Here is a 72,089-nt window from a genome sequence, read left to right as displayed (position 1 = left end):
ATTTTTAAAAAGCATAAATTAAATCGGTCTTTTCTGGCCGAGAAATTTAGGGATGTCACACAGTTCGTCACCCGCAGACCGTTGGTTTGTAGCTAGCAACCACGGGTGGGGTCGTCAACCCGCATAGATCTATAGTACACCGTACCGTTTGGGTTGTAGCCAACAACCACGGAAGGGGTGTTAACCTACATAGATCTATAGACAACCTTCTCGCTTGCACAGGATTAACCGTTACAGTTCATAGGATTTCCACTAAGATTTCCAATCTTAGTTGATGAATGAGGTAGCTCATGTAGACTTTGTCGGCGTTCTATAGTTCTAACAACAAAAGCATTTTCATGTCTAAAACCCTAAGTTACTAGACTATGCTTTTAAATATTACTCTTAATTTCATAACATTTACGCAGTATAACAACTATAACTTGAAGTAAAACCAGGTTTTATCTTGACATATAAACAACAATAATACATATAACATACTTTAACAAGTAATATATATAACTTTCGAGTATAACTCTGGATCTATAACACAACATAGTATATATAGTACCCCAGAGTGTAACTCATAAGCTACATCACACATAATATATAGAATTCCCGAGTATAAATTCGGGTATATATAAGTACACTTCTATAATACTAACATAATAACAAGTTTAACATAGTTTTGTGATTTCAAAATATCATATATACTTTAGGTGTATATGAGAGAAAACTGTATTCCGGTTAATATAACTATATATGTTGATACGAATATACTATCACATAAACATAATATTAACTTTTATTCAATATTTAACATGCGTTTTCCCCCGAAAACATTAAAAAGTGGGGACGTGAAACTCACCCTAGTAGCGTGATCTATAGAATCTAAACGGTCAGAGGCTCATCGTTGTTAGGCTCGGGAAGGGAAACGACCTTCGGAAACAAAAGAGAATGAAAGGAGAAGGTGTAAGGATTGAATGAGCTTTGATCGCTATTTATAGGTTGTTTTGGGCCCATTCACGTCGTAAACATGATAGGTTCACGTCGTGAACTTCCATGAGTCATCCCATAGCTTTAACACGTGTTTTCAAGCCCCGATTAGTGTCCCTAACATGTTTCATGTCACGGACTTCATGTTCACGTCGTGAATTAAGGCGGCTAGGGTTTCTACCACGTGTCATGCTCTTAGACAACTGCATCTTCGGAATGTCATAACTTTTACATACGAGCTCTGTTTTTGACGTTCTTTATATCCACGCGTAGGTATTTCCGAGTACTACGAATTTGATTTAGATTCCAATAGCTGGTTATAAGTCTATTTTAAATTCCTCTTATTATAGAGATTTATAGTGTTAGGGTTTATCGTAACTTCTTCTCGCGAAGTCAGATTTAGACGTTCTCTATATTTTTGGAATTGTATGGATGTATACTTTTAGTTGTATCATAAATTATGTATGAAAGTTGATAATTTAACATGAATTACATAGTAAGTTTATCACATTACTAGTTTAACAAAATCACATTACATGATTGGCATAATCACATGTGATTGTTTTTGACCAATTTTTACTGGTGTTAAAAGTTGCTTTTCGAGAATGTATTCATTTTCCTCATAAAACAGGGCCATCCGAATGTTGCGAATCCAATAATTGAAATTTGATCCATCGAAGGTAACCCTCGCACAAATGTTCACGAGAGAAAAGGAACCAGTGGAGTTGGAGTTCGAGCTAGAAGCGTTGTTTAGTCCAGACATCTGAAAAGAAAAAGAACAAAGTTTAGATTAGATAAAGAATCCTTAATATAACACCCAAATGAAATATTAAGGCCAGTACCCAACACAATATTTCACAATTCGGAAGAGGGATGCCGTAATCTAATTACCAATTCCACCACGAAAAATGAAATGAAGAATTAGGTTTTAAATGAAATGAAGTTCCTAGATTCTTTTGAAATTCATTGAACTTTTCAATGCAAGTTTTATCTTGATTATGCCCTTCATTTTTGTGACTGGGATACCGAGGATCACAAACAAGGTATGAATAACCATGCAAATTAGCTTGCCACTCTCGAGTCATTTACCACCTAATCAATGTGTCGGTTAACTACACATGTTCTATTGATCCATGATAATTCTCGAGCTACCCTTTGCCACCCTTGTTAGTCTAAGTTATTGTGTCGGTTAACCACACACGCTACATTAACGACTTGGCAAGGTGCAAAGTGAAATTTCATGGAATAACATCATTTTTACATTTTCCTAAAGTAACTAAGATTAGGAATTGATAAAAACATTTAGTTACTTTATAACTTATCATTATACTTATTAATGGGGAATTAATGTCCTATCCTACCCGTTCGGCTAACGACCATCCACTAGTCAAGAGTACGGTGGGTAAGAGTGGATACCCAATAACGGTCATTTTACAGGCCGCTTCCTTAAACAACCCTTATAAACTAGCTTTGTGAATGAGGCCTAGTAACGGTAATACTGGTTCGTCTTATACATACATACATACATAAATATATATATATATATATATATATATGTATATATATATATATATATATATATATATATATATATATATATTAAGCTTTGAATATTATAATAGTATAAGGGTTGTATTTTGAAATTTTAAAACACTAGGGTTTTAGCATTTGATATTTCAAAATCAAAACTTATAATCAAATTTTAAATTCAAAACTTAAGGGCAAGTATTCAAACTTTTCAAAACTTCTAGATCAAATTTTAAAATAATTAAAATAATCATATAATTTTATCTATATCAAAATTTTACCTAATCCAATTTTATTTGGCAAGATAAAATCAAATCAAGTTTTACAAATAATTAATTTATCACATAATCTAGTAATTATCTTAAAATTTGACATTTTACTATCAATTAGATGAGGATATTCATTACCATATCATAAAAATCGTTTTTAATCAGTTAAAACAACATATGGTAGTTATCCTAATTTAATATAAGCTGGAAATCCGAAAAATCTGCCAACATACGAGTCAACTCGTTGAGTCAGGCTTTAAACTCGTCGAGGTGCCTCAAATCGTTGAGTCACATAATGGACTCGTCGAGTTCATCTGGCAGAGTCTAGAACTCGACTCCTTTCAGCTTTGAACAATTAACCACAACATCAAATATAACAGAAAAGCACCTTAATCTCTGATACCACTAAACGGTCATGAACACTACAACATTCCTTTGGTGTAAATGCAACCCTAATGATTTGGATCTAGCTTTTTCTCAAGTTATACATGCAAAGAATCATCCAAAGCAAAAACCCTAATCTAGCATACAATATTTGAAATTGATGATTAAAACAAAGTTAGAAGAATACCTTTTCTTGTAGCTTGTTGATCTTGACCTTTTAGAGCTTAGTGCCTCTATTGTTGCACCTTTAATGGAGTTACAAACACTAAGTAGTAGCAAGGAAGAAAAAGAGAGAGAGGGAAAGCAAGAGAGAGAAAGAGAGAAAGAGAGAGAAGAGGCTCTAGAAGTCGGCTAGGGTTCTTTAGAAAAACATAGGATCGAAATCTATGTGGGCTACACATAGAATTCGTCCACCCCTTCCACAAGGAGCCACAAGCCCAACCTGCAACTATTAGATAATTGCAATATCAGTCCCCTTAATTTAACCAGTCTCTTTTGATCACCAAATTAATTCCAAATTAATTTCTGATCAATACTAATTAAATAATATGATTTCTCAATTAATATATCATTCTTATAATATATTAATAAATCATAAATTAACCACTTTTTCTATAATTCATCATATCATCTACTATGGTGAAGGCAACCCAAAATGACTATGCTACTATCGGGTCAAGTATATCCCAATTATAGTTATGGGCTTAGACACCTAATCCAACAATGTTCGTTTCACATCCAGGTTTTGGGGGAAGTTTCATGAGGAGTTAGGTACTCATCTGCATTTTAGTATAACATACCACCCGAGGCCGATAGCCAGAGCGAGTAGACGATTCAGATGATCAAAGATATGCTTCAGGCTTGTGTATTAGATTTTGGAAGGAGTTAGGATACTTACCTTCCACTGGTCAAGTTCTCCTAAAACAACAGTTATTATGCCAGTGTTGACCGACCGCCTTTTGGGATGTTATATGGGAGGAGGTGCAGGACCCCAGTTTGTTGGGGGAGGTCGGGTATCAGGTCATGGGGAGTACTGAGGTGATACTCAAGACCACTAAGTTGAACCAGCAGGTGCGCGACATGTTGTGAGTCGCGCAAAGCCGGTAAAAGATTTATGCAAAATCGGCAACGTTCAGACCTTAAGTTTCAGGTGGAAGACTTGGTGATTCTAATTGTGTCACTTTGGAATGGTGTCATCCAATTTTGAAAGCAAGGCAAGCTGGCCCTAGATTCATTGGTCCCTTTAGGATTTTCGCCCAGATGGGTAAGGTTGCATATCGGCTGGATTTGTCTGACGAGTTCCGTTAGATCCACAAAACCTTCCATATCTCTCAGCTTTGGAAGTGCATGGCCGATGAGTCCGCGGTTGTTCCCTTGGATGATATTCAGGTTGATGATCGTCTGAATTATGTAGAGAGAACATTGGTGATCTTGGATGGGAAGACGAAGGCCCTATGCAACAAAGAAATGTCTCTAGTCAAGGTCTAGTGGCAGCATCAGAGGGGTTCTGAATGGACATGGGAGCCCAAGGCGGAGATGCATGAGCACTACCCTAATTTATTCGTGATAGCAGACTTTGAGGATGAAGTCTAGTTCAAGTGAGGGAGAGTTGTAACATCTTGATTTCCATATATTTCCTTTTTGACCCTTAGGTTGTGATTGATTTACAAAATTGGTCCCTCATGGCAATTTTGTAATTTTTTTGGGCATGGCTTGTGTACACTGGGCGTACGTGGCTAGGGTGCAAAGCCTAAATTTTAGGGTTTGGACCCTATTTAAGGATCATTATAACCTCATACCCTTCCTTAACTCTAGCCTCCATTCCTTCTTGACTTCATTTCGAAACCCTAAAGTGTGTGAGTGTATTTTGAAGCTTGGAGAGTTAGAAACGTAGTCTTGTTGACAACATTGTGTTTGACTTTATTTCTCGGTTATAATGTGTGTGTGTGTGTGTATATATATATATATATATATATATATATATATATATATATATATATATATATATATAGGTAGGTAGTTAGTTATTAAAGTCAATGGAAAGCATCGAAGACATATGTGTGCCAACTCCACAATTACGAGAGTGATTTTTATTAATCAAGGATATCATTAACTTAATTTAAAGTTACATCGAGATGTTTGATGCTCACTTTGAGGTCGGTGTGCTAGAAATTTTACAAGTCGGTCATTGAACTATGTAACATGATTTATGCATTTTATGTTAAAATATTTTGTATAATATATAATGAACACTAATATGTAGTTTCTTTCATTGTCATTCACCGTACAAAAATAATACACAAGTACCTTTCAAACCTATTATTAGGGGTGAGCATGGTGCGCTTTGGTGCGGTTTTCAGACCAAACCGAACCGCAAACCGCATGGTGCGGTTTTTGCATTCTTAAAACCGTTGGGTGCGTTTTTGCAATGGTTCGGTTTTTCGGTTTTTAAATGCGGTTTCGGTTTGTATCGGTGCGGTTTCGATTTTTAAACCGTGTTAAGCAAGCTTTTTATGTTTTTTGGTGCGGTTTTTTTAAACTGTAAGAACTGACAACCATGTGCATGTAAGCTTGTATTGTGCTGTTTTTTTTAATACATTGATTTTCAACTCAAAACAAAATTACATCATCGAAAATTATAAGTCGCTTAAAATACAACTTGTGACCACTCTCACAAACTAATTAATGATTGAAGGTTGGTTGATTTTGACTTAATTTGTTACAAGCTTATTACATGTAATCGATTAGTACGTTTGGCTAACAATAGAACATTTCTTTTGCACCCCATATAGCTTTATACAAACACAAAATAAACATATAATAAATATATTATCGTTTATAACTATTTTAAATAGCATATATATAATATACATTGATTGATTTATTACTATACACGCTTTCGGTGCGGTTCGGTTTTGGTGGACCGGTTTTTAGGATAGAAACCGCACCGCACCGTTGGCCTTCGATTTTTGCAAAAATTAAATCCGCACCATTGGTTTTTGCATCGGTTTCAGTTTTTCGGTTGCGGTTTATTGCGGTTTTGTCGGTTTTTCTTTAGTCGGTTCGGTTTTTGCTCACCCCTACCTATTATAAAGACATTCAACTAATTAGGGCAATGAATTCATATGATTAATGATTAGTTTTAAAAAATATCAAAATAACCAAAATACTAAAGCCCATGAAAACCATAAAATAATAATAATAATAATAATAATAATAATAATAATAATAATAATAATAAATTAGAAACTTGGTTTTAATACATGATTTTATAAGGAGGTTAGTTTGTTCATTTCACAAGCTAAATGAAATTAGGGCTTTTAAGACCCCGTTTCCTTGTTTGGTCGGGAAAAGGAAATGGGAAGATACGAACGAAAGCAGTCGAACACGGATGAATGGCAGATGCGAAGGAACAATTGGCGGGCCAGAAGGGAGCGCGAACGAAGATGACGAGAGGGAAGCACGAAGGCTTTGCAGGTGGCACGAGGTTTCAGTGTTCGGTCGCGAGAAGGATCGCCTTCTCCGAGGTTCGACGAGACCGAAGGTGAGAAGCATCGAAGCTGCTGTGGTCTCGGTGGGTGCAGCGAGGAGCTGCTCCAGCAGCTTCTCGTTTGCTTGCTTCAGTCTCGATAGCGGGTTGCGAAGGAAATAGGAGGAAGAGGTACGAGGGGCAAGGGTTGGTTCGATTGGAGCGACAGCAACCCCGGAAGGGTGTTCGGCGGCAGTTTTTGGACGGGGGTAAAAGAGAAAGTGCGAGGAGGTGTATTGCTCCGACCGATAGCAGGTATGTGGATGGGGGCTGTTCCGGTAGCTCCCATGTTCTTCTTTTTCTTCTTTTTTTTTTTTTGGCAGAATTCGATAGGGCTTAAGTGGGTGTTCGAGTTTGATTTTTGACAGGAAGGAATGAAGAAGAATGATGGTGATGAGGCTGTTTTGCTGCTTGAAATCAAAAGGAAGAAGAAGAAACGAGGCTGCGATCGTTACAAAGATAGAGAAGGGCAACAGTCTTCTTCTTTGGCTGAAGATCCAGAAACGGGAAAGAATTGGTAGAAGAAGATATCTTTTTTTTATTTTTTATTTTTTTTAATATTTTATAAAAACTGATTTGATTTTGGTGTTGTGCTGGTTGAAAGAAAGAGAGTGTAATCAGTCTTTAATTTGACAGCCAAGTAAGAAGTCTTGCAAGTAATATTTTGTGTAGATGCACACTCGAAAGTTGTACCATTGATCGGTAAAGTGTATAAGTTTCGTTTTGTTTTGATCCTCAAGTTAAGAGGTGTATTTGATATTAAATTTCCAACCAATGAATTGATTTTATCATTCATCTATTTGTGTGATGTATTGGTTTAATTATTTATGTATTTGTTCGGATTTAGAAACAATGTATTACCCCAATTATTTGTGCATTGTGTGTGTATTGATGTATTATACTAGTTATACACACAAATATAAGTATTTGGATAATAAGTTGCATACTATACATGTATTTTTGTATTTAAAATATTGCAATAGTTCATGTATGGATGGTATAGTATAATGTAGGAGTTAACCATTCTTGTATTTGGATATATATTTCTGGTTCACCGTACTACTTTTTTTTCTGTTGTTTTTTCACACTAAAACTTGTTCTATTCACTGATTACTTTGTTTCTATTGGTTTTTGCATATTAGGTTCACTATGTCATCTTCATCAACTACTCAATCATCTTAGACAACTTAGAACGTTCTTAATAATTTTTTTTGATGTATCAAATGCTACGTATTTTTCATCATATCACTCAATATACCCACAATCTTGTTTTTCTTTATGTGTCCGATATGGGCGATCAAAGTAAACACCAATATAAGTGTTAATCACTCGAAGAAACTAAACTCTTAACTTTAATACTATAGCCGCATTTGTGAAAGTGTGATTTTTTTTTGTTTGTATACATAAGTTTGAAAGGTTGAGTCCCTTGAACGATATTGTCTCACTATTATTCTTGTGAGCAAGTGTTCAAGATTAGTTGTCAAGAATATTTTTTATATAAAAAAACTATTTGCAATAAAAAAAATTCGTATTCAACAATTCAAAATCCAAAATGTCATTTTTTGTCATAAATGTCAACTTATAAGTTTAGATTAACACAAAATATAATATAGTTTGTATTCCAAGTGGAAGCCCCAAATCTACTACAATTGGTTTCTGCTCCTAGAAGAGTCTACATGCCCATTGTCAAACCATAACAAATAAGGCATCTCATCATCCTCTTTAAGTGTCATTTAAGCCAATGGTAGAGATAAAACAAAAATTGACAAATCAAATAGGAATGAGTGTAAGTTATGTTACATGTGGTGGCACAGATGATCTTAAATCCTCCGACCTCGTAAGGCTAACGGAGTGATAACACTCCTAGCACTTTGCTACGTCACCTTTTTTAGTGTCACTTTATTTTTCTCCCTTTGACACATAATCTTAACATTTAGTAGGGAGTGGTAACATTCTTAGCAAACAATTATTTATTTTCTTTTTCTAATTTAATTTAATTACTTTATTTTAATAAAGAAACATTTTTTTATTAAATATTATATAAAATATATCCTATTTATTTTCTTTTTGTAATTTATTTTAAAATTACTTTATCTTAATAAACAAACATTGTTTTATTTAATATTACATAAAATATTTTTTTAATATTACACAAACAATTTTTTGATTTAATTAATATGACATAATATTTTTTAACGACAAACGCTTTATATTAAATAAAAATGATTACAATAACTTAAATCACGATTTAATACTAATTAAAACTTAAAACACGATTTAATACATAAAAAACACACTTGATTACTAAAACTCACTTGATAAAAAAACACACTTCCTCCGAATATAGGCCTTCCGATTCGTCTTCCAGTGGCATATTTAGATCAAGATTGTCCATCGTTCAAAGATGATCAGTCAAATGGCGGCGAAGATTAGTATGGATTACTACACTGGGAATTATCCTCATTCATTGTATCCTTTCTTGACCACCATTCTTTAGCAAGATCCCACTTTGCGTTGTTAACAGTCCGACATTTCTCCTCAAACAAGTGATCTCCCGAGGGTGTTAAGTAAACTTGTAACGCACTGTTCTTTTCTTTTTTAGCACTGATCATTTCTTTTAACTTTTCCACTTCCAAAAAACACTCAAGCTTATCGTCCAACCCTTTGAGTTCCTTATCTCCTCTACTTCAGTCGATGTACTTTGTGCTCTTTTCAACATTCTTTTCGCTTTGTCTCGTTCCATAGGACGATTTGGAACTTTGTAAGGATCATCCATTGATGGAAATCCCTCCGATACGCGCATCGGAAGATTGATTGTTGGTGGTATCGGAAGTTATGCTTCGTTTGGACATCCTCGCGTAATCGTCAGGAGTTTTCAACCCTAGCCATTTTCGACTGCCCTTCACAACTTCCCAAAACGACGCATTGGCAAAAGCTTTTCTGACTTTTGCCTTGTAAATGTTTTGAACTTTAGCCATGACATCCAACTCAGTTGCACCACTTTGGGGTTTTTTCATGGCGTTCATATAGATATCGTTGAACTCCGTGTGGCTCGATTGGCAGTCCTCCACTTAGAGTAGAGTGATTCAGGGTTGCGGGTATTCTTTTTCATGTGTTGACAAAAGTTACGCCAAAATTTTTCTTTGAAAGTTTTTTAGTCTTGGTCGTTGTCGTAGATCGGGTCCTCCGACACATCTAGCCATGATTGAACTAGTGCCCTCTCTTCATCGTCCGTCAATCCTTGACATGGAGCCCTCCCTTTTCCTTTTTTCTTTTTTGCTTGTGGTTGGGTTTCCGACTCTTGAAATGATTCTTGAACGGGATCTTCAACGGGGTCTTCATTGGAAGAATCGGTTGACTCATCGAGTAGGCGGCGTGGTTGGGATTACAAGTTAGTTTGCGTTTGGGGTTGAGAAAAGATTTGAGTTTCTTGAACCATTTCAAACAGATTAAGATCCACATTCGGACGAGGTGTTGGTTGAGATTGGTTGTGGTAAAATCTCATTGGTTGAGAAGAGTACTGGAAACATTTGTGGACCCATTGTAGGATAGTAGAAGCTAGCAGGAGAGTGAATTGGTTGATCAAATGATGGTCGATAACATGGTGGTGATGGAAGGTTTGAGGAATGAAGATTTGGTGATTGAGTGTTTCGAGGTGGAACATTTAGTTATGGAAGGTTTGAAGATTTCTTTTTGTTGGATCTTTGGGTTTATTTTTAGATAAAGATATTTTTGTGTTTGTGAATTGAGAGAGTATGTGAGGAAGATAATGATATTTTGTGTGTATGTGTGTATGTGAAATGTTAAGAATGTGGTTTGATTTATAGTAGTTGAATGTTAGTTGAAATTTTTAATTTTTATTTATTAAATAATGTTTTTTTATGAAAATAGTGAAATGGTATTATAAATTTTTAATTTTATTATAAAAATACATTTTTTTATTAACTTTATTTACTGTGGAAAGTAAATGTAGAATTGAATTGAGCATTTGGAAATTAGAGAAGTGGTTGGAAATTAAAGGAGTGAAAGTATTTGCAATCCGTTCCAATTCCTTTGCACCAATGAAATTCTTCCATTGCTTTCTCTTACTACTACTCGTCATGCAGTTGACGATTAACCCTTGGCGTGCCCCCTAGCGAGAGCTAAGGGGCGGTGTTCTCTTCCTCGTAGCAAGCCTTGATGTCCCGATGGCGAGCCTCACTCCGTTCAGCCTAATGGACCAATACCTTATTTTGAAAACCGGACAGGCTCAACTGGTTAAACTATGAACCAATCAGGATACCCGATTTTTTAATGGGTGAAAACCGCGTGTAACTGAACTGATTCAACAATAAATTTAATTATAAATTGGACCAGAACCAATGTGGTTAAACATGGAAAACTGGGTTTTTTTTAGAAAAAAAAAAGTTATAACAAACACCAAACATGGAAAACCGGGTTTTTTTTAAGAAAAAAAATTATAACATACACCTTCAAGACTTCCATTCTTCATATCTACCTCGATTTTTTTTCCAGTTATGTTTATCCTAAGTATTAAGACTATGGATGGTAAAAAGCCACGTACTTGACATAGAACCGATACCCGAATACGATTTGACCGGCGAACCCTTTTTAATATAACAAGGACGAGGACGAGGATCAAAATACCCCTAATCCCTGAAGGCAAACCTGAACTCGGTATATATAATACATAAAAAGTGTTATATTTAATAGTAATCTTATGACTTAAGATAACATCAGGTCATATTACAAATAATTGTTAAAAGCTTTATGTTATTAGTTTAAATAGCGATTAAGTTGATGTGTTGGTATTAAGTCCTTTAGGTTATTAATTTAGTATTAGAATTTAATTATTAAGTTTAGTAATATAGAATTTGAACAATTCGTACTGCATTTTATGTTAACAGATAATTAAACACACATAACTGAAATTGGTTTTATAATCAGCTTATTGACAGTCCAATTTCCAATAGCATTAAACATTGTCATTGCGTTTGTGTAGTAGTAAAACACACATTATTGAAATTAGTATTTTTCTTCCTGTGAAATGATTACAATGATAATAATTTGATAAAATTAATAATTCATCCAAACACTTATTAAATAGACGAGAAGATAAATAAGAACATAAGTATGAAAATATTTCATTTTTCTTAGTTTAACAATAAGCTTTTTGACAGTTCAATTTACAATATAATTCAACATTGTAAGGACATACAATTGTTAGAGCATACGGTGTGGGTCGTGTTGCTTCTTGTTGTGACTGAGTTGGCAGCCCATAACGCCGTTATAACATCAAAAACACCACCCCTCCCCTTCTTGTTGCATCTTGTTGTGGTGCTTCTTGTTGTCTCCATGACAAGAAGAAACGTGATCACATATTGGCTACCAAATTATTTCTCTTTGTCTCTCTCCTCTAAACATGGTGTTATAACACCATGAACACCACCCCGTCATCTTGTTGTTTCTTGTTATAACACCAATTCAAGTTGCTCATATCATATGCTCTTACATGAATTTTTATTCCTACAGATCTTTTCCCGATTTGAACTTGAAAACAAAAAATATATGTAACAAAATAAATATAAGATACAATAATTTTTTTCCTATAGATCTTTTCCTAATTTAAACATGGAAACAGATTTATGTTATAAATATAAGATTCAACATACTACGTATGTAATTCACAACATGGATAGCGTTAAAGGTGCACTTCAAATGCATTTTCATTTTAAATTGAATTACTTATTTGCATTTAGATCTTTCTGGATTTGTGCTTAATTGAGTGGCTATGAATACTGTCTTATCTATGTTTTTTCATTAATTGCCTACTTGATTCGGAACTCACCCAAATATATTTATAGTTGTTTAAGCAAAAGCTTTATTTGATATTTTGAAATCAAAGTTCAAACATACAAATCTTGTACTCCAATGATCTTGCCTATACTAACAAACAAAATTATCTTATAAAATTAAAGATTTCCAAAATACTTGTCATGGAACAACATTGATAACATGCACCAGACCAATGCTAGGCTAAAGAAAGCTAAATGAAGACGCCATAACAAAAACATAACCAAAATTAACTTCAAGGCTAATAATCATTCATAGAGAATCATCAGCGTCTTCATCTTCATCTTCAAGTACACATTCTATCAACCACCGTATCCAAGTTTAGTTATGTATCGGCCTAACCATAATTAAACATAGGTGATCAGTCTACGTTTAGTTGTGGTTCGTACCATGTACAATAAAACTCGACTAAGTAGTTTGACCTAAAACCTTGCATTGAATTCTTATCGAGGGCTTGGGTTTTCTAAATTTTTGGGTTATATATATGTGTTCTCATCGCGGGACTGAGTTCATACATAACTCTATATCTTTGTGTTTATTGTATTCACGAGTATTATTAATTATTGTTTGTTACTTGATGTCTAGCTGATAAGGCACCGACCAGTCAAGACAGTCGGTGGGCAGGATCATTTTAGCATATAGCCGTTTTGAAATCCATCAACCCAAATCAACATGTCTATCCTGTCACCGCTCCCGTAAGTAGTCCTTCAGTAGAATATTGAATAATACTTTATATTCTAGGCTAAGGGATATACCTAAACCTAACAGAGTAAGCCCTGAACTATAGTCATTCTTTCCTAAGAAAGTACTAATTCATTATAGTTAATAGCTCTGATACCAATCTGTCACACCCCGACCGTCGGCGGAAACACCGGGCCATATAAGGTCATTTCTTGTATCATAGTTATCAACTTACTGAAAACGCATGCATTTTAAAATACGTCAACATAAAGTTGGCGAGTTTACAGGTTTTGACTCCATATAAAAATAATACTTTTTCTAAGTTCAAAAATTTATTTTGAAGATATCATTTTGACTCTCCAACATTTAGTTTATATATACAAGTAAAACTGCTACGTATAAATCTATTTGAATTCTATACGAGTAAAACCGCTACGTACAAATCCATTTCAATTTTATACGAGTAAAACCGCTACGTATAAATCTATTTAAATTCTATACGAGTAAGTGTGCTAGGTATAATTGTCTACTTAATGAGCAAGTAGTATACCTACAAATTCTTTGTACTTAGAGTATAAGTCTTTGGGAAAATTATACTTAACATTCATACTTGTATATCAACAAAGTATAATGCTTCTAAAGTTATGCTAGCATGAGTCCGTAACCGTTGTTAGACATACAAACCTCTGATTTAAAAGATATCCCACCAATGGTTCCTCCATTGGTGCCATAATAAAACCGCCATTGGTGCCATAAAGGATTCCACCAAGGTAAATACTTCCCCCGTACACTTCATCGACGTCGGGTCCATAACAATCAATAGGACAGTTCGTCACCCGCAGACTGTTGGGTTGTAGCTAGCAACCACGGGTGGGGTCGTCAACCCGCATAGATCTATAGTCCACCGTAAAACCTTTTGGGTTGTAGCCAACAACCACAGATGGGGCGTTTATCCACATAGATCTATACACAACTTCCTTTCTCACACAACATTAACAGTTACAGTTTATAGGATTTCCACTAAGATTTCCAATCTTAGTTGATGAATGAGGTAGCTCATGTAGACTTTGTTGGCGTTATATAGTTCTAACAACAAAAGCATTTTCATGTCTAAAACCCTAAGTTACTAGACTATGCTTTTAAACATTACTCCTAATTTCATAACATTTAGGCAGTATAGCAACTATAACTTGAAGTAAAACTAGATTTTATCTTGACATAAAACTAGCAATAATACATATAACATACTTTAACAAGTAACATATATAACTTCCGAGTATAACTTAGGGTCTATAACACAACATTGTATATATATAATACCCCAGAGTATAACTCATAAGCTACATCACACATAATATATATAATTCCTGAGTATAAATCCGGGTATATATAAGTACACTTATATAATACTAACATAATAACAAGTTTAACATAGTTGTATGATTTCAAAATATCATATATACTTTAGGTGTATATGAGACAAAACTATATTCCGGTTAATATAACTATATATGTTGATACGAACATACTATCACATAAACATAATATTAACTTTTATTCAATATTTAGCATGTGTTTCCCCCCGAAAATGTTAAAAAGTGGGGACGTGAAACTCACCCTAGTAGCGTGATCTATAGAATCTAAACGGTCAGAGGCTCGTCATTGTTAGGCTTGGGAAAGGAAACGGCCTTCGGAAATGAGAGAGAATGAAAGGAGAAGGTGTAAGGATTGAATGAGTTTTGATCGCTATTTATAGGTTGTTTTGGGCCCATTCACGTAGTGAAAATGATAGGTTCACGTCGTGAACTTCCATGAGTTATCCCGTAGATTTAACACGTGTTTTCAAGCCCCGATTAGTGTCCCTGACATGTTTCACATCACGGACTTCATGTTCACGTCGTGAATTAAGGCGACCAGGGTTTCTGCCACGTGTCATGCTCTTAGACAACTGCATCTTCGGATGGTCATACCTTTTACATACGAGCTCCGTTTTTGACGTTCTTTATATCCAGACGTAGATATTTCCGAGTACTACGACTTTTTTTTTAGATTCCAATAGATAATTATAAGTCTATTTTAAATTCCTCTTATTATAGAGATTTATAGCGTTAGGGTTTATCGTAACTTCTTCTCGCGAAGTCAGATTTAGACGTTCTCTATATTTTTGGAATCGTATGGACATATACTTTGAGTTGTATCACAAATTATGTATGAAAGTTCATAATTTAACATGAATTACATAGTAATTTTATCACATTACTAGTTTAACAAAATCACTTTACATGATTGTCATAATCACATGTGATTGTTTTTTACCAATTTTTACTGGTGTTACAAGTTGCTTGTTGAGAACGTATTCATTTTCCTCGTAACGTAGGGCCATCCGAATGTTGCGAATCCAATAATTGAAAATTGATCCATCTAAGGTAACCCTCGCACAAATGTTCACGAGAGAAAAGGAACCAGTGGAGTTGGAGTTCGAGCTAGAAGCGTTGTTTAGTCCAGACATCTGAAAAGATAAAGAACAAAGTTTAGATTAGATAAAGAATCCTTAATATAACACCCAAATGAAATATTAAGGCTACTACCCAACACAATATTTCACAATTCGGAAGAGGGATGCCGTAATCCAATTACCAATTCCACCACGAAAAACGAAATGAAGAATTAGGTTTTAAATGAATTGAAATTCCTAGATTCTTTTGAGATTCATTGAAATTTTCAATAGCAAGTTTAATCTTGATTATGCCCTTCATTTTTATGACTGGGATACCGAGGATCACAAACAAGGTATGAATAACCATGCAAATTAGCTTGGTACTTTTGAGTCATTTACCACCTATTCAATGTGTCGGTTAACCACACATGCTCTATTGATCCATGATAATTCTCGAGCTACCCTTTGCCACCCTTGTTAGTCTAAGTTATTGTGTCGGTTAACCACACATGCTCTATTAATGTGACAACCATCAAATTCTAGTCAAGTCAAAGTCAAATAAAGTCAACAAGTCAAACCGGTTAACTCAACTAACCCTTGTATACTAGGGTTTACGTCATGTAATTATTGTACAACTCGCTATTTTAATAAGAAGTCATCACTTGGAGAGTTCATATGTTTAGGATTCTTGAACCCTAATCAGGGTAAGTGATGTCGCAAAACGATAAAACACTATTGCATACCCTTCGAGGGTGTGCAAGATCCTTAAACATGGCGTAACGGGGTTTATGGACCTTGCGTGACAAAGCCAAACACTCAAAAAGGTCACAAAAGAAGTCTCTCTCAATCTCTTTCACTCTATCTCTCTCTTTTAAAAATCTCCCCCAAATCTCTCTCAAAACTTCCTTTAACAAAAGAAGTCTCTCCCAATCTCTTTCACTCTATATAGGACTGAAACCGAACTACTGAACTGAAGTGGCTTGAACCGAATCTGAAGCCTGCTGAGGACCGAACCCTCTGAACCGAACCCGGACCCCTCCCATCGGACCAAACCTCCCCACTTCGCTTTCGGTCTATTTCGGTCCGTTTTGCCGTCGGGTTATTTCACTCCTACTCATCTTCGGTCCATGGAAGCAAGGACCGAACCTCCGGCCCACATCCGAGAAGCTTCGCTGTAAGACCCATTTCACCCTGTTTTCGACCATGACTTCGCTTTAGGCTCGTTTTTCATGATTTCAACGCGGGATTTTCACCCAAACTTATATTTTGACATATAAGACCCCATATTTCCATAATCTAACCACATTTTCAGGGTAATCATTATCTAAGATTAAAAATATAGTATGTAAGATATTTAGGTGGAGAGTTGACTTATCCTTTGGGCAAGGACATAAGTTACCTCCCATACCCACTCCATGACCATCCCCATTCACTATTCCACCATACCTGGTCATTCCATCGTCCTTTTCCCACTCTTTCCAGCCAAGCACCTTGATCCAAGGAGAGAAAAATCCTTATCTCTCCTCCCATTTCACTCACACTCCACCAAGAAGCAAAAACTCAGTCTCTCTCACTATCCCTCTCTAATCTCGAAAATTCAAGGCTGATCACAAGTTCTTCATCTACTCCTAGTAAGTAATATCACTCCTCACATGGTTATTTCTCCTTTCTACTTAAATTATGGATATCTTACAAAAACATCATCATATTTGTGTTAGATCTTCGAATCTTCAAACATCGTCTAAAGTGTTCTTGAGTTGAACACTTCCTTTCTTCATCATCCATCTATTGAAACCACACAAGGTGAGTTCATAACCCTATCTTTTCATGTTTTTCTTAAGTTTTAAGAGGGGAGGGGGGAATACAAGTTAAAACACCAAGAACACAACTAAACTCGTCCTGCAGCTTTCATCAGAAAAGTTTAACTCCATTCACGGACTGTTTTGAACATCTTAAACCTTATAGTTTTCAAAAATGTTTTATATGCAAATAGTTCAGGTTCATACCTTTAAAATTACTATTTGAACATCTCCATACGATTTTACTACGATTTATGGTGATTTTTACAAAACTGTCTATCACTGTAGCTACGAATTCGGACTGGCCTGTGAATATGAACGTTTTGACACCAGTTAGAGACTTCTAAAAATCATAATAAAATTTATGAACAAACTAGACGTATTTTATAAACTCTCAGAGTTTACGGAATTGATTTTAGACTTTGTATGATTTTTTTGTGATTTTTCTAAAACAATGCAGAAATATTAAAAACAAATCAACAACTTATAACTTTCACCACACTTTGTAACACGTTGAGCAAAGTGTTGATCATTGAGGATTTCATATTTTACATGTGTTTCTAGTTGTGGTATAATTATATAACAGAAAATACTCACTAATTTGTAAGAATCCTCCATCATTACCAATAGTAAAAGACAAGGCATGATAAACATAGTCATATTTTGCTATACGTCCGACTTACATAGAAAAGGGTTCTTTTACATTACAAACATTTATGATAAACTATAATAGGTATAGTTTATGTTTCATATACATTTCAAACTCATTACCCAAGGGTTTTTCAGTTCAGTTCACGTAAATCTGTTAATGAATAACTTTGTGAGACATTCGCTTCATGTTACCTTCAAGTAACAAAGTTAAAAGTCCTGTAAAATGTAACCAGAGTCTCTTGTAGGGAGAACGTGATAGTTGTGTATAGATCTATATTGGGTCTTACAAACCCACACTTGAGCTGCATGCAATAGCTAGACCAGCAGGTCTGGGGTGACAAGTGTCATTTGCGACGCCTGAAGAACGTCGTATTACGAGGCCGTCTGAGTCATAGTATGGTTGTAATAACTCACATGGGGTATTAACAAAACATAAGATTTACGGGTTTTACTTCTAAATTTGACGAGTTCATGTCGATTTAAACTTGCATAAATTTCTTTAAATATGGAAAAAATACTTGTATATTTCGGTCTTGACTTTTAACACTACAACGCATTATATAAAGAAAATATTGGAATTTTCTTGAACAAACCTCACTTTTACAAGAAAAGGATTTTAGCATCACCTTCAAAAGCTTATGAACTCACCAACTTAATTGTTAACACTTTTTCAAAACTACTCATATTCTCAGGAAATCAGTAAACAGGTAATTTGCCGCTTTTGAGGATGGAACGCTAAGGCGTCAAACATTGTATTTTTGTCAAGATAATGAAATTGATTCAGAAACATGTAAACATATACTATGATGTAACTTTTTCAATTATATTTATGTTGGTTGTCTATACTTTGAGCACTATTATATTCTTTGTTATGATACTATACATGAAGTCCTTCACCCCCGGACGTTTCCGCCATCCTAGGTTTGGGGGTGTGAAGGATTGGTATCATAGTAATGTTTATAGTGAACTAAGTATATCGAACGACATAAGATATACCCACTATAAACACATTTGGGACTAAAATTCGCTGATTAAATATTTTCAAATGACTACACTTTTAGAAAATAAACAGTTTCTTGTTAAAAGTAAATGTACATGCATACATGCTCGCATAGTGTCATAACTAGGAAGAACATAAAGTAAAAGAGGAGGAGTTGTACGTTAAAGGTATGCCTTGGGATATGTGGTCAAGTCTGGGATGGATATAGCCTGATCAACTATACACGTCTGAGAAGTGACTTGCATATATTGTGGGATTGTCGTAGTGGGCAACAAATCTAACAACCTAACACCACCCTATAACGAATGCGCTAAAAACCAAACATAACATTTAAAAATACTATAGGAGTATTTTGTAACTTTATAACTCGACATTCTAGATTCATTTCATCTCTCTTACACCCTTATTCTCGTACTGATGACATGGAGGGATTCCATCTACCTGGAAACCCTTACTTCCCTAATGAAGGAAACTTTGGATGACTCGAAGCAGAACCCGAGGAAATGATCGAGGAGGATCCTAAGGAAGACCCCGAAGAGGTTACGGAAGAAGAAGAACCCGAGGAGGAAGAAGAAATGGAGGATGAAGAAGAAGAAGAGGAACCCGCGGAGGAAGTCATCAACCCTCCTTACATCGCTAGGGTGCCTGCGAACCGTTTCGGCTACAACGGGCATGAGCCCCGTTTGGCAACAGCAATCAAGAGGTGGAGCTGACAACAACTCTAAAGATCACCATATGGTGATCAACGGGGTTACTATGACCTCGGCCATGGGGGACCGGCTGACAGAGCCCTCCCCGTCATGGTCCAACAAATCGTAAATCTGGGGAACCAGAATAGGGAAATGGTAGATCAAGTTCAGAATCTCAACGCTGTTACAGAGGCCACCAATACACGCACCAGGGAGTTGGAAAGGGACTTTTATCCCGTGGACCAACTTATCGAGGACCTTACCGCCGCTCGAGCTGAGTTAAGGAAGTACCAGGTGAGGCACGCAGCTCTCGAGGAGAGAGTGATCGCGGCCGAACGCCAGATTGCGGAGCTTCAGGGAGCCTCGACCTCATCTCAAGGCCACAATGGACCAGATGCCACCCGCCTTGAGTAGTGCTTACACTGCTCACATTTTGTTATAAAAACTAGGATTTCGAGTATGTGTTGGTCCTACTCTTTCTTGCAAGTAGGTTCGACCCTGCATCTAAGTGATTACACTATTCGAGGGGTCGTTATGCTGTCAAAATTTCTTCTACATGGATGTAATGTAGACCTCCTATGAGGTTAGATTTTTGTTAAGCAACATGTACTAAGTTTATATCAATGAAATTGACTTGCATTTTATTTTGTTGGACACTTGGCATGGGAACTCATAGCTCGATAATACAACCAATTTACAAATGATTACTCTAAAAAAAAAAATTTAGACGTACCTCGAGGTTATGTGTACTTAAGGGACGGTCGACTTAGAAATGGTGATTCCGACTTAGGACATGTTCCTAGTTTGGTTGTGGATTTAGGGCAGATTCATTAGGTTCAACGGTTTATCAAAACTTAATTACATACAACCGGCATACGCCAAGTAAATTTTAGGAGTGGATCAGGCACAGAGCAGAACACAAGTGTTCTGTTGAGTCTCTATTACTAAATTCATAATTTTATTTGTATGTCCTTTATTTATGTATTGCTTGCAATACCGATAATTTAGCTCAAATAGCACCCGACTCGTCGTTACTATTGAAAACTCACCAACCTTTCGTCCTTAAAAAATTTATGACAGAACTATGCCGCCAAGGAAAAGACCCAAACCTTCCAGCAGCGCCGCACCGCCTCCTCCACCACCGCCTCCACAGTTTGATTTCGCAATGTTTCAAGCTGCGGTAACAGCAGCCGTGGCAGCCGCAATGTCACAAATGGGTACCAATGGTTTCAGCGGTTATGGATCCAGTGCTACCCACTCTAATCACGGGTACAATACAGGGCATACGAAAGAATGTTCTTACAAAGACTTCACAAATGGAAAACCCAATTCTTTCAATGGAAGCGAGGGTGTCATCGCACTAATGCAATGGTTCGAGAGGACTGAAGCAGTCTTCGAAATCTGTGCTTGTTCCGAAACGATCAAAGTCAAGTATGCGGCATTCAGTTTCACTGGTAGAGCTCTCACTTGGTGGAATGGCCGAGTTAAGTCACTTACTTCCACAGTGGCTAACTCCATAAGCTAGGAAGACTTGAAAGCTTTGATGCTAAAGGAGTATTTCCCGAGGTGCGAAGTACAAAAACTGGAGCAAAAACTATGGAACCTTAAGATGACGGGCTCTGACCTTGAAGTCTATACTGCCCGGTTCAACGATTTGGAACTCCTTTGTCCCGCGATGGTCACTCCGGAAGACAAGAAGGTAGAACGATACCTCTGGGGACTATCTTCCCAAATTCAAAATAGTGTGTTGGCTTCAAGGTCAACCACCTTTGACAGTGCCAAGGAGTTGGCGCAACAACTCATCAATCATCGTGCTAGCCATTTCAGTGTTACAACCACCTCCGATCAAGTCAAAGGAGGAAGTAACAAGAGGAAGTTCTAGAATAATCGAAAGAAGCAACCGACGCAGGACACCGCCAAGAAGCAACAAACTGTTACCATCCATGCTGCCACTACTCCATCCACTCTGGCACCACGGAGACAATATGTTGGAACTCTTCCCAAGTGCAACTTCCACCACACCGGTGCTTGTCGAGAAATGCAATGCATTAATTGCAACAAGAAGGGGCACACCGCTCGATTCTCTAAAGTGCCTGCCCAATCCATCACTCAAGCCGACCTAGTCGCCAACACCGGAGCAAGCCAAACCTGTTACGGCTGTGGAGAGACACGACACTTCAAAAGAAACTACCCAAAGGCACGAAACACCAATGTTGGGGGTGCAGGAAGAGTCCAAGCTTTAGGGCACGGAGAACCAGTCAAGGATCCCATGGTGGTTACCGGCATGTTCCTCCTCAAAGCTCTTTATCTAAATTGCCATCAGGTCAATGAAGAAGGAATGATCACTCAGGATAAGGGTACAACTTAGGAATAAATTGTTAGCGCATTCATTCTCACTGCTAGCCATCTCGACGGTAAAGGTTTCGGTTACTAGACGAGGACTATGTTTACGAAGATATTTGAATGAATGACTAATAAAACTACTTTAACACTAGATTCGAAAAGGATGCGAGTATGAGAATTGTCGAGAAGATACGTACCCGCGACGATGGTGGGATTAGCGGCTGCCTCTTTCGGCTTTATAGCCAAAGCCATCCCAGCGTTGTAGGCGTGGTTGGTGGTTGCTATGTTTGGGCAGTTTCGCTTGAAATGCCCGATTTCACCACACCCATAGCAGGCCCGATCGGTACTTGACTCGGAAGCTTGATTGTTTTCTTGGACAGGCACTTCTAAAGATTCGGACAGGCACTTCTAAAGATTCGAGACGTGGGAGGTGTTGGAATAGTGTCTAAGGCTGCAACTATATTAGGCAAGTATTTGACCCGGTTGTGCATAGTCCTTTTGGGTTGCCTTCACCATAGCAACTTGATAGGATGATTTATTAAGAGAGAGTAAATATTATTAATATATTATGAGAATAATATAATGAATAATATATTGTTAATATAAGTCACAGAATTAATTAGAATTAATTTGGTGACTGAAAGAGATTAATTAAATAAAGGGGTATAAACTGTCAATTGTTTGATAGTTAAGCTTTAGACTGTAAATCCTTGTAGATATACAAGGGACGAATTCTAGAAGCTAAAAGGATAGCTAATTCGTCCAAGGCTTATCTATGGAAAGGATTTGGATAGCCTTAAGAGAAGATTATCCAATTAGGGTTTAGGTTGTAACCCTTTAAGGAGTCTACAAGTATAAATAGACCCCATGGCATAAGGAAATCAGATCTCTCCTAAAGCAAGAGAACCCTGGCCGATTTCCTCCCCTCTCCTCTCTCCTAAATCATCTTCCTTGCTATTGGTGTTTGTAAGCCATTAGAGGAGTGACATTTGTGACTCTAGAAGCTCCAAGACCTCAAAGATCAACAAGGAACTCAAAGGTATGATTTTAGATCTGTTTCAATGTTGTTATTTAACCTAATTAGTCATTAGAAGTCTTGGATTCAAAGCATGTTTATTATAAAGCCTAGGTCCAAGCATTAGGGTTTTGCATGCGCACATAGGAAAGTTCTTATGGCTAAAACCCATCAGTGGTATCAGAGCCTAGCTTGGTTTTCTTTAAATTGTTGCTTGATTAACTGAAACAAACGTGCAAAATTCGATTTTTAGGTTTCTGAGTCATGGACTCGGCGAGTTCCAAAGTGGACTCGGCGAGTAGGCCTGACTCGACGAGTCCCTTTGTGCACTCGGCGAGTCCAGGCGTCAGGAATGGCCAGATTCGCGATTTTTTCATAATTATCTTATGGAAACTTACCTTAATCATAATAGATCAATTTAAATCCGATTTTTTGATATATATGACTATTATCTTGATCTAGTTAAAGGTATTTATCAACTAATAAAATATTTAATTTCCTTATATGATAATTAATTAATTATTTTAATTATTTTGGTAATTATCTTTCAAAGAAATCTTGAATAAAATCAAATATAGATAATTAGGACATTAATTGTTAATTGGAATTATTTGTTATTTGATCCTCCATGTTTTAAATGTTTAAAACTTACCCACAAGTTTTGAAATTTATATTTGTGATTAAAGGTTTTAATTTAGACAACTTAAATTTCAAACCCTAGATTTTAAAAGTTTTAAAATACAACCCTACACTAATATGATATTACTAGAATAATATATATGTATAACTAAATGCTAGTCTTACCGTTAGTAGGCCTCATTCACGAAGCCGATCTATAAGGTGGGTATAAGGTTGCGGCCTATAAAATGGCGCTTAATGGGTGTACACTCACACCCACCGCTTGCTTGATTGGTGGAGGGTCGTTAGCCGAACGGGTAGGATAGGGCAGCCTCATCCTCTCATTAAAAGTATAATAAGAAATATAAAGTAACTACATATTTTTTTTAAAATTTCCCAATCTTAGTTACTTTAGGAAAAGTGAATTGATGCAATCCCATGAAATTACACTTTGCACCTTGCTAAGAAGTTAGTGGAGCGTGTGTGGTTTACCGGCACACTAATTGGTTCTAAGCGAAGGTGGCAAATGGTGATTTATTTTTTATCATAGTTCGATGGAGCGTGTGTAGTTTACCGGCACATCGAATAGGTGATCGTTACAATGAAGGCACCACGTGAATTTGCATGGTAATTCACACCCGCTTTGTGATCCTCGGTATCCCGGTCACAAACTAGAGGGGCATATCGAGATTTAAACATGGCATTGAATAGTTTCAATGAATCTCATCCGAACCTAGGAATTATCAATACACTTAGGACTAATAGTTTAAGTTTTGTGATGGAGAATTAGTGAATCGTCATTCACTTACCTTCAATTTATTTGCATGTTAGATTACGGCATCCCTTTTCTAGTATGCAAATGTTATTGTTGGATCCTAGCCCTAATTTTTCTTATTGGGTGATAATTAGGGATTCTTATTCTAATCTATCTTTGTCCTTTCTCTTTTGTAGATGTCGAACGCAAACAACGCTGCTGCTAGTTCTTTCACGTTGATGAGCCTTTGCCAAAAGGTCACCTTCGATGGAACGAACTTTAGCGAATGGATAAGATACATTCGCACCATTGCTCGCTATGAAGATAAGGAGTATGTCCTCGATGAGAAGCTCGAGAAAATAAACCCCGAAATCGCTACTCCAGCCGAAATCACCGCTTTTGAGACTCATGAGCGAGATGCAACGAAGGTACATTGCATCATGATCGCTACCATGAACTCCGAATTCCAAAAGTCCTACGAGGACATGTACCCGTACGAGATGCACCAAGACTTATTGGAGAGATACCACCAAAACGCGAGACAAGAGCGTTATGAGATTTTCACCAACATGATTTCCGCTAAGATGGGTCATGGAGAATCTTTTACCGTGCACCTGCAAAAGATGCAAAGGTATGTCGACCGCGTTCGCAAGTTAAATGTTGACTCCGGTGAAGACTTGGCGATCGATATGGTGCTTCACTCTTTGCCTCCGATGTACAACCAATTTAGGATGACCTACCACATGAACAAAGAAGAGGTCACCCTAAGAAAACTCCAAGGTCTATTGAGGGTCGCTGAGAGCAACTTCAAAGACAAGTCTGTTGCACCTACTCCCAATCCGTCCGCTGCTCCTGTCTTGGCTATTGGTCAAGGAAAGGGAAAGAAGAGGAAGGCTTCATCAAAGAACCATCGCAAGGTTAAAGCCCGAGATGGTGCCTCTTCTTGTGGGACCAAAGTTGATCCCGCTAAGCCCTGCCCTAACCCAAAGGAGGAAGAGTGCCACCATTGCCACAAGATAGGACATTGGAAGAGAAGCTGCCCAGATTACCTGCAAGCAATCAAAGAGGGAAAGATCAAGCCATCTTTCGCAAGTATATACACAATCAAATCTAACGATTCTAATCATGCTATTTCTTGGGTTCTTGATACCGGTTGTGGTTATCACATTTGTTCAAATGTGCAGGGACTAAGAAGAAGTAGGGATGTGGAGCAAGGAAGGATCAATCTAATCATAGGGAACAGAAGATCGTCGCCTGTGACCAAGATTGGAGTATATTCTTTAGTGCTTAGGAATAGTTTGGTTTTAGATTTGAACAATTGTTGCTATTCGCCAGAAATGGCTAGAAACATCATTTCATTTCATGGTTTATATAGACACGGATTTAGATTTTCTTTTAATAATGAGAATGGTTCTATTTTAGCTTATCTAAATGGTGTCTTTTACTTTGAAGCTATACCATGTAATGGAATATATGAAACCGTTATGATTGTTGATAACTTAGGAAATGATGTTTTGAATATTGATTCTTCCACTAGTATGGATAAAGCATCCTTGTGGCATTGTCGTCTTGGACATGTCAACAAGAAACGCATAGCCCAACTCCAAAAGGATGGAGTGTTGGAGTCATTTGACCTTAGGGAAGATGACACATGCGAATCTTGTTTACTTGGAAAGATGACTAAGTCACCCTTCACGATTACATGTGAAAGGGGCGAAGGTTTATTGGACCTAATACATACCGATGTATGTGGACCGTTTAGATCAACCACGAAGGATGGGAACCGCTTCTACGTGACCTTTACCGATGATTATAGTAGATATGGGTATATCTATTTAATCAAGCAAAAGTCAGAAACCTTTGAAAAGTTCAAAGAGTTCAAGAATGAAGTGGAGAGTCAATTGGGCAGGAAAATCAAGATGCTTCGATCCGATCGAGGAGGAGAGTACCTAAGTCTTGAATTCCACGATTATCTAAAGGAGTGTGGAATAGTTTCACAATTGACGCTTCCTAGGACACCGCAGTTGAATGGTGTGGCAGAAAGGCGTAATCGAACCTTATTGGATATGATTCACTCTATGATGAGTCGTGCTTCACTACCTATCTCTTTTTGGGGGTATGCCTTAGAGACTGCCGCCCATATCCTTAACTGAGTCCCTACTAAGAAGGTTGCCAAAACACCTCACGAGATGTGGACAGGGAAAGCTCCCTCGTTGGCACATATCAAGGTTTGGGGTTGCGAGGCTTTCATAAGACGAGATACTCATGACAAGCTCGAACCTCGAAGTGAGCGATGTATTTTCATCGGCTACCCGCAGACATCCTTTGGATATCTCTTCTATAGACCGAAAGACAATGTTGTCTTCGTTGCGAGGAGAGGAGTTTTCCGAGAGCGAGAACTCATGAGCCAAGGAGACAGTGGGAGTCAAATCGAACTTGAAGAGATTCAAGAGTCAATAGATGAAGGAACCTCTACCGCTGGCACTCAACCCGAGGAGGAAACTCCGGTTGAACCGATTGACGAGTCCTTACCTCTTAGACATTCCGATAGAGTTAGAGTTCATCCCCAGCTTTATGGCTTTCATATTACTACCGAAGGGGACACGTATATTAGTGATGGTACACTAGTAAATCTTGATGAACCTAATAGATATAAGGAAGCAATGGCAGGCCCGGAGTCTGCAAAGTGGAAAGAGGCAATGGATAGCGAGATCCAATCCATGTATGATAACCAAGTTTGGAATTTAGTTGACTATGTGCCCGGACGTAAGACCGTTGGGTGCAAATGGATCTTCAATAAGAAGACCGACGTGGATGGAAACGTACCCACATATAAAGCGCGATTGGTTGTGAAGGGCTTTACTCAAACTCCCGGAGTTGACTATGATGAGACCTTCTCACCAGTTGCGAAGATTAAATCTATTAGAGTGATGCTAGCAATTGTCGCATTTCATGATTATGAGATTTGGCAAATGGATGTCAAGATCGCTTTCCTTAACGGAAAGTTGGCTGAGGATGTTTACATGGCTCAGCCAGAGGGGTTTGTGGATCCGAAGCATCCGAATAGAGTGTGTAAGCTTGAGAAGTCCATTTATGGACTTAAGCAAGCGTGTCGCAGATGGAATCTTTGCTTCGATGAGAAAGTCAAAGAGTTTGGTTTTGTACAAAGCGAAGACGAATCTTGTGTATATGTCAAAGCCAGTGGGAGTATAGTAAGCTTCCTCGTTCTATATGTCGATGACATATTACTCATAGGAAACGACATCCCGACCCTGCAGGAGGTTAAGTCCTAGCTCGGAAAGTGTTTCGCTATGAAGGACCTCGGAGAGGCTTCTTACATTTTGGGAATAAGTATAGTAAGAGAAAGAAGTAAGAGACTAATTGGACTTAGTCAGAATACTTACTTAGAGAAGGTACTAAAACGTTTTAGTATGGAAAACTCGAAGAAGGGAGAATTACCGATACAAAGTAATGCCAAATTGAGCAAGACTCAAAGTCTGAGTACCAAAGCTGAGATAGCAGAAATGAGCCGAGTACCATTCGCTTCCGCAGTTGGCTCAATCATGTACGCTATGACTTGTACTCGCCCTGATGTAGCCTTCGCTTTGAGCATGGTTAGCAGATATCAAGGGAATCCTGGCAAAGCACATTGGATTGCGGTGAAAAACATCCTTAAGTACCTTCGGAGGACGAAGGAATGGTTCTTAGTCCTCGGAGGGAGTGATGACTTGAAGGTGCGAGGGTATAGTGAGGCCAGTTTTCAGACCGACAGGGACAACTACCGTTCGTAGTCGGGCTGGGTCTTTACCCTAAATGGAGGAGCAGTGACATGGAAGAGTTCCAAACAGGAGACTGTAGCTGATTCAACGTGCGAATCAGAGTACATTGCAGCGAGCGAAGCGTCGAAGGAGGTAATATGGCTAAAGAACTTCATCGGTGATCTTGGAGTTGTACCTGCCATAAAGGAGCCAATGGAGATTTTCTGTGATAACGAAGGCGCGGTTGCCTTGACCAAGGAACCAAGGGATCATGGTAGATCAAGACATATCGACAGAAAGTATCACTTCATTAGACGTCATGTAGAAAAAGGACAACTCGTAGTGAAGAGGATATCATCAGAAGATAACCCAGCAGATCCGCTTACGAAGGGACTGAGTAGGGTTAAGCACTTGCAGCATGCTAGGAGTATTGGGCTGAAGGATGATATTAGCATAGATTAGATAGTATTAGAAACGTGTAATAGATAAATGTAATTAACATTTGATGATTAAATAAAGGAGTTTTATTTATAAGTAATGTTACTGTCTTATGTTAATTGTTTAACTATTGTTTCACTTTGCATGTTTTGACTTCCAGAATAATTGAGATTATTAAGAAAGATAGAAATTGTTCAAATGGTCCACAATCGTTCATATGTTGGAAGTAGATATGAATGAAGATTGTCATGAATTGGTGTGTAGAATGTCTTAATGGTGTTAGACATAGCAAAGGATTGCTGCAACGTTCATGAGTGCTTATGAACTAGTTTTGAGCATTGGAACAAACCCGCGCTTGCTGGAATCACCTTATGGAATATGATATAAAAGGTGATCGCAAGACGATAATATCATATAGTCTTAAAACCTAGATATATGATTTGTTATTTGTTAATTGATTGTACATTGATAATGCGAAAACGCATCAGTAACTTGGTGTTATAAAACGCATTGATGTGTATAGTTGGTTAATAAATAAGTAAATGCATATAAGTCGAAGTTTATCTGTAACTTTTATCTAAGAAGGTAAAAGCGATATCTCGGCCGCTCGATGATTTGATTTGACTTATGTGCCGAGCCCGGTCAGAACTGAATTGATGTGTTCGATTAAGTTCTACTTCAAATAAATCAGAGATCGAGAAACCTAAATGCTTGACTAACCATTCCATAGGATTGTCAGCATGATATCTAACAGAGGACTGTACGTTCCCTTATCTAAAGGACAAGATTGATTAGATCAGAGTTTGACAGTGTCTTTGAGAGCTACGATTGCAAACCGAATTGTACTTGTGTATATAGTTACTAGACTTATCCAAGTGGGAGACTGTTGGAATAGTGTCTAAGGCTGCAACTATATTAGGCAAGTATTTGACCCGGTTGTGCATAGTCCTTTTGGGTTGCCTTCACCATAGCAACTTGATAGGATGATTTATTAAGAGAGAGTAAATATTATTAATATATTATGAGAATAATATAATGAACAATATATTGTTAATATAAGTCATAGAATTAATTAGAATTAATTTGGTGACTTAAAGAGATTAATTAAATAAAGGGGTATAAACTGTCAATTGTTTGATAGTTAAGCTTTAGACTGTAAATCCTTGTAGATATACAAGGGACGAATTCTAGAAGCTAAAAGGATAGCTAATTCGTCCAAGGCTTATCTATGGAAAGGATTTGGATAGCCTTAAGAGAAGATTATCCGATTAGGGTTTAGGTTGTAACCCTTTAAGGAGTCTACAAGTATAAATAGACCCCACGGCATAAGGAAATCGGATCTCTCCTAAAGCAAGAGAACCTTGGCCGATTTCCTCCCCTCTCCTCTCTCCTAAATCATCTTCCTTGCTATTGGTGTTTGTAAGCCATTAGAGGAGTGACATTTGTGACTTTAGAAGCTCCAAGACCTCAAGATCAACAAGGAACTCCAAGGTATGATTTTAGATCTGTTTCAATGTTGTTATTTAACCTAATTAGTCATTAGAAGTCTTGGATTCAAAGCATGTTTATTAGAAAGCCTAGGTCCAAGCATTAGGGTTTTGCATGCGCACATAGGAAAGTTCTTATGGATAAAACCCATCAGGAGGCAGGATGAATGTTGCTAGGCTCTTGAGATTTTCGGAGTTTATAGGTTACGGGATCGATCTTAACGAGGATCTCGAAGGGTCCAATGTATCTCGGTCCAACACAGGGGAATCTGTACTTTTAACCGTATAGGACTTTGAATGGAGCAGCCTTGATACTGGTGCGATAACTATTGTTATATGAGGGCTCGATCAAAGGTAAATGGGTGTCCCAAGTCGTTCTGCAATCGATGACACATGCTCCCAGCATGTCTTCCATGGTCTGGATAATTCTCTCATTCTGTCCATCTGTCTGAGGATGATAAGTTGTACTCATGTCTATCTTGGTTCCGTAGAGCTAATGTCTCCAATTCTTTAGTGCAAAGACCACTGTTCCTATCTCCAAGTCGTGAGTTGTGTAGTTAACTTCGAGTGCTATTAGTTATCTCGGGGCATAAATGATAACTTTTTCCTTTCTGCATACGTACACAGTCTGAACTCTTGATTTGGACGCATCGCAATGGACAACGAAATCCTCTGTTTCTTCTGGCAGGGACAAGATAGGTGTGATGCATAAGTCTTGCTTCAATGTTTGGAATACTGTATCTCGCTTTTCGCTCCAACAAAAGGGTACACCTTTATGTGTCGGAGTGGTCAGGGGTTTGGTAATTCTAGAAAAATTTTCCTGGATGGGCCTGTGATAATAGTCGGCGAGACCCAAGAATTGACAGGTTTTTCTATGGGTGTCTTCATCGTCTACTACATGACCAAAGAAAATGGTTAGACCGAAGGGCATCACTACGAACTCGTAGTGACCATATCGAGTTCTGAATGTTGTCTTGGAAACATCATTCTCATGAACTCGAAGTTGACGGTACTCTGATCTAAGGTCTATCTTCGAGAAGTAACTGGCTCCCTGAAGTTGATCGAAGAGGTCATCTATTAAGGAAGAGGATATCAGTTTTTGACGGTTAACTTATTCAATTCGCGGTAGTCGATACACATCCGGAAGGATCCATCTTTCTTCTTCACAACAATATCGGAGCTCCCCAGGGTGAGGAACTCGGTCTTATGAACCCTTTGCTGAGCAGCTCATTAGCTGACTGGATAACTTCTGCATTACAGCTGGCGCTAATCGATACGAGGATTTGGCTACGGGGGTAGTTCTAGGAATTAGGTCGATGCAAAACTCAACTTGACGTTCGGGAGAAATTCCCGGAAGTTCTTCTAAAAGACATCAGGAAAGTTACAGACTTTGGGGATGCTCTCGAGGTCTTTAAATTCCTGTTTCTCAATGATAACATGGGCTAGGAATGCATGGTACTCCTTTCGCAAAAGTTTTGAGCTTTGATGCAGGGAATGATGTGAAGATTGGAACTATGCTTATCGCCATAGATCATGAGAGTCGGACCAGAGGGAAGATTGAGACAGATGGCCTTTTTGTAACGAAGGATATCTGCATGATTGGAAATCAACCAATCCATGCCAATGATAACATCAAAGCTCTTTATCGAAATTGGCATCAGGTTAATGGATAAGGAATGATCACTCAGGATAAGGGTACAACTTAGGAATAAGTCGTTAGCACACTCATTCTCACTGCTAACCATCTCGACGGTAAAGGTTTCGGTTACTAGACGAGGACTATGTTTACGAAGATATTTGAATGAATGACTAATAAAACTTCTTTGACAATAGATTCGAAAAGGATGCGAGTATGAGAATTGGTGAGAAGATACGTACCCGCGACGATGGTGGGATCAGCGGCTGCCTCTTCCGGCATTATAGCCAGATCCATCCCAGCGTTGTTGGCGTGGTTGGTGGTTGCTGCCTTTGGGTAGTTTCGCTTGAAATGATCGATTTCACCGCACCCATAGCAGGCCCGATCGGTACTTGATTCGGAAGCTTGATTGTTTTGTTGGACTGGTGTTCTACAGTTTCGAGCAAGGTGGCCCTTCTTGCCACAACTGATGCAAATCCTCTCACCGCATGGTCCAGGAATACGATGGTGATAACTGCACCGGTGGCTCCAAGGAAGGTTGCCAGCATAGCCAGTGGTAGGTGCATGAACTATAGGAACAGCGGCAGGAGTAGTAGCAGCTTGGACTACCACAGTTTTGTTCTTCTTGGAGGGTCCTTGTGAACTCTGACCCTTTTGCTTTTTCCAGATAACCTTCTTACTCTTATCACACTCATTCTGGTGCTCCATATCATCTTCATGGTTTTGGGGATAGGGGTTACTTCCTGGTCCACTAGACTTGCCAGGGTTCAAAAGTGTCATTGCAGCCGTCACTACAGCAGTAACAACTGTTTGAAGCCAGACGAAATCGAACGGAGGAGATTATGGTGGCGGAGAGTTGTTGTTCCTTGAGCTGGGTCCTTTCTTTGGAGACATTTCGATCTAAAATGATTAGGAAAAAGAGGATGGTAAGTCCTCTGAATTAAATCGAGAGATATGAAACAAGGGATGTCTCTTTATGACAGACATAGAATTCTATTGAGCAATAAAGCAGGAATGAATTATCAAGATAGATAAACTATCACAAAAGGAATGATTGAGGAGCAACGCTTGAATGAGGATTTTCTACAACGGATTTGGCTCAAGAAATACTCCCATATTATTTCATGCTTCGCCGCGACGATGGCTCGTTGTTTGGGTATTGGGTAAGTTTTAGGCATGCTGAACACCACAGTCACTCCCAAGCACATGTTGGTTGTATCTCGAATGAATATAGTTGATCAGGCTATATTGACCCTAGACACGACTACATAACTGCCCAGGTTTTATCGCAGCGTACAACAGCCATTTACTTATGTTTTGTTCTACTTGTAGTTACGGATTCTGGCGGTTAGGTATACTTGTATACTTTTGAAAATACTTATATTTTAAAGTATACTTTTAGTTCAGAGCACTTAGGCCCCTTTAGTGTTTATAGTCTTATACCATGTAAGGTTTGGTATACTTAGTTCACTATAAACAAGGGCTCTGATACCAATCTATCACACCCCGAAACCGAAGGCGGAATCGTTCCGGGGTGGAGGTGACGTCATGTTAAGTATCACAACCAATGTACATAGTAAGCAAAGTAAACAACCATTACATTACATAGGAAATTTTACATTTGTTTGAAAGTAAAGTGTTACATGTGTTATACATATATATATATATATATATATATATATATATATATATGAACAAAAGTAAAGACGTGTCTTCTACGGGGCTCCGTTTTCTCCAAAAGACCGCGGGGTACCTGTCTAATATGGACCTGAGAATACAAGTAGTTTGAAAATAAGCATAAAGCTGGTGAGTTCATAAGCGGTTTGTTTTTTAAAATGAACAAGTTTCCTTTGGCTTTTTTGAAAATTTTGTTAGCCAAGAAAATCCCATATTTTCTTAAAAGTAAAGCTTAGTTATCCATTAGTTACACGTCAAGTTAAGAAGAGTTCATTTATCCCAGGAAAAACCCTTATTTTCCTTAAAAGTTTGTGGTTGGTTATTGAATCTGTATGTAATGTACAAGTATCTACCCTACTTAATGTGTGTGCTTGAAGTTTCCTGAAAGTCTGGTTACCCTTGAAAAAGTAAATTAGTTTTAACACGTATATATAAAACTAATAAATAAGTAGAAAAGTTTCCTTAATCTTGATTGCGAGTTCCATAACCATACTACAGACTAGATAAGGCTCGGAACGGGGCCATTATCTTTTTATGACTTTTGTCACCCTTGAACCTTTCGGTTCGGCTATAGCTAACAGCCAGGTGCGGGGTAGTCAATCCCGTATAGATCTATACACTCAAGTCACGCTCTCCCTCGAGGAGATTCTGGTTACACGGGCGGTCCTCCACTCGCGTATCTCTGTCGAGTGTTACGGACGACGTGTCTCCAACTATTAATATTAACGAATTTACAAGTAATAATGTGGCAAATCTTGTTTTATTAGTCCTTTACTCTCATATCTAGGGGGAGTAATAACAAGGACCTGTCAAAAGTTCTACTGATATTTGTCCTTCACTCTCGTATCTAGGGGGAGTGTTATCAAGGACGTTTTTAAAGTTCTAAGGTTCATACTTTTAACAGTAATAATGTGGAAAGTCATTGCTGAAATGTAAAATATAACATTTTGTAATAAGATTTGCAATCAGTTTGAAAACTAACTCTGCAAGTTAAACAGTTGGTTAATATGGTTTCGATCATTAAAAGTATACAGATTATGAAATATTTCAAATGAAATAATAAATTTAAGTACAAGATATTCTTGTACTTTTGCTTGTATTCCCCCCTGAAAACATTGAAAAACGCTGAAAAAGGGTAGGGATATGAACTCACCGGACGCGGATTGTGTCGGCTAGGATGCTAAGTGTCCGAACAGGGCTTGAAAACATGCGAGGTTCCTATGTAATATGAAGAGATACACATTTGTATCTAATTAGACTTGGATCTACTAATTAAAATGAATAAATACTCCGAGGCGCGAAAAACACTTCAATTCAAGTGTTTGGAGTGACCCGGGTGACATCTACGGACGTATAGGGCATAGATATGGAGTTTGCTCTTCAAGAGTAAACTCCAAGGGGAGTTTTCGGCCCTAAGACCATGTCCCCATGAGTTCACGGCCATAAACTCATGGGTGATGTGTTCTAGGGTGTTCAAAGGTCACACATCACTTAGGGAATTTGGCTAGGATCAAATCTAGGGTATAGGGAAGGATTAAACCACCAAAGGGGCTATCAAATGGAGTTTACGGCTGTAAACTAGGAGTTTACGGCCATAAGCTCCTATATACTCTTTCCTTTCATGATTTGGTGGCCCTAGATTAATCACATGTGATTCAAACTCATTTTACAAGCCATGGAATGAATTTAAGGCATCATTTGACTAAGATATAGGAGTTTACGGCGCAGGAACCTATCCTTGGGGGCTTTACAACCGTGAACTCCTAAGGGAGTGGTTTTCATCAAGTTTAAGGCTCCTAACTTGTTTGTGGTTGCTTCTAGACTTTATTCCAAGGCTTATGAGGTGGTTAAGGGGCATCTTAACACCTTAAAATGTGTTTACTGCCTATAAAATGGTGTTTACGGTCCAAGCATGTTCTTGGATCATAAACTCATATTTATCATTTAAATGATGAGTTTAGGGTGTTCCTAGTCCATTCAAATAAGTCCTTAAGCCATTTCTAAGCTCCAAAAGTGATTTGGGAGGGTTTTGGGGCTCAAAAACCCTTTTTATGTGTGTTTGCGGCCGAAGACTGTTCTAGGGCCATAAACACATGAACATGGTCCTATTTCATGGTTTGAACACGAATTTAAAGGTTGCGGATGCTAATCTATGAGTTAGGATAGTTACCTTATCGATTTGGGGCTTGAATTGAACGATTTTGGACCTAGAACTTGGATTTGAGGAGAGAGAGTAGAGAGAGTGGAAAAGGCTTCAAATGACGCCCTTTCAACCTTAAATACGGTTTGAATTTGAGGCTCAGTGGAATTCTACCCGATACTGATGTTAGACGAGGCTTTTGGTCGTACCCGATTAAGTTGTCGTAACCCGGCGGAGTCGAAACTAAAATTTTTCTAATTACTAGTTTGGGGTGTTTTCTTGTGTATCTAACGTGTTTGGATACCCAATAAGTCATAATAAAAGTCTCAAATTATATGACTTAGTTCAAAAACATAATCGGAAAAATTTGCTAAAGACGAGTTTAATGGGTGGTAACAAGTTAAGACGATGAAACAAACTTCGGGTTGTCACACACGTGGTAGATAAGAAGCAAGAAATGAAGGACATCAAAGACATCCCGGAGGTCTGTAACTTTCCCGACGTGTTCCCAGAAGACCTTCCAAGTGTACCACTTGCACGACAAGTCGAATTCCGAATCGATTTGGTCTCAGGAGCTACCCCCGTAGCCAAAGCTCTATACCGTCTCGCATCGGCGAAAATGCAAGAACTGTCCAGTCAACTGAACGAGCTACTGAGCAAAGGGTTTATCAGACCAAGCTTTTCACCATGGGGAGCACCAGTCCTATTTCTGAAGAAGAAGGATGGATCCTTTCACATGTGCATCGACTATTGGGAGTTAAACAAACTTACCATCAAGAATCGATATCCCCTACCCCGAATCGACGAGTTTTTCGAACAACTACAAGGAGCAAGTTACTTTTCAAAAATCGACTTGAGGTCGGGTTACCATCAACTGCGAGTTAAAGAAGATGATATTCCCAAAACATCTTTCAGAACGCGCTAGAGTCATTACGAATTTGTGGTGATGCCCTTTGGGCTAACAAACGCACCCGCGATGTTAATGGACCTAATGAACCAAGTGTGTCGACCCTTCATAGACAAATTCATAGTCGTATTCATCGACGATATCCTATTCTATTCTCGAAGCAAAGAGGAGCACAGCCAGCATCTGCGATTAGTATCGAAGACCCTAAGAACTGAGAAGCTTTATGTTAAACTTTCAAAGTGAGAATTTTGGCTCCGAAAAGTGGGATTTCTTGGCCATGTGGTTAGCGAGAAAGGGATACATGTGGATCCCTCAAAAATCAAAGCGATCGAAAATTGGCCTACACCGACGACACCAACGGAAATCCAACAATTCTTAGGGCTTGCTGGATACTACCGAAGATTCATCCAAAACTTCTCCAAGATCGCTAAACCGCTCTCCACCTTGACTCAAAAAGGTGTGATGTTTAAGTGGGATGATAAGAAAGAAACTGTGTTCCAAACGTTGAAACAAGCCCTGTGCAGCGCACCGATCTTGTCTCTCCCAGAAAGGAATGAAGATTTTGTAGTCTACTGCGACGCATCAAACCAGGGAATTGGGTGTGTGTTAATGCAGCGAGGAAAGGTCATTTCTTACGCATCGAGGAAATTGAAAACGCACGAGGTCACCCACGCCACGCATGACCTCAAATTGGGAGCAGTAGTGTTGAGAATTATGGTGTTGCGTCTTAGGTCCTTTTGTATTGTAATCGGATTGGGCTTGTCAATCCGTGTTTATCTAGATTAGTTTCCTTTTATTTAGATAAACGGTTAGGGTTTCAATATAAATATATGCATGCATGTATGCGTATGGGAGGAACAATAGTCGACAACGTTAATTCTTGTAACCCTAATATACCTCTACAGTTGAAGTTCTTTATCGAGCTCTTCTGGGGTATTTTGAATTAATCATTCGACATATTCATCGCAATACTTGTGTTCTTTATTACGTTCTTACTTATATTTTGCTTAAAATCATACGATCCTGATAGAACTTTGTTCTAACAATTGGTATCAAAGCAGGAGATTGTGTGATCAATACACTCTTCTTCTGTATTCTCAAATATTTAGGGTTTCCGCTTTTATCGAAGCTGTTGTCTTCTTAAACGAAGACTACTAGGTTTTTGATAAAACCCTAATCTCAAGTTTACAGGTAAGATTCTAGCAGCTCACCATGTCTCACGACGATACGCATACAAACCCAATTAATATCTCAAACAACATCGGATCAACAACTAGAGTTCCCATACTCTATACTCAAGACTACGAAGTATGGGCTCATCACTTTGAAGATTACGTGGTCGGATCTGAGGATAATGGCTATCTCATCTGGGAAGCTATCATTCTTGGACCGTTTGTTCATTCAGAGACAAACACAATCGTCAAGACACAGAAGGATTACAACAAGTTGGTGACAGATGTTCAGAAGATGCCATGCGAATGATAAGATTCACCCTACAATCTGACACTTTTAGGCTTGTAGGCTCATGCACAACTGCTAAGGAAATATGGGATATGTTGAAGGAACTCTACTCCACTGATGAAGATCTGGAACACTCCATTCAAACTCTGTTGCTATCAGAATTTGGAGTTTTTGAACAGAAACCTAAAGAGAAACTCATTTAGACCTTTGATCGGTTCAACCATCTTCTAAGTAGGATGATCAAGCACGGAATTGAGAGGAAGCTGATAGAACAGAAAGTTACATTCATGAACGGTATAAGACCAGAATGGATGGCTATAGTTTCCACTGTGAAGGCGCATGAACAATTCAAATCCTACTCACTAGCGAAACTAGTTGGTATACTAAAGTCACATGAAAGTGTTGTAACCAAGGAGGCGAAAGGGGTCTCTGGCGTGGGATCTCTGGCTCTAATCTCTAAAGGAAAAAACACTGTTGAGGAAGAAGAAGAGTCAGACAAGTCAGAATGTGATCTTACGAGTAAGGAGTACGCTCTCATGATAACAAATCCAAAGAAATTCGCAAGAAGAAAGTTTCCCACCAATAAGAACAGAAACTGGAAGGGAAGTTATAGCTCTGAGAAAGCAAAAGAGGAACCAAAAGTCTCTTCTCAAAAGGTGGAAGAGAAAAAGGAAAACAAACTTGTAGGAGACTCTGGATTTGACTGCAACTATTGTCACGGCAAGAACCACTTTGCCAAAGATTGTATGTTGAGAAAGATGGCTGAGAAGAGAGAGGGTGAGGATGATGAAGCGTATTACATGCGTAAGCTTGAAAAAGTCAAGAAGAAAAAGGTTTCCAACAGCTCAATGAATGCACTAATTGTACAAGAAAATGCAGGTGAAGATGAGTTCGGTGGTGTTGAAGTCTGGTCAACAGACTCTGAAGATGAAGAGGTTAGAAGACCCACTCATGGAAAGGCGTTTCTGACGAATAATGTAGGTTCTGGTGGAAAATGATTTGTCGTCACAACCGGTCCATCAATCGAAAGTACAGACACAGAACCGAACATGACTGAGAACAAGTGCTTTGCAGCCAAACCGGTGAGTGAGAAGATCAACGACTGCGATCGACTGATCAAAAAGGTACATTCTATCCTTGAAACTCTTAAAATTTCCAAAACTGAATATCTAGAAGAATTAAATGAACTAAACTTTAAATTTTCCAACCTAAGTAGTAGCCTCATGCAAACCGTTTGGCAAACTCTAATCTAACTGACCAACTCGGCAGGGTGTCATCAAAAAGTGAGGAAAGAAGGATCTGGATTGAGCAGAAGGAAGCAGAATTAGTTAGGGCTAAGGACGAAAGTATTTATTTGCAAAGAGACAATTTAAGATTGTTAAAACAAAGAAATGTTTTCTATTTAATAGCTAAGCGTCTTTATACTAATATTGCTCAATTACATCTTAATTGCAAAATTGGAAGGAAAATACATAAAATGATATTACCTTTTCTTGAATTTAAAGAAGATGATGTTATAGCAGAATGTGAATCAGAAGTATCCTCTGATGAAACATCCATGTCATATAGGCTAGGTTTAGATAAGATAGAAGCTTTCATCGACTCTAAGGAACATAAAAGCATGTTAAAAGATATCTTAGATAATAATGACAGGCTAAAAATCAAAACCGAAACTATACAAACATTCGATGAAGCAAATGCCAAGATTGTCAAGAATAATAAAATAAATGCAGATAATTCTTCTGAATTTGAAACCGAGAGTGAAATGAGTGAAATCTTAGTAGAAGATGTTGTTGATTGTTCTAAGTTTGTGAACAATGAAACCAAGAGCGAAAAACCTCTTATTTCAGAAAATTCAGTTGAGTTTGCGCGTTTGTCAAAGGAACAAAAACTGAAACTCAAAGAAAAGGCCTTGGTCTATCAGAAGGTACAGACCGTGCCAAACCAAGTTTATGCTGTGACTGGAATCACTCAAAGACAGACAGCAGAATTAAAAATAATAGTTGACGAAGATAACGCTAAAGGTTGCGAAGACTACTTCTGGTCTGCTCCCATCGACAATGCAGATGAAACTGTGGGTCTGTCTGAGAAAACCACATGGAGAGTCAAAGGCGATACATACCAGAACCCATCAATAAACCATCCAGTTTTGATATTCCCAGCACAAGCGGAACTAAAGATGTTCCAGAAGAACCATCGATGCAACCTGATGTTCCAATCGAAAGGAAAGAATCAAAAAGTCCACTCAAGAAACAGGAAGCAAGGGAAGCTCAAACCAAGGAAAGCACCGAAACTAGAATGGATGATGAAACAACTGCAACTCAGATAGAGAAACCAAAGGCCAGCTTCAATGTTCACAGGTCTCAGAAGGAGCTAGCTGAACAGAAAAGACTTAGAAATCAAAGATATGCCTCGAATCTGAATGAACGTAAAAGGCATTGGAATTCTCAAAATCCTAACTATAATCCTCACAGGAAAGAACCCATGGATAAAGGAAAGGAAAATTCAAAGGAAAATTTGAGCCCTATTTCCTATCATTCCAAATCTCAAAACCGAAAGTCAAGTCTCGGTCATCAACCCAAGTTCGGTCCTCAACCAAAGTTCGGTCCTCAACCCAAGTTCGGTCCTCATCCCAAGTTCGGTCCTCAACCTAAGTTCAGTCCTCAATCCAGATTCGGTTCAAACACCAGTTTCAATTCCAATTCCATAAATGGATCCTCCAGGTCCCAAAATGAAACAAATTCCTCTAAGAACATGAAAGGAAAAGGAAAACTGGCATCTGAGAATAAAAATAAGACACCCCCCCCAAAAAAAAAAAAAAAAAAAAAAAACTAAGAATCAAATGAAAAACACGAAACCATCTAATGATAATGAATTAAAATTCAAAGAAGATAAAACTAAAATAAAAGTGTTTACGATCAAAAGAAAAGATCAAACAACTCTTGTTAAACGAACTTATTTAGTTGATGCTTCTATTGTTATTCCCTTCTCTGTGAAAAACTTACCAGGACCCAAGAAACTTTGGGTTCCTAAATCTGCTTGAATTTGCAGGTAATAAGTGACGAGCAGTTTGACGACGAATGGTATATAGACAGTGGCTGCTCACGTCACATGACAGGAAGAAAGGAGGAATTAAGGGAGTTTCGGTCTCTAAAGGACAGTGGATCAGTAAAGTTTGGAAACAACTCTTACGACACAATCAAAAGATATGGGATGATAACTAATGGCGACTTCTCTATCAGAAAGGTGGCTTATGTAGAGGGATTGCAGCACAACCTCATCAGTGTCTCGCAATTAGTTGCGGGAACAGGTTTAAAAGTATCTTTTGATGATGCAGGCTCAGAGATAATAGAAAAACAAACCAAGAAAGTTCTGTTGAAATTTGCACGAAAAGGAGAAATGTATCCTCTGAATCTTAATCCTATTCAAGGGACTCCAGCTATCTGTCTGCTATCAAAGGCAAACTCTGATGAAAGTTGTCTCTGGCATCGACGTTTATCTCACCTGAACTTTAAAGATATCAACAAATTGGTAATTGGTGATCACGTTCGAGGTCTTCCTCTTCTCAAGTTCGACAAGGAGCATTTATGTGCAACATGTGAAATGGGTAAACAGAGCAGGAAGAGCCACCCTACACGCATAAATACAAAGATAGTGGAAGCTCTTGAACTGTTGCATATCGATCTGTGTGGACCTTCTGCTATTGAAAGTATTAGTGGAAGTAAGTACATTCTGGTTATTGTCGATGATTTTTCACGCTTCACGTGGGTTTTCTTTCTTAAACAGAAATCAGATGCAACTCCCAAGATGAAGATGTTCATCAAACAAGTAGAAGTTCAATTAAAGAAGACAGTGAGAAACATCAGAAGTGACAATGGGCTGGAATTCAAAAACAAGGAGTTTGAAGACTTTCTGGCTGATAAGGGGATCACACACAATTTTTCGGCCCCTTATACACCACAGCAAAACGAGATTGTTGAAAGAAGAAACCGATCGCTGTGTGAAGCAGCCAGAACCATGCTTAGTTATGCCTCTCTGCCTCTATACTTTTGGGCTGACACCATTGCTGCTGCCTGTTATACTCAGAATCGGTCCTTGCTCAATAAACGATTCTCGATAACTCCATATGAGATCTTGAATAATCGGAAACCGAACGTCAAGTTTTTCCACATTTTCGGTTCCAGAAGCTTTATCTTTAATTCTAAACAAAACCGAAATAAGTTTGATGTTAAATCCGATGAAGGGATCTTTCTGGGTTACTCTCTGTCATCAAAAGCATATCGGGTGTTGAACAAGCGTTCCAAACGAATTGAAGAAACCTATTATGTCACCTTTGATGACAATTACATGAAGAAGATTCAAAGAACAAAAGATACTTCAGGAAACATATTTCCAGAATCTGGGCAGGTCTCGGTTCCAATATCCAATCTGTTTAAAGAATACATTCGGTTATTGGATGAACCAGAAAAGGCAATAAACTCGGAGGCAACAGCAGCGGATCACAAGGTAGATAATTTGAAGAAAGTAATAGATGAAGCTGCCAAATCAATGGAAACTGAAACACCTACTCCTAAACCATCATCCAATCCTTCAGACACCGATTCAACATTCCAGGGGGAGAACTCCACAACTTGTAAAACATCTGAAGTTCCTGTCAAGGGGGAGTATCACAATTCTGACCCAATTTCTACTAGTTCAACTCCCACTCAAACACCTGAACCGAAATCAACAGGTGATAGTCCAATCGAGGGGGAGATACCCACTGCCGATTCTGCTGAAGACACAGGTTTCACTTCGCCAGTCGAGGGGGAGAAAATAAGTGACAGTTCAACTGACGAAAATGAAGGAAATCAGTCAGATATTGAAATTGAAGTTGAAGCAGAACTAAATCCAGAATATGATCCAAGCTATCCTCCACTAACAAAATGGACAAAAGACCATCCCAAAGAGCAAATTATTGGTGAATCGTCTAAAAGTGTTCTTACCAGATCTCAAGTGAAGGCGAAACAAACAGCATTATTCTCTAAAGTGGAATTTTGTATGTTTAATTCGTTTATCTCCAAAATAGAGCCAAAAACCATAAATGCTGCACTTGATCATTCTGATTGGGTTCAAGCAATGCAGGATGAGCTCAATGAATTCGAACGGAACAGAGTTTGGAGATTGATTCCTACACCGAAAGATGCCTCAGTTGTTGGCTTGAAATGGGTGTTTAGGAATAAGTTGGACAAAGAAGGAAATGTCATTCATAACAAGGCTTGGTTGGTTGTTAAAGGCTATTGTCAAGAAGAAGGGATTGATTATGAAGAAACCTTTGCTCCTATGGCAAGGTTAGAATCTGTTCGAATATTTCTAGCATATGCCGCCCACAAGAACTTCGAAGTTTTCCAAATGGATGTCAAATGTGCTTTCCTAAATGGAGAATTAGAAGAAACTATATATGTTGTGCAGCCACCTGGGTTTGTGAATGAAAAATACCCTGATCATTGCTATGTATAGGATAAAGCTGTCTATGGGCTAAAGTAAGCACCGAGAGCCTGGTATGAAACGCTTATTCTATTTCTAAAAATGTCAAAATTTAAACAAGGTTCGGTTGACCCGACCTTCTTTCGAAAGAAAGAAGGCGAACACTTAATGATAGTTCAGATTTATGTCGATGATATCATCTTCGGCTCCACAAATCCACGCTTAACTGCTGAATTCAGAAAGTTGATGGAGACTAAATTTGAAATGAGCGCAATGGGTCCAATTAACTTTTTTCTTGGCTTAAATATTAGACAGGGACCATAAGGCATCTTCATAAACCAGGAAGCATATACTAAGAATTTGCTGACTAAATTTGGAATGAAAGGTGATTCAAAAGTAAGAGTTCCTATGGCATTCGGCACCAAGCTAACTCCATCACTAGAGAAACCGGCTGTGGATGTAACCCTTTATCGACAAATGATAGGATCTCTTATGTATCTAACAGCTAGTAGACCAGATATCATGTTCTCTGTCTGTTATTGTGCTAGATTTCAAGCTAATCCAAGAGAACCTCACTTGCTTGCCGTGAAGAATATTTTTCGATATCTGAAGACAACTTCATCTCTCGGTCTCTGGTATCCTGCAAAATCTGGATTCTTCATACAAGCCTTTTCAGATGCTGATCTCGGAGGATGTGGACTGGACAGGAAAAGCACTACCGGAGGATGTCAATTCCTTGATGGAAAACTTGTCAGTTGGCAATCAAAGAAACAAACCTGTGTTTCCTTATCCACAGTAGAAGCTGAATATATTGCTGCCGCATCATGTACCTCTCAGGTTGTTTGGATTCAAAGTCAGTTAAGAGATTATGGGCTGATGTAACGCCCGGGTTTCAGGGCTAAGCATTTTTGTCAATGTAATAGTCTAGGTCAACCCTTGTAACTCTTTTTGAAGTAATAAAGATGAAATATTTGAGTATTATGTGAATTATGTGTATTTATGTGCTTATAATTTAATTATAAATGTATAATTAATAAATAATAAAAATAAGCGTCAAAATTAAAGTGTAAGATAAGCCCGATATCTCTACATAAAGTTGTAGAATATGTCTCAAGGTTTCCGTGCATATAAGGAACGTCGAAATCCGAGTTATAACGAAGAAGTTATCACCCGTCGAAGTTTCGCGACAGAACCGGCACGATACCGGTAAGCGTGGATAGTGAACTTACGATAGAGCGAGATTTAGCCTTAGCAATCTAAACGAAAGTCGTAGAATATGTTAAACTAAGAACATCGATAAAAAGAACCCCCAAATCTGACTTCGTATGAAGAAGTTATGATTTTTCGAAGTTTTGGAATAGCAGTGTACAGCCCGAAATTCGAATATTAGATCGAGCGGTTTTTAGCCGACACAACCTGAACGAGAATCGAAGATCTCGTTAAGAGTAGCGTAACGAGAAAAAGATGGGTGAAAACGGATGTCGGATGAAGAAGTTATGAGGATTTAACGGACCAATCGTATCCCGGCCCGTTAATAATATAAAATTTAAAATCGAGCCAAAATTAGCCGACGAAGTCTAAACGAAAGTTGTAGAGTACGTTCCCACCTTCGCGTGGATATAAAGAACATCAAAAACGAAGTTCGTATGAGAAAGTTACGAATTTTTAAAGTTGAAGTATAAAAATGCGAAGTCTGGTGCAAGACTGGTGACGTGGCGCGTTGTGGGCCGTCCGATGAAGGTCTCAGATCTCGCTTCGGATCATGCCACGAAGCCTCGCCCTACGCCCCACGTATGAGATCCGGAACGCCCCGCGTAACCTCGGTCTGATCCATCCGACGAGTGGAAGACAACTGGGTCCGAGCTGGAGTTCTTATCCGAGGAGTACGCCCAGCGTACCCTCGGTACGCCCAGCGTAATGTCCGAGCTGCGCACCTATAAAAGGGGTTCGAAGGCAGCCCTCATTTTCACACCAAAACTCACTCTCTCTCTAAATTACTTTCTCTCTCTAGCCCATTTTAACCCCCTAAACCCTAGGAAGAACCCCCTAGCACCCTAGGGAAGCCCCGAGGCTCCCGGAGTCCCGAGAAAAAGGAGTTTTTCGGTTTCGAAACGCTGCTCCAATCAAGTCCCGGTTCTCGATAAAATTCGCTGTAAGTGTGCTACGCTTACGCAATTTTTAATATAGCTTTCAAATAATTATAGGAATGTTATTAGGTCCTTAAAATAATTATTTGGACTATTATTATGAGTTATATCGAGTATTATTAACGCTTAATAATACTCGGACTAATTTGTCGCGGTTATCGTTAAACTAAACCCTAGTGGTATCGATACTAGGTTTTATCGAAGGAATATCGTTTTGAGAGTATCGAAGCGCTGTCCGAGTGCTGAGTCACCACCTAATCAGGTAACTGCATAGTTACTTTCAACTTACACATAGATATGAAGTATTTTTATAAATTACGTGCTATGTGTGCATATTATCTGAATACTTGCTATCAATGCTAGATGAACGTTGTTAGACATGTTTTCAATGATTTAAACTGTATATGTATTTTATATCTACGAAAATGTTGGGGGTAAAACATGGGTAGATGTAATAGGTGATGTGTGATAAAATGATGAGAGGCCTCGATGTTGATGTTGTTGTTTCTGTCATCTAGCGGAGTATGGATGACGACCACGGACTCTTCTAGACAGTCCAGTGGAACACTAGCAGGCTCGCAACCTGTAGGTGTTTGTGAACGATGTGTTCACCGGTGTACTCCATCCCCCACATGGTTGCCTTTAGGACATTTATTGTCGAGGAATCCCCTTAGCAGTAGTGTCCGTCCCGATGATGATCCTTAGGCTAGGTCCTTCATGATAGGTGTTTAGGGACGTAAAGTGAGGATAACGGGAACGGGTAATCGGTTTATCGTTGATTGATGAAATTAACAACTTATTTATTGTGGGTTGAAAACCCTATGTGCTCACCAGGCTCCCAAGCCTGACCCACTCAGTTTCTTGTATTACAGGTAGTGGCGCATGAGCATAGGTGTAATGTTTTAGACGAGGGATTACGGATATAGGCCTGTAGATATGAAATAATGTAGTAAGGCTTATATTGTACTGTTTATGCTTTTGATCTGTACGAACATGACATCCCAAGTCTTTTAATGAAATACATTTCTATGGAAATGCTTTTGATAAATCTTTATCATATATTTGTTTTGGGACAAATTCCGCAACACTTTCATTTAAAATGTAACTCTGATTTTTAAACAAAGCATAAACAAACCGGTCTTTTCTGGCCGTGATTTTGGGGATGTCACAGTTGGTATCAGAGCATTAGTTTAAGCGAACTAGGAATTTGTAGGATTTCTAGACTTAAACTTAGAATGCTAAGCGATGATTGTGAGGTGTGAGCACTAGCTTATTTTAGGAATTGTGCCTAAAATGCTTTTATGTGCTAAATGCTTTGTGCATAATATACTGTTAATTGTTCGGATCTATGGTCTGTTGTCGACCGGATCTGGAAACCTTATGTGTTTACGATTCTAAACGTACGACTACGATATTAGAACTAGCATGTAAACGTTTCGGAGTGATAAGGACGATTCAAACGTCTATCCTAAATAAAGATCTAAATTCACCTTATTCGGTGTATAGATCAAGATGGCAAGGACCCGTAGCGGAAACGTGAACGTGAATGGAGATAAGAACCAACCCCCAGTGGTTCAACAAATACCTGTTGTAGAAGAAGTTGCACCTGAGCCAGTCACGATGGCCGGAGTGCAAGCGATGATCCAGGCTATGTTGGATCGTCAAATGGAGGAAACCAGACGTTTGCTCCAGCAAAATCGAGAGGAAGAGACTATTCAGATCGAACAGCCCGAGTTGAACGAAGGGCAGACTGAGGAGGGAAACTATAGTGGGACTGTTGGTCAAGCCACCCCACCGATAGTTAGGCAAAACCACCAGGATGGAGGAAATGACGGACGTGGATGCAAATACAAGGATTTCATGGCATCCAAGCCACCGAGTCTATCTGGAAGCCCGACACCGGTGGAAGTCATGAACTGATCTCTGAAATAGAGACGATGTTTGAGAGTTGCGAGTGTAGCAACAGGCAGAAGACCGCTCTCGCGGTTCCTTTGTTGAAATCTCGAGTACTAAGCTGGTGGAAGCTACTAGCTGACTCAATGCCCAAAGGTGAAGCAAGCAAGATGTCGTGGGAGGATTTTCTGGTATAATTGAAGATGCAATACTGCTCTGAGCAGGATCTTCTGGAAATCAACAACGAATTCCAGAATCTGAAGAAGGGAAGAATGAGCGTTACTGAATACGCTGCAAGCTTTACTGAGAAAATGAAGCTTGTTCCTCACCTCGTCCCAACTGAACTCTCCAAGGTTAACAAATTTGCCCTCGGATTACCAGCGGACTTCGGTCCAATGGTCAAGCAAACTACCACTCTGAAAGCCGCCATCTGGGCTGCTAAGAATGTGGAGACCCAGATACGAGAGAAGGGTCTGGAGAGAGCGGAAGTGGGAGAGAAAAGGAAATTTGACAGATCCTCAAGGTCCGGTAAGAAGGGTAGATTCTCGAAGTCTGGTTCGAGAGGAGGAGGATCAGAAGCGAAGTGGTGTGACAAGTGCAAGAAGAAGCACTCTGGGAAGTGTGACGGAGGGGTCACTTGTTACAAATGCGGAAAGCCTGGGCACTACGCCAATGAATGCACCCTCAACCAGAAGGCCTGTTATGGGTGCAATGAAGAAGGGCACATTTTGAAGGACTGCCCGAAGAAGAAGGAGACAGGAAGACCCAACATACCACCGAAGCCGAAGGCGAGAGCCTTCCAGATGACGCTCGAGGCTGCAAAGGAGGCAGCAGACGTCGCTTCAGGTACCTTTCTTGTAAATGGTTTGCCTGCAAATATACTATTTGATTCCGGAGCCAACTACTCCTTTGTGTCGCATAAATTTGGTGGGAAATTAGCATTGCCTGTAGAAAAACTAGATAATGCCCTGATTGTAGAAGTTGCCAGTGGCAAATTCGTACCTGTTAGTAATCGTATTAGGAACATCGTCATTGACCTAAACGGAAACGAATTCCACGAAGAGCTATTACCCATAGAGTTAAACGGTTTCGACATCGTTTTGGGTATGGATTGGCTTAGCGCCAACGATGCTGTGATTCTGAAAGTGCAATCAAGATTTGTCATAATCCAGTGCAACATTCGAAAACCAAGCATATTGCACTTAGGTATCATTTCATCAAAGATCATGTAGAAGACGGGAACGTAGAAGTGCATTTTGTTCGTTCTGCTGATCAACTGGCTGATATCTTCACTAAAGCCTTACCAGAAACAACCTTCAATAAAATCTTACAAGGTTTGGGTTTGATGGAAGGAGAGTCGGTACCTAATCCTCAAATCTCTCTTTAAAATTTAGACAACCGAAATAGACAGACCGCTCGGTCTATCTCTGCTCTAGATTTTTAAGGAACCGAAATGCACAGACCGCTCTATCTATCTCTGGTCCATAATTCTCCGGAACAAAGAAATATTGAATGATCAATTTATTTCGCCGCTCTCATCAACAAGATAAGGTTTCGGTTGTATTTTAAAGTCTTTCTGTTTTTTATTTTATTTTCAGAAAATCCAAAAATCCAAAAATATTTTATATTTCTGTCTTTATTTTTTTTTTTTTAAAAAGTCCAAAAACCCAAAAATATTTTTCTTTTCTGTTTTTATTTCTTTTTCAGAAACTTACTTAAAAATTATTTTCTTTCTTTCAAATTGTTTGTTTGTTTTGTTTAGTGTCTGTATTAACAGGTAAATACAAGTATAACAGACAATAGATTTAAAGCAGGTATGTTTCAACTTTCACACAACCTAGTTAAGGGTCCCTAGAAGCATGCTGCTGTATGTTGTCATAAGCCTCTAAGATCTTGAGTAAGCCTTAATGATTCGACTGATACCCATCGTTTCTTCCAAATCAGGCTATATTACATCACTCGGTCTAGAGCTACCTTACTCTTCTCATTTGAGTTAAGAGTTTCTCTGCTCTGTCACAGTTATTTAGCAGAAGGTACATTCGGTTTCTTAACCACCTCTTTATATTCTCCATCTACCTGCGGTTCACTAACGTAACCCTTGATACTTTCGGTCTTTGCCACTGAGGTTTATGGTTACACAACATCTGGGTTTATGATCTTGGACACGATTACCACGTTCTTAGTGAAACCCAAAATCCGACACTTAAAATGAATTGACGGTGAGTGATACACTCAAGCAGTAACTGGTTACATATGGAAATCTCTTTTTCTTTTGCATGATCTTTTATGAAATCGTCTAAAGCCAAGACATTTCTTCCCAGAGAGGTCTAATTTTTTTTTTTTTTTTTTGAGATTTCTGCTTCTTACAAGTCATAAAAAAAAATAAATCCTACCTACCTGTTCCATAGATCACATCGGTCTCACAGGTACCTCTACCAACAATCGGTTTTTTGTCGAAACTTGATGTTCGGTTAGAGGACAGTCACCCAAAGCCTATGATCAAAAAGAAGCCTTTCATTGTTTATTAACAAACAGTTGATCGTATTTCTCGGGAAACCACACAAGCACTTCAAGTCTCTCTTGACTTTGAAGGAAGTGATTCTTGCCCGGAATCCTCTGCTTTCTGTCTTCTAAAAAGACATCACTCACATCCAATACACATTTGCTTTATTTCTTTCTCTTTCACACCCTCATGCACGAAAATTAGTTTTTCCAACATTCTTATTCATGTTTGGTATATGGTTTTAGTTTTTAGTTGTGACCAAACAAGGGTAAAGGGAATTTCAAACGGTACGAAGACAAGATTTAGGCGCGTGAATTTGATTCGTTTCAAACCTACATGTGCTGACGTTTTCCTGGGATAAACCATACTATCAAATCGCGCATTTTCAGACGACGTTTCAGTTACCTCATCATTACGATTTTGCAGGCAACGGTATAAATAAGAGTGATCTTGTTATTCGTCATTTACCAATCGCGAATCATCTCTCTCTTAAAAGTTAACACTGTTCATCTTCTTCTTCGTTCAACAATGGCGACTTCATCCTCTGCACACGATCAAACTGCAACATCATCCCTACTTACAATCAAACCCAATCAAAATATGATCATTGAAATGACACCATTCCTATATGATTCATACATGCTACACGTTGTGGAGTGTTTGAAGTATTCACCTCTGTTGGTGGCCCTCACAAAGGTTGAAGCAGTTCCGATGTCATTGCTGTCACAAGTTTATTCATCTGCAACCTATGACAAGAACAAAGATCGTATTTACTTTACAATACATGACAAGAAAGCCTCTATTTCGAAGGCGAGGTTTTGTTCGCTTTTAGGGCTTGCAGTAGATTCTTCAATTATCTCGCCTGATTTCATCTCTACAGCGCAGCTTTTCACAATGATGTATGAGATGGGCTACACTGATGTTCTTACGACGATTGCGAAGGTCAAGAAGTCGTGCCTACCATCACAATGGAATGGGTTGCTGACCTTGCTGATCAAGGGTTTGGCGGAACGATGTGGTGGTTCCGATACTACGAGCAAAGGATTTCTCACAATTCTCTATGGTCTATACAATGGAATCAACTTAGATTACGGCTCCATTATCTGGTCTCAAGTTGTTCAGAGTCTAAACACAACGACCCGTCACTCGGAAATTTCTTGTGGTCGTTTCTAGACGATAATTACAAAGTAGGCTATGGATTCTCTGGAGATACCTATGATGAAGAATGTTCTTCTTGCCTCAATCGCCACATTCCACACCAAAAAGATCATCATCTCTGATCCATGTAAGTTTCATCATTATGGATTGATTCCAGAATCCATGTACAGGTGTGTTACAGCACAGAGTAGAGTAATGGCTGAGTACAACAAAAGATCTCCTCTCGGTCCAAGGGTTCTGTCCGAAGAACAACAAGCTGCCTTGAATGCTTTGGATCAACCTGCTAATAGAGGAAAAAGGGTTGTGAAGAGAGAAAAAGAAGAAAAGAAGGAGAGTAAGCCAAAATCGAAAAGAAAGTCTGGTGAAGAAGAAACTTCTCCTTCAAAACCTAAGAAGTTTAAGAAGATGGCTAACAGGCCCAAGGGAGACTCTTCTCCTGGACCTGATAATGTTGAAGAACAGGAAGTAGAAACAGAAGATCCTCATGTTTCCACCAGAGAGCCAACCCCTACAAAGTCTCCAACTCCACCACCATCTCCTAAAATTACTCACATTCCAACTCCACCAGCATCTCCCAAAATTACAAAACTTCCCACTCCTCCACAGTCTCCTAAAATTCCAACCCCACCTCCATCACCGAAACAGAAAGTTCCATTTTCAGTTCCTACCAATATACCACCTATTATAACTGAACAAACTTCTCTACCCACTTCAACCATCATTTCTTCTGTTCCTATCTCAACTACCTCAATATCCACTCCTCTTATAACCGAATCCATCCTTAACACCATTTGCCAAATCCTGGTAAAAGTCAATGTATCTGATATAGGGGCTACTACTGTGATTGATAACCAGTTATACATATACCTCCCTCACCAACCCCATCCTCTACTTCTAGTACTACTCTTGGTGGAGATGATGAGGACTATGATTCCCTATATTACAGTCCATACAGGATTCCAACAGGCAATGATGCTGATGCTCCTGTCACCAACCAACAGATCCAGGATATCAATGAGAAATTGGATAGCCTGCTTGCAGATAACAAAGCTTATGGGGGTGTTGTGTTGAAAGCTTTCATAGAAACCGCCATCAAGCAATACACAGATGCTCTAGATCAATCCACAGCAACCATTGATAAATCAGCTGCTTCGTGTTCATAGGCCACAAAAGAGGTTACTGAGGTTGTTCAGACAACTCAGATAGTTCTTGATTCTCTTAAGGCACATGCTGATGTCAATGCGGCCAAATATCAAGCATCAGTGGACTCCTTTTATCACACTCTTCAAAGTGAAACTACAAAGTTTGAAGCTCTCCGTGCTGATCTCAAAACAGAATCCACTTCTTTTCTTCAATCATTGCATTCTCGTTTTGCTTCTCTTGCAGCAGAGAGTACACTGAAGGAGGATCTAATCAAACACCAGGCAACTATTGAACTTCAGAAGGTTCAACTGGTCCAGGCAGAACAAGAGATATCTTTGTTGAAGACTCAACGGGCAGTTCTTCAGAGTTGTACCGGTGATGTGAACAACATCCTAACTACTCTTATCGAAACTCATGATCCATTCCTCACATTGACTATCAAGAAGCATCTCCAGGCCAAACTCCTTCCTGCAATTACTATTCTAAGTGAAATGAAGGGTGTCTCGGAGAAGGTCATTCTTCCAAGACAAGGGGGAGAAGAGAGTGTGCTCAAGACAGAACCGAAGTATATTTAGCTTCGGGTTCTGGTAAGAAAATTCAAGTTGATAGTGATACCGATACTGATGAAACCATTGTTGTAGCCCTTCAGAGAAAGAAGAAGGAAAAAGAGCTTAATGAAACCATGAAGATAGCTCAAGAGGCAGAGGCAAAAGAAGGAAAGGATAAGGAGGAAGAGGATACACTTAAGTGCAAAAAGACTTTGTTTCCAGAATGGGACAGAGACACACTCATCAATCAAGTGATTGAGTTTCCTTCCATGTACTGGCTGGAACCTATTGCATCATTTGACTGTGAAAATTCCAAGGATTCACAGTTTGATATGCTAATCACGAGAAAGGCTTTTATGTTTCATTGTTTTGATGTCACTGTTGAGGTTCCTCATCCTAACTCGAAGGTGGACAGAGAGTTAATTGATTTTTATTTGAAGTATGGTCAACCGCAGTATTTGACATGGAGCGCACAGAAAATTGTGAAAGTCAAAGTACTGAAACCGACGCCAGCTGGGAAGTTTGTCAATATAAACTTCAGGATCAACAGAGGAACGGCGAACACATAATACTTCATTTCTCTGGCAGATCTTCCCAATCTGAATCCTCATGATTGGATTCTGCTATACAACATTCTTCCCTCAAATCAAAGAGAGTATGAACCGATTTTGAAGCATCTCAAAAGAATGTTGGCCTCCTATATCCATGAGCTTGCGACTATGGATCAGGAGATAGCAAAAATAATGAACAAGAAACCAACCGTCAAGCCTACTTCCAAGCCTGGTGATGTGCATAAAATGGAGTTAGGGCATATCGATTCTACAAATTTGACGGTTATGTTCACTAAAGGTGAAAGGAACAAGTTTCTGTTTGCTTTAGTAGACAAGCATTTGTTTTCAACAGATTGTCTAGAGCATATTATAAACATCATTCATCGATGCAAGCAGAATTCAGCAGCAGACAAGAAGAACTTCACAGATATGCTTCGGTGGTACATTACATTCAGACATCACATGCTGGCTATCATACCAAGGATATTTGAAACAGTGAAGAGATCCTATGTTGTGAAAAGGAATTGAAGTCTCTGCTCCAAAGACGCAAAGGGGGAGATTGTTGAGAATTATGGTGTTGCGTCTTAGGTCCTTTTGTATTGTAATCAGATTGGGCTTGTCAATCCGTCTTTATCTAGATTAGTTTCCTTTTATTTAGATAAACGGTTAGGGTTTCAATATAAATATATGCATGCATGTATGCGTATGGGAGGAACAATAGTCGACAACGTTAATTCTTGTAACCCTAATATACCTCTACAGTTGAAGTTCTTTATCGAGCTCTTCTGGGGTATTTTGAATTAATCATTCGATATATTCATCGCAATACTTGTGTTCTTTATTACGTTCTTACTTATATTTTGCTTAGAATCATACGATCCAAATAGAACTTTGTTCTAACAAGTAGTATTCGCCCTAAAGATCGGGAGGCACTACCTTCACGGAACGAAGTGTACCGTATTTACCGATAACAAGAGCCTTCAGCACATTCTCAATCAAAAAGAGCTCAAAATGCGGCAGAGAAGATGGGTTGAACTGCTGAACGACTATGAGTGCGAGATTCGCTATCATCCGAGCAAGGCCAACGTGGTTGTTGATGCCCTGAGCAGAAAAGAATATTCAGGTCGCCAAATAAAGTCATTAACAATGATAATCCATTCACACCTGACCACACAAATCAAGGAAGCTTAACTAGAAGCCTTGGAACTTGAAAATGTGACAGGTGAGGCAATAAGAGAAATGGATAAAAACCTAGAAGTCAAAGATGATGGAGTACGTTATCTAATGAACCGGATCTGGACACCGAGGTTCGGTGGGTTCCGAGACGTCGTCATGAATGAAGCCCATAAAACTCGATATTCCATCCATCCAGGTTCTGATAAGATGCATCTGGATCTCAAGAAATTGTACTGGTGGCCGAATATGAAGGCTGAGATTGCTACCTATGTGGGCAAGTGTTTGACTTGTGCCAAGGTCAAGGTGGAATACCAGAAACCCTCAGAGTTGCTGCAACAGCCTGAAATACCTGAGTGGAAATGGGAACAAATAACCATGGACTTCATAACCAATCTACCTAAGACAGTTGGCGGGCTTGATACCATATGGGTAATCGTAGACAGATTGACCAAATCAGCGCACTTCCTGCCGATAAAGGAAACCGACAAGATGGAGAAATTAACTAGGACGTACATCAAGGATATTGTACGACTCCATGGTGTGCTAATATCCATTATCTCTGACCGAGATAGTAGACTTACCTCACGGTTTTGGCAGTCTTTACCGAAGTCTCTGGGGACTAGGCTAGATATGAGCACGACCTACCACCCACAAACCGACGGACAGAGTGAGCGAGCCATACAAACGCTAGAAGACATGTTGAGAGCCTGTGTGATAGACTTTGGTAAAGCATGGGATACCCATTTTCCGCTTATCGAATTCTCCTACAACAATAGCTATCACACTAGTATTAAAGTCACTCCTTTCGAAGCTTTCTACGGTCGCAAGTGCAGATCACCCCTGTGTTGGGCAGAAGTGGGGGACACACAGCTAGCCAGGGGACAAGTCCCTAATAGCACCCTCATTGGTCCTAAAATCATAAGGGAGACAACATAAAAGATCGTTCAAATTCGAGAAAGGCTGAAAACATCTCGAGATCAGCAAAAGAGCTACGCAGAAAAACGACGCAAACCCTTGGAATTCCAGGTTGGTGACCGAGTTCTATTAAAAGTATCACCTTGGAAAGGGATGATACGTTTCGGTAAACGTGAGAAACTAAATCCAAGGTACATCGGGACATTTGAAATCCTTGTCAGGTTGGCCCAGTGGCATACAAGCTTCGACTACCACAACAACTTAACAAATTACATCCTACCTTTCAAGTATCAAACCTAAAGAAGTGTCTGTCTGAAGAGACTCTCGTGATACCACTCGACGAAATTGGAGTTAACAATAGTCTCCACTTCGTGGAAGAATCAGTTGAAATTGTCACACCCCAAAACCATGAATGGCGGAAACATTCTGGGGCGGAGGACATCATGTACAGTATCACAAACAATGAATAATAGTAAACAAGCAACAACATCATCCATTGCATTAATAATATAATTTCATACATGTGTGTTCTGTCAAAGTTATAGACACCAAAATATACATATCAAAATAAAAGATGAGTCTTGAACGAACTTCATCTTCTCAAAAGCCTGGCACCTGTTCCTGTCTATTGGTGACCTGAGAATACAAGTTATTTTGAAAGTGAGTATAAGCTTAAAGCTGGTGAGATCATAAGTATATTAATGTCTGTCTTTGTATGAAAGAATTTGTAAGATGTTTTGTACAATGATTTGTGAAATGTTTGAACTCTCCTAGAAAACCCTATGTTTCCTACTAACTGTAGCCTTCTACCAAGGCATCTAGTAACTGTGCGTGTGTCTCTTGTTAGAGTGCGTGTTTTCCCAATTCTGACTATCATTTATAAAAATATAGTGCATACATTACCGTGCATCATGTGAATATTCACGAATTGAATGTTATCGGAAAATATCAAAGTACCGTAGTATTTGTAATAAGTGACTACCATTTTACTAACTACCTTAAAACAAAAGGTGTTCAATGTAACATGTCATCGACCTGTATCCCGCTATCGACTCTAGTAAAACGACGATGTATGTGACATCCCCAAATTTCTCGGCCAGAAAAGACCGATTTAATTTATGCTTTTTAAAAATCAAATCAGAGAAATCTTTATAAAAGATGTTGCGGAGTTGGTCCCCAAAACAAAATATGATAAAAGTTTGTCAAAACCTTTCTTTAAGAAATATATCATTTCCTTTTATATCAAAACCTCGGGATGTCATGTTCCAATACAGATCAAAAGCATAAACAAGACATTATAAGCCTTACGACAATTATTTGTAACTACTGGCCTATAATCCAAAATTCACTCATCATCATCATCCGACTATGCTCGGGGTCCTCTACCTGTAATATAAACAGCTAAGTGGGTCAGGCTTGGAAGCCTGGTGAGCATATAGGGTTTTCAACCCACAATACATAAATTTATTATGTTTATACATCAATCAATCAACCTAACTACCCCAAACCCAATTATTTTATTTATTTCTTAAGGGTTTACCCTAAGAATCAACTATCACTCCTTCCTAAGGATTCATCCTAAGGAATAGACACAAAGTCACCTCGTGACCGGGGTTTATACAACGGGCACTAATTCCATAGCTGCCAAAGTTTATTCAACATGTGCTAAGTCCATAGCTCTCATTTATCGACAGTATTATTTACAGGTGTTCTCTCCTGCAATACATGTCAATGGGTTTTAGAGTACAGCAAATGAACATATAGTTCATTACACCTACAGGTTGCGGGCCTGCTAGTGTTCCATAGACTGTCTAGAATAGTCCATGGTTGTCATCCATACCCTGCTGAATGACAGGGGCCAACAATTTGGGTAAGTGATTCTCTCAAATTTTCACCACTCACCCTCAACTCATGATCAATATTATTGAACATCTTCTTTATCCAACTCACCTTTCATCATACCCACTATTTCATCTACCCATGTTCTACCCAACATATTTTGTAGATAAAAAGCATATACAGTTTAAAACTTGTATAAAACATCAATTCAACAGTTACCTCAGTCAAACAATTAATATATTTACACATAACACGTATTTCAAGGTAAATACTTCATATCTATGTGTAAATTGAAAGTAACTACACACTCACTTATTTTGGTGAAAATCGGGCAGCAATTCGTTTCCTAAAACGATCGTTTCTAATAAAACCGGGAGTTTTATTGAGAAACCGGGCTCTGCGAAAGGTCGGGCTTCGAAACCGAAAAGATAAATTTTTCGGGCTTCTCGGGCACTTCGTGGGGTATTCCGGGCTTTACAATCGATACCGGGGATTTGCGGGATGTTAAGATGAAGAAAATATGGAGAAAGGGGCTAAAAGTGGCAAAATTCCAAAAGTAACCGGAAACCCTCGCAGGTACCCTTCTATTTATAGGGTCCGAAGTTTGATCCAACGGCTGAGAAGATGGCACGCTTCGGAGATCCGACGGCTTGCAGGGTCGGCTTCGCACATGGCTCGCACCTGGCTCGCACATGCGAGGGCTCGCTGGCGGCTTCTAAGTGGACCGCAGCTTGCTGGCGCACCTGCGAGACTCGGAGCTAGGCTATGCGAGGCTCGGACACACGCGGCAGCTGGGCGAAGCTTCGGCTGGGGAGCTGGCTGCTTCGAATTGGGCCTCCTCCTCGGTCGAATCAGAAGAGGACACGTGGCTCGCATGACTCAGCAGCCTCGGTGACTCAGCAGCCTAATGACTCAGCAGCCAGGTGACTCAGCAGGACACGTGTCACATTCTAAGCGAGGGTGACGTGGCAATTGTGTGACTATGCGAAATTTCTCGGTTTTTGTGCCAAAACTTCTAAAATCCATAACTTTCGCATACGAGCTCCGTTTTTGACGTTCTTTATATGCACGCGTAGCTAAAATTACGATCTACAACTTTTATTTAGACTTCGTCGGCTAATTTTGACTTTAAATTTTATATTATTATTTTTAACAGACCGGGATAGGAAATCCGTTAAAAATTCATAACTTCTTCATCCGACGTCCGTTTTCGTCAGACTTTTTACCGTTGTGCTCCTAATGACGAGACCTTCAATTCTCATTTAGGTTGTGTCGGCTAAAAATTGCTCGATCTAAAATTCGAGTTTTTAGCTGTCTACTGCTATGCTGAAACTTCGAAAAATCATAACTTCCTCATACGAAGTCAGATTTGGGCGTTCTTTTTATCGAACTTCTCGTTTTAACGAATACTACGACTTTCGTTTAGATTACTAAGGCTAAAAAGTAGTTTATCAAAAACTCACTTTTTACGACATTCAGCACCGTGCCGGTTTTGTCGCGAAACTTCAATAGGTCATAACTTCTTCGTTATAACTCGGATTTTGGTATTCTTTATATCCCCGAAATCCTTGTTTCGACCACTACAACTTTATGTAATGATATCGAGCTTATCTCACACTTTAATTTTGACGCTTATTTTTATTTTTAATTAATTAAACCCTAATAATTAAGCATAAAACACATAATTCACATAAAATTCACATAATTCCTTTTCATTTCTTCTAAATGAGTTACAAAGGTTAACCTAGACCATTATGTCAATATTAATGCCTAGCCTAGAAACACGGGCGTTACAACTCTCTCCCCCTTAGGATGATTCCGTCCCCGGAATCACACAACGACAAACAACTACGGTTAGCGACTCACTATGTCACTCTCCGTTTCCCAGGTGGGATTTGGGCCATTTATAACTTTCCAATGTACTGGCACTAAATCGACTATCTTATGTTACAACTTCTTAGTCTTACGGTTAACGATTGCCTCAAGTTCTCCAATTAATCTCTTGTTCTTGTCCAACCTTAACTCAGAAATGGGAATTATGTCGGGCACACCTCCCATGAACTTTCTCAAATAACACACATGAAAGGTGTTATGAATACCCTCTAGTTCTTCCGGTAACTCTAGCTTGTAAGCTTGATTCCGGATTCTCTGAAGAACTTTAAATGGTCCAATAAACCTTGGACTCAACTTTCCCCTTCTACCAAATCTTATAAGTCCCTTCCACGACGAGACTTTAAGTGAAACCGAATCTCCAACTTCGAATGATATCGGTTGTCTTTTCTTGTCAGCATAGCTCTTTTGAGCAGCTAACATCTTTTTCCTAATCACTTACAACTTTTTAGCAATCTAATGGACTATTTCAAGTCCCATAAACTGCTTTTCCTCTTATAGACTCCTCCAAAACATTGAGGTAAAACGGCTGTCACGATCGGACACAATCGTTAACGAAACACCGTGAAGCCTCACACTTCCTTCACATAAGAATTCACGAGTTTATCCATAGACCATTTCTCGATGGCTGCTATGAAATGCGCACTCTTAGTGAAGCGATCAACGACTACCCAAATCATGTCGTGACCGTTCCTTGTTCTGGGCAGTTTAGTCACAAAATCCATGGTGACGTCTTCCCATTTACCTATGGGTACGGGTAAAGGTTCTAAACTCCCATACGGTTCCTGATGTTGTGCCTTAACCCTAGCACAATTTACACACTCGGCCACATACCTAGCAACATCGAGCTTCATCGTCGGCCACCAATAATAGGGTTTTAAATCCCTATACATTTTTCTACTGCTGGGATGAATCGAGTACATGGTCTTGTGAGCTTCTTCCATCAGAAGATCTCTTACTCCGCCCGTCTTAGGTACCCAAATCCTATCTTGGAATACCTTCAACTCTTGGTTGTTTGTACCGAATACTAACGTTTTGTCCAAACGTGCTTCCTTTCGGTCACTTTTCTCTAAAGCTTCCTCTTGAGCTTTCTTTATACTTTCCACAATTGTCAAGACAACTTCAATTCTCAACACTCTTGGCCTTTACTTTTCAAGGTTTACCTTCCGACTGAGAGCATCAGCAACCACATTTGCTTTACCAGGGTGGTAAAGTATCTCGCAGTCGTAATCCTTGAGTAACTTTGGCCAGCGTTGTTGCCTCATGTTCAATTCCTTCTGACTAAAGAGATATTGAAGACTCTTATGATCAGTGAAAAGTTTACACTTTGTGCCATAAAGATAATGCCTCCATATCTTTAGGGCGAATACTACCGCTGCCAACTCCAAATCGTGAGTGGGGTAGTTCTTTTCATGCTCTTTCAATTGCCTCGATGAATATGCTATCACCTTATCCATTTGGGTCAGAACACATCCTAACCCAACTCCAGAGGCATCACTATAAACTGTGAAGTCATCAACTCCTTTGGGTAGTGAAAGAATCGGTGCTTCACACAACTTCTTCTTTGAATTCTCAAAGCTTCCAATGCTTCTCATTCCAAGTATAGACAGCTCCTTTGTGGGTCAAAGCTGTCAATGGAGTCGGGATCGAAGAAAAGCCTTGGATAAATCAGCGATAATATCCAGCTACTCCTAAAAAGCTTCAGATCTCTATAGGACTTTCAATTGTAACCTTCAAGTTACAAAATAAATCCTTATTGAGGACTCCTCCTTCTTCTTGGAATAAGTATTTATTGTAACAGACCGATGGGTCATGTTCTATTGATCTCTCATTGTATACTGCACTACTTAGACTCAGATCTCCTAGGGACAATTTCAGAACAAATTATACCTTCCTTCATGTTCTAATGCGATACAATCACCGTTCAAAATGTATCATTTCTACTACCAACTTCTTTAACAATGAGTGCGATACTTCTATTGATCGTTTTGATCATCTTTCATTTCAATCTTCTAGCTTAAGTCAAATGTTACATCGAACTTGGTTCTCTAAACCACATAATAAATTCATCGTAGTCGGACTCAATTTAATATGACCTCTAAGGTCGGAATAACAATCATCTTCTTAGTCATTACCGAAACGATGGTAACGACATACTAGAACAAGACGGAATCAAATAATAGCTTCTTGGTAACCTTGTGACTTTCCCTGATCCAAGTGCGAGTCCTGTGCTTCCAGTAGTATAGATCTCTACTACTATTCACACCTACTCATACTTGTCCCAAGTACTGTCTCGCAGTCCCCAAGTCCTAAAATCACAAAACAATTTAACACATACAAATGTGTCCAATTAATCATAAAAATTTCCTAGACTCTACTAGGACTTCTTTCACGCATATCTTCAATGATCAACTCTACTTCAACTTGGTTGGTGATGGAAATTTCAGATGATTGGGACACCTTCAAAAATTACACCAGCCATTCTATTCATCAGACGACAAAACCAGGGTTTATTTTATTTCCTTGAAACGATTACACAAAGGTTCAAGTTTACCCTATACTATGCCTCTCATAGGCTAAACTACTTGTTACTATTCACATTACTACTTCGTAACTTGATCTTCGGGTATCAAGTCTTGACTTCTACTTCCTAGTGTTATTAATCGCTTCTTCAAGGATATCCTGAAATTCCTTTGGCATTGATGGTGCACTTGGCCTTGTTACTTCATTGTTCTTCTGACAATTCTTAGAAATATGGCCTTCTTCTTTACATCCGTAGCACACCTCCTTGGGAATCGTACACTTATTGGCATAATGCCCTATTTCTCCACATTTAAAGCACTTCACCTTCCCATCACAATTCCCAGAGTGTTTATTTTTGCACCTCCCGCACCATTTTCCTTTATCTCTTCTTCTGCCAAACTTTGAGGATATGTTGCTCTTGTTGGGCCTTGAAGACCCCTCAAATTTCCTCTTCTTGCCAACTTCAACTTTGTTGGCGGTTGTGTCATTGATCATTTCCTCAATAGACTTAGCAACCCTAATAGTTGCCTCAAGAACAGATGTCTGACCTTTTGGCACAATAAGTTCATCCTTACTTTTTTGAAGTAAACGTTTTGTTTCTTCCATCTGTTCACCTAACATCGTACGTACCATTGCCTGCACTCCAGTCATCGTGATTGGCTCAGGCTGTGGATTATCACTTTCGAACCCACTTTGAGTACTCGGCATTTCGATCTATATACCAATCGTAGGTGAACTTAGATCTTCATTTTTGTTAGATGTTAAGTCTTCGAAACGTTTATATGTTAGTTCCAATATCGTAGTCATACGTTTAGAATCCTACACATATAAGGTTTCCAGATCCGGTCGGCAACAGACCATAGATCCGAACAAATAATAGCATCATTATAGCTATAACACAAAACATTTAGCACATAAGGGCATTTTAGGCATCTTCCCTAAAATAAACTAGTGCTCGTGTCTAAAATATGGTAGACACTCATCTCACAATCATCACTTAGCATTCTAAGTTCAAGTCTAGAAATTCTACAATTTCTTAGTTCGCTTAAACTAATGCTCTGATACCAACTGTGACATCCCCAAATTTCTCGGCCAGAAAAGACCGATTTAATTTATGCTTTTTAAAAATCAAATCAGAGAAATCTTTATAAAAGATGTTGTGGAGTTGGTCCCCAAAACAAAATATGATAAAAGTTTGTCAAAACCTTTCTTTAAGAAATATATCATTTCCTTTTATATCAAAACCTCGGGATGTCATGTTCCAATACAGATCAAAAGCATAAACAAGACATTATAAGCCTTACGACAATTATTTGTAACTACTGGCCTATAATCCAAAATTCACTCATCATCATCATCCGACTATGCTCGGGGTCCTCTACCTGTAATATAAACAGCTAAGTGGGTCAGGCTTGGAAGCCTGGTGAGCATATAGGGTTTTCAACCCACAATACATAAATTTATTATGTTTATACATCAATCAATCAACCTAACTACCCCAAACCCAATTATTTTATTTATTTCTTAAGGGTTTACCCTAAGAATCAACTATCACACCTTCCTAAGGATTCATCCTAAGGAATAGACACAAAGTCACCTCGTGACCGGGGTTTATACAACGGACACTAATTCCATAGCTGCCAAAGTTTATTCAACATGTGCTAAGTCCATAGCTCTCATTTATCGACAGTATTATTTACAGGTGTTCTCTCCTGCAATACATGTCAATGGGTTTTAGAGTACAGCAAATGAACATATAGTTCATTACACCTACAGGTTGCGGGCCTGCTAGTGTTCCATAGACTGTCTAGAATAGTCCATGGTTGTCATCCATACTCTGTTGAATGACAGGGGCCAACAATTTGGGTAAGTGATTCTCTCAAATTTTCACCACTCACCCTCAACTCATGATCAATATTATTGAACATCTTCTTTATCCAACTCACCTTTCATCATACCCACTATTTCATCTACCTATGTTCTACCCAACATATTTTGTAGATAAAAAGCATATACAGTTTAAAACTTGTATAAAACATCAATTCAACAGTTACCTCAGTCAAACAATTAATATATTTACACATAACACGTATTTCAAGGTAAATACTTCATATCTATGTGTAAATTGAAAGTAACTACACACTCACTTATTTTGGTGAAAATCGGGCAGCAATTTGTTTCCTAAAACGATCGTTTCTAATAAAACCGGGAGTTTTATTGAGAAACCGGGCTCTGCGAAAGGTCGGGCTTCGAAACCGAAAAGATAAATTTTCCGGGCTTTTCGGGCACTTCGTGGGGTATTCCGGGCTTTACAATCGATACCGGGGCTTTGCGGGATGTTAAGATGAAGAAAATATGGAGAAAGGGGCTAAAAGTGGCAAAATTCCAAAAGTAACCGGAAACCCTCGCAGGTACCCTTCTATTTATAGGGTCCGAAGTTTGATCCAACGGCTGAGAAGATGGCACGCTTCGGAGATCTGACGGCTCGCAGGGGGTGGCTTCGCACATGGCTCGCATGGCTCGCACCTGGCTCGCACATGCTAGGGCTCGCTGGCGGCTTCTAAGTGGACCGCGACTTGCTGGCGCACCTGCGAGACTCGGAGCTAGGCTATGCGAGGCTCAGACACACGCGGCAGCTGGGCGAAGCTTCGGCTGGGGAGCTGGCTGCTTCGGATTGGGCCTCCTCCTCGGTCGAATCAGAAGAGGACACGTGGCTCGCATGACTCAGCAGCCTTGGTGACTCAGCAGCCTAATGACTCAGCAGCCAGGTGACTCAGCAGGACACGTGTCACATTCTAAGCGAGGGTGACGTGGCAATTGTGTGACTATGCGAAATTTCTCGGGTTTTGTGCCAAAACTTCTAAAATCCATAACTTTCGCATACGAGCTCCGTTTTTGACGTTCTTTATATGCACGCGTAGCTAAAATTACGATCTACAACTTCTATTCAGACTTCGTCGGCTAATTTTGACTTTAAATTTTATATTATTATTTTTAACAGACCGGGATAGGAAATCCGTTAAAAATTCATAACTTCTTCATCCGACATCCGTTTTCGTCAGACTTTTTACCGTTGTGCTCCTAATGACGAGACCTTCAAGTCTCGTTTAGGTTGTGTCGGCTAAAAGTCGCTCGATCTAAAATTCGAGTTTTTAGCTGTCTACTGCTATGCTGAAACTTCGAAAAATCATAACTTCCTCATACGAAGTCAGATTTGGGCGTTCTTTTTATCGAACTTCTCGGTTTAACGAATACTACGACTTTCGTTTAGATTACTAAGGCTAAAAAGTAGTTTATCAAAAACTCACTTTTTACGACATTCAGCACCGTGCCGGTTTTGTCGCGAAACTTCAATAGGTCATAACTTCTTCGTTATAACTCGGATTTTGGTATTCTTTATATCCCCGAAATCCTTGTTTCGACCACTACAACTTTATGTAAAGATATCGAGCTTATCTCACACTTTAATTTTGACACTTATTTTTATTTTTAATTAATTAAACTCTAATAATTAAGCATAAAACACATAATTCACATAAAATTCACATAATTCCTTTTCATTTCTTCTAAATGAGTTACAAAGGTTAACCTAGACCGTTATGTCAATATTAATGGCTAGCCTAGAAACACGGGCGTTACAAACTGTCCTATTGATTATTATGGACCCGGCGTCGATGAAGCGTACGAGGGAAGTATTTACCTTGGTGGAATCCTTTGTGGCACCAATGGCGGTTTTATTGTGGCATCAATGGAGGAACCATTGGTGGGATATCTTTTAAATTAGAGGTTTGTATGTCTAACAGCGGTTACGGACTCATGGTAGCACAACTAACTACCTTGTGAAGCAAATACACCCTCATAATCACATACTTAGAAGCATTATACTTTGTCGATATACAAGTATGAATGTTAAGTATAAGTTTCCCAAAGACTTATACTCTATGTACAAAGAATTTGTAGGTATGCTACTTGCTCATTAAGTAGACAATTATACCTAGCACACTTACTCGTATAGAATTGAAATAGATTTATACGTAGCGGTTTTACTCGTATAAAATTGAAATAAATTTGTACGTAGCGGTTTTACTCGTATAGAATTGAAATAGATTTATACGTAGCAGTTTTACTCGTATATATATACTAAATGTTGGAGAGTCAAAATGATATCTTCAAACTAAATTTTTGAACTTAGAAAAAAGTATTATTTTTATATGGAGTCAAAACCTGTAAACTCACAAACTTTATGTTGACGTGTTTTAAAATGCATGTATTTTCAGGAAGTTGATAACTATGACACAAGAAATGACGTTATACTACTCGGTGTTTCCGCCGACGGTCGGGGTGTGACAGATTAGTATCAGAGCTATTAACTATAGTGAATTAGTACTTTCTTAGGAAAGCACGACTATAGTTTAGGTTTAGGTATATCCCTTAGCCTACAATATAAAGTATTACTACCTCCGTCCCAAATTGATAGTCTAGTTTTGACTTTTGAAGTATTTTTTCTTCAACTTTGACTTTAAATATTTTTGTTTTTGATAGATAATACTTGATGCAAAATATAAGAATTGATTGTATTTTAAATGGTTTTTCATTGTTATAAGTTTTATCAAGTAATATATAACACAAATAAAAATATTTAAGGTCAAAGTTGAAGAAAAAAGAATTCAAAAGTCAAAAGTGGATTATCATTTAGGGATGGAGGGAATATTAAATATTCTACTGAAGGACTACTTACGGGAGCGGTGACGGGATAGACAGGTCGATTTGGGTTGCTGGATTTCAGAACGGCTATATGCTAAAATGATACTGCCCACCGACTGTCCTGATTGGTCGGTGCCTTATTAGCTAGACCTAAAGTAACAAACAATAATTAATAATACTCGTGAATACAATAAACACAAAGATATAGAGTTATGTATGAACTCAGTCCTGCGATGAGAACACACGTATATAACTCAAAAATATAGAAAACCCAAACCCTTGATAAGAATTCAACGCAAGGTTTTAGGTCAAACTACTTAGTCGAGTTTTATTGTACATGGTACGAACCACAACTAAACGCAGACTGATCACCTATGTTTAATTATGGTTAGGCCGATACACAACTAAACTTGGATACGGTGGTTGATAGAATGTGTACTTGAAGATGAAGATGAAGACGCTGATGATTCTCTATGAATGATTATTAGCCTTGAAGTTAATTTTGGGTATGTTTTTGTTATGGCGTCTTCATTTAGCTTTCTTTAGCCTAGCATTGGTCAGGTGCATGTTATCAATGTTGTTCCAAGACACAAGTATTTCGGAAATCTTTAATTTTATAAGATAATTTTGTTTGTTAGTATAGGCAAGATCATTGGAGTACAAGATTTGTATGTTTGAACTTTGATTTCACAATTTCAAATCAAGCTTTTGCTTAAACAGCTATAAATATATTTGGGTGAGTTCCGAATCAAGTAGGTAATTGAAGAAAAAACATAGATAAGACAAGTATTCATAGCCACTCAATTAGGCACAAATCCAGAAAGATCTAAATGCAAATAAGTAATTCAATTTAAAATGAAAACGCATTTGAAGTGCACCTTTAACGCCTTCCATGTTGAATTACATACATAGTATGTTGAATCGTATAGTTATTTTTTAACACATATTTGTTTCCAAGTTCAAATCGGGAAAAGATCTATAGGAAAAAAAAATTATTGTATCTTATATTTATTCTGTTACATATACTATTTGTTTTTGAGTTCAATTCGGGAAAAGATCTGTAGGAAAAAAAAATCATGTAACAATTGTATGTCCTTACAATGTTGAATGGTATTGGAAATTGAACTGTCAAAAAGTTGATTGTTAAACTAAGAAAAATGAAATATCTTCACACTTATGTTCTTGTTTATCTTCTCGTCTATTTAACGAGTGTTTGGCTGAATTATTAATTTTATCAAATTATTATCATTGTAGCCATTTCACAGGAAGATAAATACTAATTTCAATAATGTGTGTGTTATTACTACACTAACGCAATGACAATGTTTAATGCTATTGGAAATAGGATTGTCAAGTGTCAATAAGCTGATTATTAATCTAATTTCAATAATGTGTGTTTTATTACTACACTAATCCAATGAAGCAATGAGAGTTAACATAAAAACAGTACGAATTGTTCCAATTCTATATTACTAAACTTAATAATTATATAAACATACTAATTTACAACTACCAGATGAATTAAATTATAATACTAAACTAATAACCTAAAGGACTTAATCCCAATAATAAACTTAATCGATATTTAAACTAATAACATAAAGCTTTTAACAATTATTAGTAAATGGCTTTTTACCGGTCAAATCGTATTCGGGTATCGGGTTCCCTGTCATGTACATGGCTTTTTACCATCCGTAATCTTAATACTTAGGATAAATATAAGTGGAAAGAAAATCGAGGTAGATTTGAAGGATGGAAGCCTTGAAGGTGTATGTTATAACTTATAATTTTTTTTCTAAAAAAAACCCGATTTTCTAGGTTTCACCACACTGGTTCTGGTCCAATTTATTGTTGAATCAGTTCGGTTACAAGCGGTTTTCAACAATTAAAAAACCGGGTATCCTGATTGGTTCCTGGTTTAACCAGTTGACCCTATCCGATTTTCAAAATAAGGTCTTGGTCCATTATGATATGTCGGAGGATTTAAGATCATTTGTGCCACCACATGTAACATAACTTACACTCATTCCAATTTGATTAGTCAATTTTTGTTTTATCTCTACGATTGACTTAGGATGATACATAAGGAGGAGGATGAGATGAGTTATTCGTTATTGTAAGTATCATAACTCTCTACGGTCGGTCAATACTGATATGATAATTGTTGTTGTAGGAAAACTTGGCTAGTAGAAGGTAAGTATCAAAACTCCCTCCAAAATCTAATGCACAAGCCCGAAGCATATCTTCGAGTGTTTGAATCGTTCGCTTGCTCTGGCCGCCAGTCTGGGGGTGGTATGTTGTACTAATAAGAACCAACATCACACCATACGATTTTAGTTACATAGACAATTTAATTTCCTTTTTTTATGAGAAAGTTGCAAATTTCATTGTGCTAACTAAAGCGATGATTGCTAATTTTGTAATTAAATATGTAAGTGTAGTATATATTTAGAATAAGATGTTTAAGTTTAAAATGCTTAAGATCTTGAAATGTGTTAAAGATGTTGGTCGTTGTCCACGATCCTGGGAAGAAAACAGTGGTATTCGAAAAAGTGTTTAATAATATTAATCTATTTCAAAATATAAACGTGTGTAGTTGAAATAATTGGGACAAACATAGTGTTATAGTTGTTAAATAAGTGAATTTATAGGATAAATCATATTAAAAAAAGAGACAAGATATTATAGAATATATTTTGGTATTTTAGTAAGATTATAATCGTAAAATTAAATAAATGAATAAGCAAAGGCGTAAAAATGTTGTAATCGATCAAACAACAGTGAATAAGTAAAACTAAGCATAAGAACACAAAAATGTACGAGAAAAGCCTCATTATAGATATTAGGCATAAAACCTCGTACGGTGATGAAACACCTCCTTAAAACTTATACTTCACACGTCCCAAAATTATTATCCATAGAAAAAAAACACAAATTAACAAAACATTAATTATCATTCATTTTATTAAATGAAATGACAATTGAATCTTTTTGTTGCATTTAATTCCATCATTTTGTTGCATTTAATTTCTTGGTAAACTAATTAATAATGAGGGTATTTTGGTTAAGGAGATATTTATAAATAAGAAAATGTGACTACAAGTGTTAACTTATCGTGATGTGAGTGTAAAAGAGCTTAAGTGCTTAAGTGTTGAAAGAAAGAATGTGAGAGTCGGAGTTAGAATGCGAGTACCGGTGTTGGATTAGCTAGGCTTCTATACATACGTACATAACAATCCTAAATTCTAAGGCTCTTCCTTGATCAATGCTTGGCTCCACATTCTCGATAGACTTCAACATTCATTAAGCTTTAGACCATGTGTTTTTGACCTTGTCTATTCATTTATAATCAAGTGTTTAGGTCCTACATAAGAAATTACAAAAAACATAATAGGATTCTCAAATATATTTCCAAGATCTTGGGCTATTGGATATTAGCATAAATTCAAGATATTAAAAGTGATAAAGGTAAAAATTCTACCATAACAATTATATAATAATATTTTATGAATTCATAAACTTATTTTTACAAAATAATATTTTATAAAGTATTTCTTAGTTTAAGTTGATTTTTATATGTTGTAATTTGGTTCCTTTATGTATTTGAATGACAAATTTCATTATTTCGTTGGTATCAAACATGAAAATAGCTTAATTTATTTTAATCCATTCATCCATTTCTTTATTTTAATATTCATAGACAAAACAAGACTTTTCATCTCAACATAATAATAATAGAGTTCAAAGTAGATATGAACTCTTTATGGGCAGTATAGATGTGTTTGTTGATGACATGAGAATTTTACTCGAATAAGCCGAACTTTATATCCTCCCGCCCTTCCAAACATTGGGGCGTGTGTGGTGGAGCATAGGCTGAACAGTGCGACGGCGACATGGATGCCACCGGCTCCGCCTCCAATTATTCTCAAGTTGAAACTCCATTGGTGGACGGCGTCGTTGACGGATTCGTTGACTTTAAAGGTCGTCCCGTCGTCAGATCCAAATCCGGTGGCTGGAGATCCGCCTATTTTATTATCGGTAACCTAAATTCTCATACAATCACCGAAATTCGTTATGGATCTTATTCAAGGATTAGAAGTTTTTGTGGTTCTACACAGGTGTTGAAGTGGCGGAGAGATTTGCATACTATGGAATTAGTTCAAACCTAATCACATATTTGACTGGTCCGTTGGGCCAATCGACGGCGACGGCTGCCGAAAATGTGAATGCCTGGTCTGGAACGGCGTCGCTCCTCCCCTTGTTCGGTGCTTTCGTTGCTGATGCGTTTTTGGGTAGATACCGGACGATTTTCATTGCTTCTCTCCTCTACACACTGGTTAATCATCTTTAATTGAACGAATTTCCTGTTAATTGTTGATTTACTTGCTCAGATCCAGTAAAATTATAGCAGGAAATCCATGAATTTGAATCATTTCTGGGATGTTTTACAGGCACTAGGGTTACTCACTGTTTCAGCTTTGATTCCTTTTTCCGGCTGTGAAACCCCCAACGGTTCCACTTCCACATGTTCTCCTCCTCAATTCCAAGTCGTTCTGTTCTTCGTTTCACTGTATCTTGTCGCATTTGCTCAAGGAGGACACAAGCCATGTGTTCAAGCTTTCGGAGCTGACCAGTTTGACTCCCAGAATCCAGAAGAACTCAAATCCAAAAGCTCCTTCTTCAACTGGTGGTACCTTGGATTGTGTGGAGGTCCACTTTTGGCGCTAGGTGTTCTTAACTACATTCAGGATAACTTCAGTTGGGGTCTTGGATTTGGGATTCCTTGCATTGTTATGGGTCTTGCACTCCTTATATTCTTGTCTGGAACCACAACATATCGGTTTGAAGAGAAAGTCGATGAAAAAAGTGCTTTTGTTAGAATCGGGCAAGTGTTTGTTAGAGCGTTTCAGAATCGGAAAACTCCATCTTCATCAATATCCATGGAAGAAGAAGCTTATGGAACTGGAACCTTGCCTCATCAAGGTTCTCAGCAGTTCAGATTTCTAAACAAAGCCTTGGTTTCAACCGATGGATCAAAGGAAGAAGGGAAGATCTGTAGCCTGAATGAAGTGAACGAAGCGAAAGCAGTTCTCAGACTAATTCCGATATGGTCCAGCTTGTTAGCATTCGCAGTTGTTTTCGCCCAATTTTCCACATTATTCACCAAACAAGGGTTCACCATGGACAGATCAATCGGATCTAGCTTAGAAGTTCCGGCCGCCACACTCCAAAGTTTCATCAGCATCACCGTCGTCATCCTTATCCCAATCTACGACCGCATCTTAGTCCCTCTCGCCAGATCCATCACCAGAAAACCCTCCGGCATCACAATGCTTCAAAGAATCGGAACCGGAATCTTCATATCGATACTTTCAATGATCGTTTCAGCAGTTGTCGAGATCAAACGATTGAAAACCGCAGAGGAATACGGATTATTAGATAACCCTAGCGCCACCGTTCCGATGAAAATCTGGTGGTTGTTACCTCAATATTTGTTGACCGGAGCTGCTGACGTGTTCACGATGGTGGGCCTACAAGAGTTCTTCTACGATCAAGTGCCGACGGAGTTGAGGAGCATCGGTTTAGCGCTTTACCTGAGTATATT

At 38.5% G+C, this 72,089-nt stretch overlaps 1 protein-coding gene across 2 annotated transcripts in view; it reads left to right on the top strand.

Moving 5' to 3' along the window:
• The first annotated feature begins 70,116 nt into the window (after window positions 1-70,116).
• LOC111908861 (protein NRT1/ PTR FAMILY 5.10) overlaps window positions 70,117-72,089 on the top strand; it is a 2,296-nt gene continuing 323 nt past the window's right edge. The window contains exons 1-3 of one of the 2 annotated variants that reach the window (XM_023904660.3): window positions 70,117-70,522; window positions 70,603-70,820; window positions 70,936-72,089. The exon at window positions 70,936-72,089 is cut by the window's right edge and continues 323 nt beyond it. In XM_023904660.3, coding sequence (XP_023760428.1) covers window positions 70,378-70,522; window positions 70,603-70,820; window positions 70,936-72,089 — 1,517 coding nt within the window. In that variant the 5' untranslated portion in view covers window positions 70,117-70,377. The remainder of the gene's footprint in view (window positions 70,523-70,602; window positions 70,821-70,935) is intronic. The other variant, XM_042895990.2, reaches the window with a different exon arrangement.

The sequence above is a fragment of the Lactuca sativa genome, chromosome 6 (assembly GCF_002870075.4).
Source record: "Lactuca sativa cultivar Salinas chromosome 6, Lsat_Salinas_v11, whole genome shotgun sequence".
In the NCBI taxonomy this organism is placed as follows: Eukaryota; Viridiplantae; Streptophyta; class Magnoliopsida; order Asterales; family Asteraceae; genus Lactuca; species Lactuca sativa.
This window is presented reverse-complemented; position numbering and strand designations above follow the sequence as displayed.